The sequence below is a fragment of the Gigantopelta aegis genome, unplaced genomic scaffold (assembly GCF_016097555.1).
Source record: "Gigantopelta aegis isolate Gae_Host unplaced genomic scaffold, Gae_host_genome ctg2665_pilon_pilon:::debris, whole genome shotgun sequence".
Classification (NCBI taxonomy): Eukaryota; Metazoa; Mollusca; class Gastropoda; order Neomphalida; family Peltospiridae; genus Gigantopelta; species Gigantopelta aegis.
In genome coordinates, this window is record NW_024532990.1 from 1 (window position 1) to 66,506 (window position 66,506).

At 32.0% G+C, this 66,506-nt stretch overlaps 1 protein-coding gene across 1 annotated transcript; it reads right to left on the reverse strand.

Annotated features, from left to right (window-relative positions):
- Nucleotides 1-3,520: 3,520 nt before the first annotated feature.
- LOC121391569 (phospholipid-transporting ATPase ABCA3-like) lies at nt 3,521-33,213 on the reverse strand. The gene is given in 18 exon segments (XM_041523152.1): nt 3,521-3,569; nt 3,764-3,934; nt 4,204-4,407; nt 4,710-4,830; nt 4,833-4,918; nt 8,575-8,972; nt 10,444-10,532; nt 10,616-10,697; nt 10,699-10,798; nt 10,917-11,006; nt 11,203-11,349; nt 11,470-11,585; nt 11,635-11,916; nt 13,396-13,539; nt 27,227-27,416; nt 28,696-28,787; nt 29,656-29,706; nt 33,103-33,213. Coding segments are annotated over 18 exon segments (2,523 nt in total).
- Between the last annotated feature and the right edge of the window lie 33,293 nt (nt 33,214-66,506).

Here is a 66,506-nt window from a genome sequence, read left to right on the forward strand (position 1 = left end):
GTACGATGACCTTTACTGTTCTACCCATTGTATAATCAAACAATCAATGCCCCTAATACACTACATTGCTAGCCTATAGGAACATTGAAGTAATATAAAATCTTAGTTTTATCTTACTTTCAAAGGATATTGGAAATCAGAGCCACAATTCAGTATAAAACCTTGAAATATTGTTTGGAGAAGGAACTAAATCTGTCAAAGTTAGTCCAGTTCACTATCATTTTCGTGGACTGGATATATAGAAAACAGTTACCTACAGTTAAGGCCAACAGCACTGAAGGTGATGGGAAGAATCAATGACTAAGAAAAGTGCTGCCAAAATTGAAATGAAATTGTAAAGTGCTTGATCATCATGGCATAGTATTTTTGGAATCTAAGAACAAATGCAGAGTTACTTGTTTTTGTTTGAGGAGTATCATCAGAGGACTTTGAAGTTGATTATCTAAAAGCCAAGGAGAAGTATACCAAATGGACAGAGTGAGAGAAGAGAGAGAGAGAGAGAGAGATGAGAGAGAGAGAGAGAGAGAGAGAGAGATGAGAGATTTATGATATAATATCAAGTACATTATAATTGAGTGGTACATTTTAACGTGCCTAGATAATCATATCAGTCCCATTTTTCACATTTGCTCTTTAAGTTATTGATGTATGCATGTAACTCAATGGAGGTGTTAAAAAGAAATTATAATAGCTCAAAATCACAATATGTTTTACTTTTCATCTTCAGTCTCTTCTGTAACTTCTAGTCTTGAATGATTCCTGGTGACAATGGCAAATTAGTTCTATTCAACTCCTTCTCATTTCAGTCTGAGAATTAACTTAAAATATATTAAAAATTGGTGTCTTGTCTTGCCTTCTCTTAACTGATATATCTGCATTCCTTGATTTGTTGGAAGGAGAAGAGAGAGTTTGTTCCCAAATCACTGACATAATTTTGTACCTTGTACTTTCTCTTGGGTTAGTGCAGTTATGTTTTCTACATCTGCTGTGGGCTGTTTCTCAATAGTTTAAATGATATCCAATACCATAGCGGTATAAAAAAGGAAAGAGAATGGTAAAGAAGACAAAAACTCCTTTATCCACCATGTTGTCCAGAGTACCCAGTTATTGAGATCCATTATCTTCATAGTCTCACGAACACGAGACTCCTTCTCCAGTACTAACTCCTCAAACAATAGTATTAGTTAGATAAGGCAACTCACAATAACCTCCTTTAATTTATATGTGACCCTTAATCTCTTTCTCTTAGCATCTTCATTGAACACGAGGGAAAACGTGGTGGTTTCGCATGATACGCACGTTAGTTATAGTCGATATGATTTCTTCTTTGCAGAACCTTGTGTACATATACTAGTATATGTACACAGGTTCTGCAAGAAGAATCATACTATGTAGCTTTGATGTAATATTTTGGCCAGTATTAGCTATTATCCATCAATCTATAATCAATGATCATTTTAATATTTGATTGGGTACACCTGTACACACAAATAAATTTATATAATCAGCAAAAACATGGAATATATAAAGTTGAAATCAGATTTTAGTTATTTCAAAGATTTGATGCATTCTTTCTATCAATTATCTTAATTAATAAAAATTCACTGCATGAAAATGCAAGTATTGGTAACTATAAGGCTGATATGATTTAGTAATGTCGTTTAAATTGAAGAGTCATTGGTTAACACTTAATACTATCAATAAAAATTAGAGAAGGGCCCACAATGACCAGGTAACCAAGAAACCCACTCAATCATCTAACTAGTACATGAGATTCTGCAAGGAGAATCAGATCAACACAAGTCCATACAATATTCCTTCCTTTTCCATTTTCAAAACATTTCTCCTTCCTTTAATGAAGCCACTGTGAACTAAATGGTTGTTTAATGTTTTAAACCTGGACCCATAACAGTTAACAGCCATTTCTTTGACTACATTTGAATCAGTTTCAAAAAAAAAAAAAAATCAAGCTATTATTTCCAATGAATTTATCAGCTGGTTGACATTGCACATTCTAAAGCAGCTATCCATGATGTTTCCCCTAAGGGAGCACTTCTGGTAAAACATGTGTGATCTGATTTGTGAAAAGGACCACTGTTAAAGCACCTCAATAAACAGTTTTGCATACATACTGTTTTCCACAGTTAACATGTCTCAGAGGATTCTGATTTAGACATAGATATGTACCATGATTAGGCATACAGTAGACCTGGTTGTTTATGAGGGCCTACAGGGTGGACTAACTAAACAATTTGATATACATCAGAATATAATTAATAGTAACTTGTATTTATTATATTTTCCTCGTATCTCTGTGTTATTTTACTCTCTTGATCTCATTACACTCAATACATATGTATGCTATAGCTAGTTATTTATTATATTAAAAAAGATATTTCAGTATCACTAAAACAACAAGACAATGGCAGCTGTATATTTTTAAAATAATCCTAAGATTCAGATAAAACTGTTGTAAAACTAACAAAACAAGTAAATAATAATACTAGTCTTCCAAAGTAGCAGCTACCGGTTGTAAGTCAGAGAATTTTATGTTTTCTTTTTTCTTTAGCAAAGCTAAGAAATACCTTTTAAAAATAGGAAAATAAAATACAAACATAAACAATCTAAAAGGTGACATGATTATTGTACCTTCTCTAAAGTGGACTGTGTCACACCATACTCAACAATGCTGAGCCTCTCCTTGTTATTTTCAACTTTTGCAAAATATCAGCCCAACTGGTATTTTCTTTTGGTATCTCGTATGTTGTTGTATCCTATAGATTTGTTAATTAATAAGTACAATATAATATATACTTGATATAATCTACAGAATATTAGTATCATAAGTCCTTAATACATAATAACAATTATTATACTAAAGTTTTAAGGATTAATTTGGTATTTCATTATTGAGTCATAAACACAGCTAGTCTACAACTACAACATTCCAATCCTACATTATTATTCCAATAATAGCATACCATGTATTGCTCTAGTTTCTTAGCTCCTGGAAAGAGATTTATCACATCACTATGTTTTTTGCTGACAATGTTTTCTAATGGATCAATTTCATTACTTTCTTGATGACGACGTCGACGTGAAGAGCCTGAAGTCATCCTCACAAAAACTTTAGATGCTTTTTCGTGCAAACCTTCTAGACAAATTTCGTTTTGATTGTCGTGTTATCCCTTCCTTTAAAGCAACTTCAGTTTCATGTCTGAGACTGGGATCTACTTTCATTTGCAAGATGTATCCAGAAACTAAATCTGCAAAGATAACTTAGATAGACAACTGTCTCCTTGCCATTAATATATATATTATATATATATATATAACGCTGAAAATAATCTGCGTTTCATATATAATCACATCACTAAAATAATAACTCTAAAAAAAGTGAAGTATTAACATATATAAGCCTGTCTCAGTCACTAAGAAAGGTCATTATCATATACATGTGCATATTACTCTCTTACTTGCTTTTCAGATGCTGGACACTACCCAAAGCTTTGATTTACCATTAACCATAATAGCAAGTCTTTGTACAGAGAGCCTCACACTCCTCCATACTATAGAAAGGAAGATGTTACAATAACATCTTTTGCTATTAAAATATATAATATATGGACTTGTTTGACTAAAACATTATTAATGGAAACGTTTATTTGCATGATTGTGTTAAAAGATCAATATGTTATAATATACAATTGTATGATCACTTACTCTACTAATTACAATGTTAATAAATAACTACATTTTTCACCTGTGAGAGGTTAATATCACACTTCGTCCTTCTTTGATGATTTGAGTAATAGCATTCCATACAAACCGTCGTGTCACTGGATCCATACCAGATGTAGGCTCATCAAGAAAGATAATTGGAGGATTACCAACAAAGGCTATGGCTGTACTGAGTTTGCGTTTGTTGCCTCCACTAAATAGTGGTAAGACATAAAAAAATGATAATATAGAATTAGTACAATAAGTTACTAGATCTACATTACATGTAGAGTGCATGTACAAATGATAAGTGTCACCATAATGACTCAGACTATATATTGCTCTTGCACATGTTGCGATGGTATATATATTGTCTTACTAAACACACGGCCATTTTTATTGTGCGTGGACTAAATACTTTTGGCAATATTATTCTTACTATGTATAAAAGTGTATGCTATAAAACTATTACAAGAGGCTAACCTGTATGTGCCACATCGTTTATTGGCATACTGGACAAGATTTAATCTCTTTATTTCAGCCTCTACTGTTGCTTTGATGTCCTTCTCATAGATACCTCTCAGTCGAGCAAACAATGTCAACAATTCTCGACCAGTCAACAGTTCCATTAGTGCATCAAACTGTGGACAATACCCATGTGTTTGTTGTGCAGTATGAAGATTTGTCCTGTGTGGAGATGACCAATAAAGAAAACATCTTAGAATCTATTATGTTATTTGCTAGTAGTATAGTGACTCAACCAACAATATGGGTTTCCCTTAACATATTGACATCATAGTCTAAAGGTCAGTTATAAAAAGATTCCTACAATAACATCACATGTACTCAAGGAAGTAGATATTTAACTAATTAAACAATCATTTATAAAACCATTCTCATTGGTCAATTTATTTGAGTATCCGTGTCCACTTGTATATCTCAAAGTATCTTCCCTGTATTATACAAATACTAGTCTAATATGTACCTACCTAATATCATGTCCAGCTATTACAGCAGTCCCATGAGTGATAGTTATATCACCTGTTAACATTTTGAAGATAGTAGTCTTCCCTGCTCCATTGACACCCAACAAACCAAAGCATTCTCCTTACCAATAGTAAGACTAACACCATTTACAGCCAATTTAGAGTCCTGACTGATGCAGGGACAAAGATAGGCTGTAGTTGATTTTGTACTCCTTAAAAGGATGAAAATATGCTATTACTTTGGTTGATACTAGCATTAGTAACAGTAATAGACACTAACCCATAATAAAGGCATACTATACCTTAACAAGGTTGTTTAGAATAACTACATTATCTTCTGATAGGTGGCTTGAGATGCATGACTCCTTTCATTTGCTACATCATCGTCTTCTTCTGCCTAAAAAAGAGGATTAATGCAAACTCAACATGGTACTTCTATCTAGATAAGCAGTTTAAAGTTATTTATTTATACAAGTAACCCATTGAACTAACCTAAGCTGGCCCAGTTTTGAAGTGTAATGCAAAGAGAAAAAAAATAATTAAATCAATCAAGGTTAATAATTTGCTTACAACAAATACATTAACAATGTATACCATATTTGATTAGTACTGACTAAACTAAGATTAGTTGATTCAAAGTCACTTAGTTTGCATGAATCCCCACATAATAAACTGAAAGTATTAAAATGTTTTGATCACTATAATTACTATAGCTTATGTACTTAAATAAATGGGCTTCTCAAAAAGGATATGTGTGTAGCACTGTAAAGATATCCTATTACAATTCCAATATCCTTAAGTGACACATTAAAGCTAATATTGATTACATAGTGACAACCCCCACAAATGGTGCAGCACAGGGCCAGCATCCATGAAAATTTTGTCTACCTAATGAGACATTAAATAGAACTTTCATTGCACGTACAATTAACAATAAACTGTCAATTAAATATTAAATATTAGTATTGAAAACTATGCTACTTCTAAGTATTTTATAATGTACTATATGTAACTTCATATGACTATGGATTGGTTGGATCAACTAATCCATTAGTATAGTGAGATTGGTATATCTATTTAATATTACTTTAAAGTTACTTACATCAAAAACATCATACACTGTTATTTCTTTAGTTTTGTTTTTCAAATATACTGCCGAATCTCTCTCAAGAAGAAACCACGCTAAATACACACAAAAAGATGGACATAAATTTAAAACTGTAGTTAAGTCATGATACCTCAAGTAAAAACACTACTACATTTGTAATGACTCCTTCTATTGTTAAATAGACAAAAATATGTGACAAACCAGGGAGAGCAAACTGAAAAATGTTATCTGTAAATGGAATGTTACTTTGTTCGCAAGCTCTAAATGATAAGAATCATTTTAACAAATATATCATAGAGCTTATAACTCACATTATTGTTTGCTCATTTGTGTTACACAGAACAAATGAAAACTGGTTTGAGAAGAGAAGGACTATTCCAGAAGATAATCTGTATGAGAAATAAGCAATTATATGTATGACGGTATATAATAAATCTAAAAATTCATTAAATTTAGGGTTGGTGATAAAATCATCTCAAAACAAGTCAAATTAAGATAGGAATGACAGCATGGACATCCCTACATAGCAGGCACAATATCAAGGATATAATGGTTATTTTTATAATAGAAATAATAATCCCATAAGAAGTCTAAATAAAAAAGCTGTTAAGTTTGATAGAAAGTTAGGACTTGTTTCAGGAATATGCCCACAACATAGCAAATGTACCTTTCAAATAAAATTAATGTGTCCAAGTACAATAATGAAATAGAATTAAGCTTACATCTCATACTGTATGCTAATGCAATAGGTCTATAATGGCTTCTGATTGGCCAGTTGTCTAGTTTTAAACTCTGTACTACTATTTACCCATATATTGGATGTAAAAGAAAAATATAGTGAAGATTTTCACTTGTAGCTTCCAGACCAACTTGTAGTGATACAAGAAAATAAATAGTGAGTAACATCTGAAAAATAAAGTAGATTTAGCTTGGTCAACTAGTTAAATATTGCTCATGTGCATGCTATATAATATATACATGCAGTAGAGTAAAATAACACTTCTTACCAGTCCTCCAAGAGCATAAAAAACAAATAACAAGATAAACCCAACTAGAGCATTGCTAGTTATAAATGTGACGACATATGTAATTGAAGTACAATTCCAACAAAAAAGTAACTATTGGAAGAGAAATAAAGGATGTTGATAGAAGGATTAATAGATGAATGAATAGATCAATGGATAGAGAGACAATAGGTACAGTAATGTAATGTAATATATATATATATATATATATATATATACATACATACATATATTATTCAATTAGTGTTGTTCTATTAAGGCATACAACTTTAAGTAGTTTAGTTGTATTTTTTTTTCTGTAGTGAAATGGCGAATTAGTTTTAGTTGTAATTTTCATGTTTTAGTGATGACATTTCTAGTTTTAGTTTTAGAACCATGTTTTAGTTTTAATAACAGTTTTTCATAATCAACACAAAGGTACTTTTAGTTTTTATTATTAGATCTATTACCACTTTCAGTTGTAGTTATCATTATTTGATTCATTTGTTAATAGTGACTTAACATCAGCTAATTCATTAGCACAATTATTGTATTAAATATTGATTAAATTAAAAACAAACAATTCGGGATAAATGAAGAAAAGAAACAAAAGAAAGAAACTCAGTAATGAACATATTCTTAAATGGGAATCCAGCAGTTATATAATCTGTACACACATTCTATTTTTCTGCAGAAAACTTTCTCTCTCTAGATTATTATCACACAAACTAGTATTGTTTCAGTAAGAAAAAGTTCATTTAATTATAATTTGGATGGTTCAATAATAATATTGTTTTAGTTATAGTTTTGTGATTGTTAATATTCTTAGTTTAGTTATTGTTCACTTTATGCATTATAGTTTTAGTTCTAGTTAAAATAGACATCAAATTTAATTTTAGTTATAGTTTTTTAGTTTAGTGAGTATAGCTTACTATAATGAGTTTTAATTTAGTTTTGATTAACTAAAACAATGCTATATACAGTACATATATACATACATAACACTGTCAAATAATGTAAGACCTCACCAATAAAATGAAAATATATCCTAAAACTTTTCCTTTAAATTCATCAATAGGAAACACACCAACCAATAAGATTGTCACACCTATAACTATTATAGTAATAAGACCATCTCTTATATAATTAGCAAGCCAATATGATGTGGAGTGAATGCCTCCTACAAACTGGAGATGTTTGGACTAGAACAAAAAGCAAAAAATACATTTAAATCATAAATTCTTTCCAATAACTTTGCTCTTTATAGACTAGTATAAGAAGTTTGTATCATTATTATCATATAAACACATAGTAAAACAGTCCACATAATAAATTTATGCACAAAAATAGCAACCCAATAATGCACTTTGTGTCAGTGAATCTTTACCTTTCCTGTTCTTTCACCAGTCAAAAGGATTACAAAACTGGACATCAAAAAAGCATAGCCAATTCCAAAGAGTACACCGATAAAAAATCCTATGTATCTTGCTTCAAGGCTATTGTTGGAATTAAGAGCCTGTATAAGATGGCATGGATAAAATGGACATGTAAATGTATAATAAATTAAAGTATATTACCAGTTCAGTCAATAATCGAGGCAAAGGGTGGTTAATAACTGAGATACTATATTCAGGGTCATATTCCTTTAAGTAGTGGTTGTAGAAGAGATTAAGAGCAATAGGTGGTATGTGAAAGTGCTGAATATAGTGAGAAAAAAAGAGTTAGCTATTAGTAATAATTTAGCAAAGAGAAGTACCTGGTTATTGTACCATATTGTGGCTGTTTTCTCTGTGGTCGTAGTGTCTGGTGGAATAGAAGTCTCTCCAACAAGACATTGAGAAGAGTTAATACATTGACAATCAGACCCAGCATTGCAGGAGAACCTTTCAATGCAGCATCTAAACTTCCAGAGTATGCTTCATAGAACCAGGCTGTTGTAGGCAACTGTTCACAGGTAGCAATTGAATCGTTGAATGTTGAACAAACTTCAGTTAATAACCCACTGAAATCTGTGATTCCAAGTGACGAGACATTTTGAATACTTGCTGCTGATGTAACTAGAGCTGGTGTCAAATACTGGCAAGTTTCTGCTGTGTTTTCACATCCACAGGTAGAGTAAGGAGGTATAGAGTCAGAATGAAGAACAAATCCAACCTGTCATAAGTAAAAGAGAGAACTCACAAGGGAAAATAAGAGAGTTATAGAGTGCATAAGCCAGTACTGTTAAACACTATTTGATTGAAACACTACTGTCATGCAGTAACAGTGCATAGAAACATTACCTGAAATCTATCATTAAAGGTAGATGCACCAAGTTGGTCACTAATAGACAATAGTCTCTCTGCCACATAGACATTAATGTTGTCTAAAGGTCCAGTAAGTTGTGTATCACTGGTAACATCATTTAATGATAATACAGGAGGTATTGGACAATAGTCAAAACGAGATGGATATCCAAGCTCCGCAAGTGGGTTAGTACACGTTGGTAATTTTATTTGCTTAGCTCTACAGCAACTGTAAAGAACATAATTGAGGTATCTCCAATAGCATTAACATAACAATATACCTTAAACATTCTTTGCATAGATTGTATCCAAAGTCATTATTTGAACATATACTTCCAGCATCAAATTCAGTCTGTGGTTATGTTTATAGCACATGTATACAATCATAACAGTCAACTTACAGTAGTTCTCGAAGCACAGTACTTATCTAGAAGTTGGTTTTGTAGTTACAGCAGTCATTGATGTTGGTAATGTTCTGTACTGATGACTTTATTGTCTCTACATCCATTGTATAATCAAACAAATCAGTTGCCCCTAATACACTAGCATTGTTAGCCTATAGGAAACAATTGAAGTAATATAAAATCATTAGTTTTCATCTTACTTCAAAGGATACTGGAAAATCAGAGCCAAATTCAGCATAAACATGAAATATTGTTTGGAGAAGGAACTAAATCTGTCAAAGTTAGTTCCAGTTCACTATCATTCCCTGGAATTGGATATAAAGCAGCACCCAGAGTTAAGGCCAACAGTACTGAAGTAATGGGAAGCATCAATGCTAAGAAAATGCCTGGCCAAAATCGAATGAAATTGTAAAAGTGCTTGACCATCATGGCATAGCCTTGTTGAAATCTAAGAACAAATCCTGAGTTACTTGTTTTCTGTTTGAGAGTAGTATCATCAGAGGACTTTGAAGTTTGATTATCTAAAAGCCAAGGAGGACAGGACAGAGTAGAGAGAGAAAGAGAGAGAGAGAGAGAGAGAGAAGAGAGAGAAAGAGTGAGAGATTTATGATATGATATCAAATACATTATAATTGAGTGGCATGTTTCTAATGTGCCTAGATAATCATATTATCAGTCCCACTTTTCACATTTTGCTCTTTAAGTTATTGGTGCATGCATGTAACTCAATGGAGGTGTTAAAAAAATAACACTTATATCACAATATCTCTTACTTTCATCCTCAATCTCTTCTATAACTTCTAGTCTTGTTTCCAGTGACAATGGTGACAATGGCAAATTAAGTTCATATTCACTCCTTCTTTTTCAAGCCTAAAAATTTAAATTAAAAAACATTAAAAATATGGTGTCTTGTCTTGCCTTCTCTTATTTTGACACATCTGTATTCTTTCCAACTTGAAGAAATACTTCCTCCATTGTGGTGACAGAGATACCAAAACTGTTAATCTTCATCTCTTGCTTTTGAGCTAGAGAATATTACATAACTGCTACTAACTTTTAAAGAGTGCATTAAATCATAAAATTATATCAAAGAGACCCATACACATACATTCCAATATGTTGAGTAATTGTGGAAACTGGTGAGTTGATTTTGTTGGAAGGAGAAGAGAGAGTTCTGCTCCCAAATCACTGAGAAATTTGTGCCTTGTACTTTCTCTTGGCTAGTGCAGTTATATTTTGTACATCTGCTGTGGACTGTTTCTCAATAGTTAAATGATATCCAATACCATAGCTGGTATAAAAAAGGAAAGAGAATGGTAAGTTTAAAATGATATTATTTCTTTATAGTGTTCTTGTCTAAATAATTATGACATCAAAATGCTATAGAGTCAATACAAAATAATGCTTACTGTGATTTTAAAAAAGAGAGATGATCCACTACATTTAATGTACCACTATGCATAATAGCAATGCGATCAGCAAGGACATCAGCCTCATCCCTAAAATAAGAAAACCAGTATTCTCTTGTCATTGTTGATTGTACTTTTTGGACTAATAAGCTGAGAAGTCTCCTAAGCATTGAAGTGTAAAAATTGAGAATAGAGGGTGCTAAAAATGTCATAATAAGAGTTTTGGTGTATATCTTATTCAATTCATTTGTTTCTAGTAGATAGTACAACTACTTAATTAGCTTACATGAACTGTGTTGTCAATAGTATGGTTCTTTCCTCCTTGTATTTCTCAAGGAGATCCCATGTGATGCGACGAGCATAGGGGTCCATCCCACTTGTGGGTTCATCAAGTACAACAAAGTTTGATCCACCAATTAAAGCAATACCAACACTGAACAGAGATAGAACAGTACAACTTGAGTCTTGTTAATACATCAAGAGAAAATATGACTATTATTTATAACTAGTTCACAACATACTGTTGCCATTTAAGAGGCAGAGAGACAAATACCTTAATTTTCTCTTCATACCACCAGAGAGAGATTGCGATTGAGTATCAGTTTTGTCAACCAGTTTTAAATCCTCAATCATTTTCTGTACATTGTCTGATACCCTGTTCTGAGCACCCTGTTACATAATATGACATAATATCATCTTCACCATAGTGTCCTATTACCTTTAGTCCAGCAAAAAACCAGAGATGTTCTTTGACAGTTAGTCTGTCAAACAGTACATTATGTTGAGGACATATGCCCAAGTTACGTCGGATTAGATCAATATCTTCTACAACACTCAATCCATTAATGTAAGCACCACCTGAAGTTGCTGGATAGTATCCGGTGAGTATTGATATAGTGGTTGTTTTTCCAGCTCCATTGTGACCAAGAAGAGCTGTAATCTGGCCTTTGTACAAGTTCATTGATAAACCATCAATGGCTACCTTTTTGTTTTCAGAGCTCTAATCGACAAATTAAAAAAACCTTAGAGATATTCTACCATAATTTATTTCATCTATGAAGATATTTACTAGTACTTCTACGAAATGAGCATGTCAATGTATACAACAAAAATGTGATGATGTACTATAAGTGATCACTAATAGTCAGGTAGTTTGGTACGCTGTTATCTGATGTGGCTGAATGTAAGTTGTGTTTACGTTTAGATAAAGCTAGGTCCAACTGTAGACTACTTAACGGTTATTATTAGTAGTTTCCTTATTAGTGTGCTTTCTATATTTAGGATCTTTGTGACCTCTCATGCATTATTGTTGTTATATAAAGAGATCTAGTTGAGGCAAACAGTTAGTTCTGTCCAGACAAATATATCTGTGATATTGTAAGTGTGAGCTCTATAGCTCACACTACACAACAATCGACACAACTCACATTTGGATGAAAAACTTTCCTTAAGTTTTTTAATAGAGATGCCAATAGGAATTTCAGTTGGTTCATCTTCATGAGCAGAAGGATCAGAATGGTTACCTAATTCAAATTCCTCAATTGGACGTGCCTAACATTTACATCCAGAAATAATTCTTGTTACTGCAATTTTACTTACCACAATTTTAATACCTCTTTTGTTACCACACCAGTAAGATGGTAATAGAAAAAAGTAAGGAGGCTTCTGTATTCCATATTGACTAGAAAGGACAGCATCAAATACCTGTGCATGTGTGTGAAAAAATAAATTATATTTAACCCATATTGGACTATTTTACCAGTATAAAATCATGTAGATGACTGTGTCAATAAATAGTATCAAAAACACCCAACCCATGTTAAAAGAGTCTCCAGTGGTTGTGGCTTTAAAGAAGGTGTCAGCTGTGAAACCAAACTGTAGCGCTTCAAGTCTAGAGATAATTTTGCAAACCAAGACCAGCACATAAATTATTAGAGAGACAAAAAAAGCACCTTCACTGGTCTGAAAGAGAATTAATATAAAAAGAGCATGAGTTAGTATATTATAATTTATAACTGCATAATATTTTATTTAAATATAGGAAGACCCATCCATCACAGTCAGTTAAAAGAACATATTTATAAGATACATTGCCTTCTTGTGTATTAGAGAATGCATTATTATAAATATAGACAGTTTTTAATATCAAATCAATAACTACTACATGTGTCCTTACCCAGGAATACTATCAAAGATAAAACCAATAACAACATATAAAATATTTAACAGTGACCACACTATCACACCAGCCATCAAGCCAAGAGTAGCTGATGAAAAAAAAAGTGCTACTACAAAAGATTTTGTTAATCATGATTAGTTAGCAGTGACAATACATACCTTATAAGGAAGGAGAAAGAAAATACATGATGCCATGAAAAGAACGAAGAATGCAACCAGTAAGCCAAAGTTACTAAATATGAACAATTGACCCCACTACATAAAGAAGTGAAATAATAATGTAAATGGATCATCAACTTACCTTAAACAAAATAGCAAAACAGATCATTAGAGGCAACAAGAACACAAATTCCTTAATCCACCATGTTGTCCAGAGTACCCAGTTATTGAGACCCATTATCTTCATAGTCTCACGAACACGAGACTCCTTCTCCAGTACTAACTCCTAAAATAATATTAGGTAGATAAAGCAACTATCCAGGAACTGTTTGAGGTATTATAACAGATAACTCCTAAATTAGAGTTGATACTACTCTCACAGAACCAGCCCTTCCCTGCTAAGGCAAGGGAAGGGTTAGCTCTGTGAGATAAAAGGTTGATAGTGTCAATTGAGAATGGGATCATATAAAAGTAGTACATTCTAAATAAATTACCTTAACAAATGTTCCAATTGAATAGACAACTGATATACCCACAATTAGTGGCAAAATGAATTCTACAGATGACAGAAATAAATCACTAGTGTATTGAGGATGTGGAAATGGCTGTTGAAACAAAAGAAACTAAGTCATCTATTAATAAAAGCTATAGTATAAGAGTATATGTAGAATACACAATTAGTGGCAAAATGAATTCTACAGATGACAGAAATAAATCACTAGTGTATGAGGATGTGGAAATGGCTGTTGAAACAAAAGAAACTAGTCATAGTTAATACTAAACACTACATATTATGAGTATACCCTCATTTCAACATTTATTTCAACTGGTTCTTTTGTTACATAATGTATGATAGCTTCAGTGACTATTTTTTGTAACTGCACAAATCCTTCGTCAGTATAGAAACTTGAGAGAGAGAGTGGGATCACGGCATTTATTTTAATATTTCTACTATACCTTGGTAACAGTTTTGGTCCAGTGAGTGGTATATCAGATGTGGTAAAGTCAACAGTAATTTATCAGTGTACCAATGCCCGAAAATAAATAGTCTCATGTCTTAAACGTATAGTGAATTGTATATTACTTCCATTAATGTTATTGAAGTATATACCTAAAAAATAGGAACATTATAGTTCAATAAAACTCCATTTATTTTAAATATTATAGAAGGAATCCATGTGGTATCTATCATTGGTTATTCTCTGATGGCTATATATACCTGCTCCATTAGAAAAACATCCTCTACTTCTTGAACTAGTAGTGTTAGCAATTATATTAACAAAATCTTCCTCAGTAGCTACTCCATATAGTTGTCCTCCACTGACACTTAATAAGGGAGTTATATAGCTGACAAGAGTATTGACTGTGTAAAAGAAATGTTATTACTACAATTATCACTATTTAATATTATATTCATCCATCCATTTACCTTCTGAAGTGTTAGGTGCATAATAGACAGTGTAGGTAGTAATTTGAGGTATAGTTAACGGATCAGAGTCAAATGTTGCAAAGCAACGCTCTTCATCAGGAAGAACAGATACCCTGAGATATAACATTGATGATAATGATATTTCCCAATCATCTTCTGTTATTTAATCTTGTTAGATTTCATTAAATATATCTCTTAACTTCATATTAATTATATTAAATATGGCAGACAAGGAGCAATTATTACAGCTTGTATACTTAATGCTGCAAAATTAAAACTGACGACTATATATTACATAACATATATGTGTCTGAGACTTAAAATTTGTCTCACTAAAGGCTTCATTTGTGATGCAAGTAATATGATAAATTACATTGTAGACTGTGTACTACATTGTTTACATAGTAATGCATGATCTCAAGACACTCCTATAAAATTCCATTTTGTTTTTTCAACAGTTTATGTATTATAGTTTTCAGCAATGAACATGATTAATAGAGATCCTGATGTCATTATAGACTATAGAATATATCATATGTATTATAACTTCTCAGTGTATAGCAGCAATGAGACTTTTACATCTCATATCATCATAAGGTGTGATATTGTTACTTTACACCTTGAACCATGGTACATATACTATGTATACCAAAAAAAACAGCATGTCATATAACATTATCGAACAAAATTGGATTACAAGGGCCATATTCTTTACAGGGCTAGTATGGCACATAAAATGTGCAACAAATTTTGAGTTAATTACTTTCATGAGGGTGTGGTTTTAATTATGTCGGAAACAACTATGATGTTAATAACAATTAGTAAAATGAAAGAATGCACCATATTATCACCTTATCAAGATTTTTGAAACTAAAAAATTGGTTTTCTAGGAGGTGAAGTGAAGATAAAAGTATTATCTATAATGGTAACATTGGCTAGTATGCTAGAAACATGAAAATTATAAAATATGAAAATCTCAGGCACTGAACTAAAAATAGTCAGGTCATCTGACTGATTTGAGCAGATGATATGGACCTCAATTATATAGTAACTGAAAACTGTGAATAGTGAATACAAACTGGTATTATTAGATATTCTATTTGTTTCTATAAAACTAAATAATTATTACTTCAATATGATAAGGATCACAACAACTGAAATTGGAATAATGATCTCAACTATTGTTCCAAGTGGACGACGAATCTATGAACAAAGAAAGACAGGGAGAGAGAGTTATGCTTTGTCAATAGAAAATTAAATGATAATCAAAAGCATATAAATAAGTCACTTTGGAAAAATGATGCAGTCAAATGTTAGGTTTATCATGCTGGACATACGACAATAAATTTTATGCTTCTAGATGATGGCTTCAAACACAAACCAGTGACTTATCCAGGAGACAGACACAGAACCCTATCTTAGAATTATTAAAACATCTTTTAGCTTTTCAATGGGGACCATACAGCCATTGCAAAATGATACAGAATGCAGCAACCACACATGTTCCTATAGGACTGTATAGTGCACTACAAATTGTCCCAGGGGGGGGACCAAAAACAGTTTATATATGTATTGGCCTGGGGACCAATTACAGTGTGCACCACTTACAGTATGACAGGTTTATCTACATATAATGTTACTATTTAGTTACTATGGGGGCCATCCAGCCATTGTAAAAGGCACACATGTTCCTATAGGCCTATTGCACTACAAATTGTCCAAGGGGGATGAGAGACCATTCTATGTGGTGGCCCAGGAGATCATTACAGGTGGACCACTTATGACATGACAGATGCAATCCTCTACAGATCAAATATATATTTTCACACCTCCATGTCTTTCTGGCAGTTATGTTGTTAAGTAACTGTATATAACAATAATCTCTCACTTGTAAAATAAATTCTTCCAAAGCATTAGACCAAATTGTTTGCTCAGTGAACTTGAACAAGGACTACAACTTTTAGTATGTTTCTTATCATTTGTTGTAGATCTTGTAACACCAACAATAGTATCAGTAGTAGTATCACCACCAGCAATACTTTCACCAGTATCTGCAACTACACTGTTTTTTCCACCATTATCACAAATAATAATTCAGTTCTTCTTTTAAGGGCCATAATGAACAGCTTTTCTCTCTCTCTCTCTCTCTCTCTATAGAAGTGGCTAAAGACAGGATAGGAATGTTTTCACAGGAATGGATACGTGATATATTCATAGAAACTAAATAAACAGTAGGCGGAGTAACAATTAGGAAGTAAAAGTAAGCAAGTGATGTCTTGTGTAGTAAACAAACTCAAAAGTAAGTAATTAGATCTAGTGTAGTCATTCTTCTATTTTAATTGACTTTATCTTAATGCAACTTGAGCAGATCCTGCAGCAGTTGGTGGATTTTCAATATTCACACATGTCCTATAAAATAGATGGTAATATTATAGTTAATCTAGTCTGTATATTATTGTCAAATTTAGTATATTAATATACCATTTAATATACTTACCAGTGAAACCATCTGCAGCAGTCATCACATTCTATCATGTGTTCTGTGTGTTGTAGATAGTTTGGCAATGAGAGCACATCCATTCAAGACGTTTGGTAGTCGCTGTGTTTTTGTGTTGATGATAGTATGGTTGAAGTGTAATGTCACCTTACCTAGTTGTTGTAATGCTTCCCATGATTTCATTTGACATGTAATCCCTGATGTTAGAGATATCAAAGTCAATTATCTCATCAGGTAGGTTGTCCATTTTCTTTTTTCATTTTTTACCAGTGTTAATTTGTTTGCTGTTCCATTAATGATCTTATCTGCTCTATCTTTGGTACATAACAGTATTAGAGTATCTCTAAAGGGAAAGTAATTGTTATTTTATTGTTTAATGTTAGATTTAGTCATACCATATGTGGCTTTTCTTTGTCATATACAATCTTGTGTCATTGTTTAATTGTTTTTCAATTTCTTCTTTTTCAGTGTTCTTTGGCTTTGCTAGTCTAACGATCGTTTTTTTGTTTTTTTTTTTCGAGTGCTGAAGAAATGGTCATTGTGGAGCTATAGTTTTATTTACTGGTTCATGTTGTGTCAGTGGAAGTACTGGTTTCGTCTGCTCTAAATGACATTTCATCAGTTTCTATTGTGGTACCAAGCTGTGTGTTTTATTGTTTTGTAATGTCTGTTTATCAGTACATTGTTCTGAATTTTGTTAAAAACGTGTTGTCTGGTTTCAATAATGTCCAAATCACCACTAACTGACATTATTGCTTTAAGTATATCATTTAGTTCTTTGTCTGAATTCTTCCATCATTAGTTGAGTGTTGTTTTCATTTAGTTGTTTCTTGACTGTTGTGTTGTTGAAAATTGTACCATTAAATGAATGTGTTTGCATATGTTTCCTATGTTAGTATAGTCTTGACATGTACAGGATTAGGAGTGGACACATATGTTGCAGTCATTACATCTTAGTCTACAATTCACTGGGGATACCTCATTCTCTATAGTCACTCTATATTTGTCATTACCACATGATGATGTCACATCCCCTACTCCATCTTTAACTTGTTCAACTGAATCTATTGTCATGTCCTTGCTGGTCAAATGTTTTTTTGTATATGTCAATCAATCTCTTTGTCTTCTTTCCTTTGGTTAGTTTTATAAGTCGTTCGAATGCTTTGTCCCTTGTAATTTTCATTAATGTATTGATACAATTGTCCACTCTTTTATTGATCCTACCATTCATGTATATATACTTTAATACACGATGGAAAGCCTCAACATACATGTTTCATATTAATAAATGATCCCTGTCTATAGCATTGTGCCCATTGTTGTTTTTCTATCTACGTAAGTTCTGATAAAATATTCTGCAAATGGAGATGTTTCGTCATTCATCTGAAGTTGTTAAAATTGTTTTGTCAGAAGTATTTGAAATTTTCTGTATGTCTTTCTCTTCCAGTAAAACATGCAAGTTTTTGATACACTGCTTCCTGTGTCTTTTTGTCTTTTATCAACGAGAGTTTCTCACGCCATGTCCCTATCCCACATGCCAGGGTGCATAACAGTTTGTTGTTGACTTCACCAAACACTGACCTCCAGGCATTATAAAACTGTTCAGCGTCATCAGACATGAAACCATTGTGGTGTTATAGAACTGACCCTCTTCTTAACTGCTGTGAGAAAATTGTGAAGCACAAATTGATCTTCACGATTTGACAAACACCAACCAACAGGCTAGCCTTCACCAAATTCATCTACTACTACCAATGTGACCAAGGAGAAGTTATAGCTATTAGTGCCATGGTGGAATCAATGCATAATATTCTCTGATGCCCAAACTTCTTCATGATGGATGCTTGCATTGTGTGTTTGTAGACATATCAGGAAGTCATCATCACACATGTTGTTGGATTCATCTGACTGAGGACAGCCTTGATGGTTTATACACAATAACTGGATTCCTCTCTTCCTTTTCCATCATTTCTTTTACCCAACAGTCAACACTTGTTTGCATCATTCTTATGTCTTTGTTTACTATTTAGATGATCTGATTTTTCAATATTTCCAATGTCTTTTCTACTTATTAGATGAACTTGTTTCAGATCTGTGCCAACACTGTCACGTACCTTGTCCAAAATGTATTGAAAGGATAATGAAGTTCTACCTTTTTATACCACTTTTCAAGCATATGTCAATTCCTTTGTCTTTTAAAAGCCTCCAAAAAAAAGAACTAATGGGTAGTATGTTCACTCCTATAAAGAGTTAATGTCAGCTCTTCTTATGTCTTTACTTACAGTTTTCTTCTTAATACTATTACATATTATGAGGATATAGCCATTGACTATCTGGAATGTTATTTAAATGTTTTTATTGGTAATCTGTTGCATTTCATACATTGTCATTGAGCCAACATTCACCACTTGAACTTGATCCCACACCTGACGTAGACACTGGAGATCAATCCCTTTGACATCAATTTGCTGTTTGTATGTGTGCTGTGCATTCTCCCAAGAAATTGACACAACTGTTGAAGTAAGTGACTGCATTTGAAACACTTCTCCATATCTAAATACATGTAGTATACTATGGTAAATGTAATTAATAAGATAATGATAATACAGTTATTAGACATAAAATAATAAAATTAATACCAGATATTAATATTATTTATTGCCTTATATACTTATTATGTACACTAGTGTGTGGTGGTAATATCAAGAAACCATTATATCATCACTGTATATAGTTTACTATTGGATTTAAAAAGACTTGTCCTGCTAATCTGTGTACCATTACTATAGTACTATATAGACATATAGTGACAGATAAGACCAGCATATTGTGAATGGCTAGCTACAAGAAGGTGCATATTCCAGTAGGTTATTGTGTTAAGATTGGGTACAAGTAACACCAGCTATATTAGTAGAACTACAGCTACTCATCTGATAGTACAGCTGTCAATGTCACTCATATCAGTATCACATGATATATCAGTGATAACAGGTGATTCTTTTGATCACTAAATTCATCAGCATTGTTATTGAGATCTCTACATGCTATTTGTACATTCTTCCAGGACCATGATGTGGTAAAACTACCAGCACTAATAGTAGTCCAAGTACAGTTGCCTCCGTTACTAGGACAGTAACATATTTCTAGTCTACCAGCATTGTTAGTTGATGTGAAACTTAACTTGGAGTACGGCAGTTGTGGACATTCATGAAAGTTCATGACACATCCACAAGATTGATATTCATGGAGATTCATAAGTATTTATTTTGATGATTATTCAAGAATGCCGTTAGTATAATCATCATGAGATGGATATTGCATAAAGTTCATAAACATATACTGCACATCAATATTCATTAGTGTCCCTCTCGTAGATATCTGTGAGAGGGACACAATTGTAATTATAATATAAACCATTTCATTTACATCATGAAAACAATGAATGTATTCAATACTTTTTTTCCTGTGGATTATGAGTTTCCAGAAAAGTTACTATAACCAATCATGTATGCTTCTATCCAAGGAGTATATATAATTACCTAGTATAGCTAAAATATGGTGGAAAATTGATAACAATGATTCATCAATTGATGTCAGTTGTAATAGTGTTATTAATGTTGCACACAATCTATACAGAAAATATTTTAAAAATACAGTAACAGCAAAATAAATATAGAAACATTTTTTTATTTTGTTATTAAAGCCAACTATTATTAGGAGGAGGGGGGGGGCAGAAGGATCTACAGTGGAGGGTTGTGAAGTAGGACCTGGTACTGCCATGTCACCAACTAAATAATAATAAAACAATTCATAGATAAATTAATAATATAGGTAATTAAAATAATAAGTACAAAAACCTACAACACATCTTTAGATAGAACCTTTGTTGTAACTAAACACTGACAATTCAAATGATTATTGAGTCCTCCAGCTGATAAACCAGAGACATCTTTGTTAATTCAATAAATGCTATTATATTTGCTATACATTGTAAAGATTCATTATTATATAAAGTATTCCCGAAGAAGAAAGTAAGTTCAAATTTATGATCATTACTTCCAAAAAATTTGCTCTAACTTTTTCTACTATTGTTGTAGACCCCATACTGAGCTAGCAGAATTTCTACCAAATGAGTAATTAAAACAATGTTTGACATGACATTCAGAGGACTTGTGATGTATCTTATTTACCTGGTGGTGGATAGTAACCCGGATATGGATTAGGAGGTGCTCCATATCCATATGAAGTGGATATTGTGTGGGAGGTGGATAACCAGCTGCTACAAACCCATAAGAAGGTTGTGGAGGGGGATAGCTGGATCAGGGGCATGCGATAATACTGGATAAGGTACATGTGGATTTATCATTTCTTCTGGATGCTGTTTCTCCTCAAGTTCATTAGGACGAGGATTAACTTGTTTCAATTCCAAAGCTTCATTGTATGAAGGGGGTGGAGCTTTTTCTGAGCTCAGTATCTTTCTGATTTGTCAGTAACTCTAGCAGTACTAGAAATCAGACGATGATGATGATCTCCTACTTTGAGGTCCCTAAAAAAAGATCATATAGTGACTAGACATTAATAACAACAATGATATTGAATAGAAATACTTTAAAAAATGAACTGTATAAAAAAACTAAGAGGACAAAATGTTTATGTTCTATAGCTGAAATTTATATTAATATTATAATGACTTTATTTTTTAATGAACAACAGCCTCCTGTTTTTTTATAAACTACAAAATGTAAGACTCCATAGTACTATGCTTTTAAAAATTAAGAAGATGTAATAGTATCAGATCCTAAATTAGGCCAATTAAAAATATTATATATTGTTGCTTATCTTTACTGATGTATTCTATAAACAAACCTCATTAGTAATTTCATTTTGCTGGAGATGATGTAAGAAACTGTCTCTGCATTATTTGTTGTTACTGAAGTCACGTTATTAGGTGTGGGGTTTGTGCTCTTGATGTAGTTGTACTACCAGCAGCCCCTAGCAGCAGCTGCCTTCCTGGCTTGTTCTTTCTTGTGAAGATGTATTACAAGAAAAATACACCCTCCCCAAAAAATCAAGTTTTACCAATTACGATACCAGCTATTGCACCACCTGACAATCCACCCCCTTCATCATCACTTGTTGTTTGGAGTAGCTAAAATATTAATGATAATGTATGCCACAATATGAATATCAGATATTGTAAAATTAACACTGGTCTACATATTTAGTATATGTCTTTTTGGTTATATCTTGTGACAATAATATCATCGTTACATATATAGTCCAACAGAGTATCAAAGTGACAAACACATTATAACATACAGGACTTACTACAAGAAAGACCAGCATCTTGTGAATGGCTACAAGAAGGTGCATATCCAATAGGGTATACATTAGTACAAGTACTCAGTCTACTCTCTGATCCTGAACAAGTATATCCTGATACCCAGATTGGTCTCTGAGAGGATGAGGGCTTACTAGAAATTAAAACAATAATAACAATTATTATTATATACATATACATATACATGTACTTATAATGATTTTATGAAGGATGGAAGTCACCACATTCTACATCAAATATTAAACTTAAATTAATACTAACAAAAAGTCTCATCCTATACAGGTACTGCTACTGCTTGTCTAATCAATACCCCCCCTATTGTGTACTATGTAGAACTCACGTATAGACTGAAACATTGTTTTTTTTTGTATTAAGACCTAATTCACGACAAGTGACTTGTCCATCATTAATAGTCCATTGATTATTACAGACAGTACCCCAACGACTTCCATATACAATCTCTACATTAGCTAAATAAAGACGAACAGTTTTTTCAGATGAACCTACAACAGAAAACAAAGATAATTTAGTTTCACCATCATTATCATACAATATTTACTTTGGGTACAAGTAACACCAGCTATATTAGTAGAACTACAGCTACTTATCTGATAGGTACAGCTGTCAAAGTCAGTCCATCGGTATTACATGATACACCAGTGATAACAGGTGAAAGAGAGATTTCACCACCTCGACTGAGATGAGAAAACCAAGAAGATAAATACAATAATAAGATGTTGAATTAGAACAATTTATAAAAAAGTAATAAACAATAGCTGGCTGTAACAAATGAAAATGTTAATTTAACTTCTATACATCTTAGACCCTGTGCTATACTATATGCATATTTTTATTTGAAGATGTCACATTAAAAAGTGATTTTGTCCCTATTAACAATATTACTGTATATAATTTTGGATCATATAGGGCTCACTATCCAGTCTTTGTGAATGATCTCACAATCCCACTAGAGTAGCCAAGAGTCTGACAAACAACATTAGCATCTACTGTATCAAAACCGGTGGGACAAATGTTTGCCATATTCCTGATACATATATCTCTAGTATACCTTGATGTCTTGTTGTACTACCTGTTAGTCTTAGACTACCACTGGGATATAGCTAGAGAGAGAGAGAGAGAGAGAGAGAGAGAGAGAGTCACTTTTCACATTCAAACTTATCATCATTATTCCTTACTACTTAAACAGTTAATGAAGACATCAGCACTGTGTACATTAGAGTCAGTAGGTATTGATAATGTAATACAATCTGATAGTTTTGGTTTCTGTTCCCATCACAAGAGAAAGTGGATGGATATATACTAATGGAAGATAAAGCAACATCTGCTGGTCTTACCCTATAATGTAATGAAAAAAAACAAAATCACAAATGTTAAATAAGTATCATTACAACTAACGTTGATTGTAATATAGGGTTTCCTAGGCCAGTATTAATACTAAGATCTCTACATGCTACTTGTACATTCTTCCAGGACCATGGTGTGATAAGACTACCAGCACTAATAGTACCCAAGTACAGTTGCCTCCATTACTGGGACAATAACATATTTCTAGTCTACCAGCATTGTTAGTTGAAGTGAAACTTGAAGTATGATTAAGTTGTAGTTCATTAGCTGTAATGCAAGGGGTCTGTCCTGTAATAATAAATATATTACAATTAATAAAGATAATGTAAATTAAATAACACACTATTTAACACGATACCATCATGTATTGTATATGGTCTGATCCAAATTATAATAAGTATTCCTAACAATCCAAATAATTAACAGCTGTTTTCTATTAATGAAATATATTCTTATTAATTACCTTGGCTAAAATAAGGAGCAGTACAGACTATAGCCAATAGAATTAATTTGAGAGTCATGATCTTCTTATCCCTATACAACACAACAAAATCAACAGTATAGTATCATAATTTTAATAGCTCTTAGATATGCCTCTCATAATTATATAATAATAAAAACAATATAATCGTATCGTACTAAAAATTTTTAGGTAAAATGACAAATACTCTGTTACCGACAACATGGCAACAAATTTAATAATAGACTAATAGCTCAGTATAGTTAGGTGAATGTATATTACAAGTTATTTAATGTATCAATCAAAATTACTGCAAATTTGTAAACACAAACTACACATGTTTACATGTTCTTGTTTGTTGATTTTTAAAAAAAAAATAGAAATGATTTCTTGATTGAAAAAACGAAAAACTATGAGATCACAATAAAACTCATTATTTTTAATTTCTAATGTAATCAAGATATTATAAATCCAGTTAAGTTGATTTACATAAAATGTCTGCAGATTAAAGGACAGAGTATCACACTATATCACTTCCATCAATAGTATATATTATCTGACATAGTCATTTAAAAAATCCAATAGTTTTTTATAGCTACATGTTAATAGTATTAGTGTGTGTGGGGTTGACTATCATTATGTTTAATCAGTTCATATTACAAGTTCTGAGGACAAATGGTATGACAAACTACTATTTAGTTCTGATTACATGTGGTCTAAACATGCTGTGTCATTTCTATCATTACAAGTATGCATAAAATATTAGTTAGGTCAATAAGCAGATAGAGATATCTAACTAACTAGACACCTAGGATTTGGTGCCAAGTTCAAAAGAGCTATGTATAATGTTCATGCAAGGGTATGCACTAGCATTAACTGGTCTTGCTGAACCACACACCACTATTGATATACATAACGACAAGTTATATATTATTCATAGTCGTGAATTTATTAATAGTAAAAGTGATAGGTCAATCGTTAGGGTGTGGTTTAGGTATACTATTGCTTGTGTATAGACTAACTCAAGGACAGTATGGCCTTGACCCATTTAACAATAAAGATGCACCCAATTTACTACCATATTGGAAGACAACATGGCAACAAGGAAGTCGTTGAAGTTTGTGCTTGCACCTTGTACTTTATACTTTGTCTATAACATTTTACGTATCTTCTTTACAAATAATATAGAAACCATTAATACAACTAGGATAAGTGTAAAAAATGATCTTAATGAAGATAGTAGTTACCCTGCAAAAATGGCAGTCAGGGACAGGACTATTATGATTCTGGGGATCGAACTTTTGCATGATAAAGGTTTGTAAGCTTTTAACAGACAATGTTATTACCATAAACAATAACTTTATGGACACATTGAGGCTGTTGTGCCATTAACATAAATGCTGTACTTCAGTGTAACTAGCCATAATACTATACCTTATATACTTAACTCAAACATTAAATTGTATTAATTTTATATATTGAAATATGGTATTTGTTAATGGTAGGTTCATCAAATCATTATGGAAATGGATAAGGCTTTCTAAAAGTCTACAAGTACATATATTAGCTTATATATTAGAGAAAGGAATTAGGTATCCAGCTTACCAAATATGTGCACATATAAACTAGCGTTTTAACAAGTTTTCAAATTATCTCTGTTAGTTCAATTTCAATAGGCTCAATTTCTATCTATATTAGTATAAAAAAACATAATATAGATTACATAGAGAGTGTAGTTGTTGAAGTTAACCTCACATTCCTGAAATGTGAGGTTTAACGACTTCAGCAGTCATTATATCAGAGCCTAGAGTCAATCAATTCTCACCTATTTACAAACTCCAGAAAGTTTTTTAAGATCCACCTAAAAATATACACGCTTTTGCTGAAATATGCTGACAAGTAGCTAAAACAAACACTGACCATACAGCAAGCCCAAGCTGCCCAAAAAAAAAATATGTGAATATCATTATGTAATATTTTAATTTATGTAACAGCAATAATGTGGACGTATAGTGAAGGGAGGGCTCATTATGTTCTACCCTTTCTATTTATTTATTTATAGTTTCTGAAATATAATTATTGTATATAATTACGACAACCCACGTTAGTAAATAACAATGATTCATCAACTGATGACAGTTGTAACAGTGTTAATGTATTGATTTCTTTTAATTGGCATATTTTAGAAAAAAACACACAACCACAAATCTACCAGAAAAAAAAAAAGAGAAATATAGCAAATAAATACATATTTTTTAATTATATTTTGTACTAAGTCAGTTATAATTAGGAGGAGGGGGAGGGCAGAAGGATCTGTAGTGGTGAATTGTGAAGTAGGACCTGGTACTGCCATGTCACCAACTAAAATGATAACACAACAATTCATAGATCAATTAATAATGTAGATAAGATAGAGTCTGTAATTAGAACTATAATATAATTATAACAAGGACAAAAATTTACTAAAAATGTTTTAAATAGACCTTCATACTGACAAATTAAATCATTATTGAGTCCTCCTAATAAACAGAGACATCTTCAATAAATGCTATCACATTTGCTATACATTGTAAAGATTCATTATTATAGAAAGTATTCCCAACAAAGAAAAGCAAGTTCAAATTTATGATCATTACTTCCATGAAAATTTGCCCTAACATTTTCTACTATGTTTGACATGACATTTCAGAGGACTTGTGATGTCTCTTATTTACCTGGTGGTGGATAGTAACCAGGATATGGATTAGGAGGTGCTCCATATCCATATGAAAAGTGGGATATTGTGTGGGAGGTGGATAACCAGCTGCTACAAATCCATAAGAAGGTTGTGGAGGGGGGATAGACTAGATCGGGTGTATGCGGTGACACTGGATAAGTGTACATGTGGATTTATCAATTCTTCTGGATGCTGTTTCTCCTCAAGTTCATTAGGACGAGGATTAACTTGTTTCAATTCCAAAGCTTCATTGTATGAAGGAGGTGGGGCTTCTGAGCTCAGTATCTTTCTGATTGTCAGTAACTCTAGCAGAACTAGAATCAGATGATGATGATGATCTCCTACTTTGAGGAGTCTAAAAAAGATCATATAGTGACTAGACAATAATAACAACAATGATATTGAATAGAAATACTTTAAAATGAACTGTATAAGAAAACTAAAAGGACTAAATGTTTATGTTCTATAGCTGAAATTTATATTAATATTATAATGACTTTTTTTTTTTAATGAACAACAGCCTCCTGTTTTTTTTATAAACTACAAAATGTAAGATCCTGTAGTGCTATGCTTTTAAAATTAAGAGGACGTTATAATATTAGATCCTAAATTCGGCCAATTAAAAATACTATATATTGTTGCTCAACTTTACTTACGTATTCTATAAACAAACCTCGTTAGTATTTTCATTGTGTGCTACAGTTGTTGTTACTGCAGTCACATTATTAGGTGGGGGGTTGTGCCTGTTGCTGTAGCAGCAGCCCTAGCAGCAGCTGCCCTTCTTGGCTTGTTCTTTTTTATGAAGATGTGTATAAAACCAATAAAAATACCAGCACCAACCAAACTACCAATTACAATCCCAGCTATTGCACTCCTGATAATCACCCCCTTCATCATTAGAGTCTAAACAATGTAAAATCCATCAGCAACAATTTATATGATACATTACATGAAAAAAAAATAATTACTTCCTATACTGGTATTTTTCAACAAAGACATTTGATTTGTTTCTATACTGATAATTATATGCTTAAAAATTCAACCAAACTTTTTTAGTATTTTTATTAATAACTCTTTGCAAAGAGCAATATTGATATCAGGCTTACCACAAAAAAGACCAGCATCTTGAGAATGGCTACAAGAAGGTGCATATCCAATAGGGTATGCATTAGTACAAGTATTCAGTCTACTCTCTGATCCTGAACAAGTATATCCTGATACCCAGATGGTCTCTGAGAGGATGATGGTGCTCTGTAATAGGAAAGAGTTTTTTAAACAACACAAAGGTAAATTACATGTACTATATGTACAAATATGCATGTAATAGTGGTTAGTTTTGAATTTTGAATAATTGCAGGTGTAGCTAAAAAGGTTGTTGTAAATTCATGATATTAACAAAATCAACATTATCATTAATTCAATTGTAAAATGTAATTGTATTTTTATACTCGTTCATTAAATATTGACTTCTAAATACAAGCTGACTTCCAATTAAGATAAAAATAATAAATAATATGTTATGAACAAACTTACGTAAAGGAAGTGGAAACAACCAGTATCATCTACATCATAACCTAATCCCCGACAAGCCACTCGACCATCAGTAATACTCCATTGATTATCACAAACAGTACCCCAACCGACCTGCATATAATATCTCTACACGATCATAAGTACTTGAAGTGGACACTGAAAAAAGACGAATAGGTCCCAGCAGTTGTTGAAGCTAAACAGAAAACAAAAAATGCTTTAGTTACATATTCCTAATATTATATACTTACAATTTGCAGTGCAAGTAACACCAGCTGGTTAGTAGAACTGCAACTACCTGTCTGAGAAGTACAGCTGTCAAAAGTCAGTCATGCCAGTACGACATGATACACCAGTGATTACAGGTGAGAGAGAGATTTCATTGCCTCGACTGAGATAAGAAAAGAAAAATAAGATGAAAAATACTGGAAGTAATTAGGACAACAAGTGATACATACATATAATTTGTATAGTTATTAGTTAATAATGATAATGACAAATTATGTTTTAACTTAACTTATAAATATAGTTTGTTGTCGTTAACATCAAACCCATTGTCTAATTAGACATGGGTTTGATGTTTTCTGCAGGGAATAGGGGGTTAAAATTATGTGCTTAATTTCTTGAATAAAACAGACAACTCATTGTATAACAAAAGTTATAGGGACACTGTCTAGTTTTAATCTATGATCTAGATTGAATCCTACATTACTTCCATTACTTCTATTACAAATCTTATTTAAACTGGCTTTAACCAATCCACTTTCTAGGGTGGCTTAGAGGTTGATTGAATGTAAATAAATTGTTACAATAATTTATTAACTATGATCATCAATAAACGTGAAATAAATCAGAACTAGACTAAATCTTAATACAAGTATAGAGGCTAACTCAATCATGACTCAGCAGAATTTTGAATAATTCTATTTGATTTTTCATGAGAATACTTCATGTTTGTAAACATCCAAGCTTCTACAGTTGATAAATACCTTGTTTTCTCATTAACAGAATTATTCATAAGGTAATATATGTGGTTAAATGATTAATTAGTGATGATGACTCACTATCCAGTCTTTGGGGAATGATCTCACAATCCCACTAGAGTAGCCAAGAGTCTGACAGAAAAACAACATTAGCATCTACTGTATCAAAACCGGTGGGACAAAATGTCTGCCATATTCCTGATCGATATATCTCTAGTACACCTCGATGTCTTGTTGTACTACCTGTTAGTCTTAGACTACCACTGGGTATAGCTAGAGAGAGAGAGAGAGAGAGAGAGAGAGAGAGGAGAGAGGAGAGAGAGAGAGAGAGAGAGAGAGAGAGAGAGAGAGAGAGAGAGAGAGAGAGAGAGAGAGAGAGAGAGAGAGAGAGAGAGAGAGAGAGAGAGAGAGGAGAGAGAGAGAGAGAGAGAGAGAGTCAATTTCACACTCAAACTTATCATCATTATTCCTTACTACTTAAACAGTTAATAAAGACATCAGCACTGTGTACATTAGAGTCAGTAGGTATTGATAATATAATACAATCTGATAGTTTGGTTTCTGTTTCCATCACAAGAGAAAGTGGATGGATATATACTAATTGAAGATAAAGCAACATCTGCTGGTCTTACCCTATAATGTAATGAAAGAAGAACAAAATCAATAAATGTACAATAAGTATAATTACAACTAACGTTGATTGTAATATAGGGTTTCCTAGGCCAGTATTAATACTAAGATCTCTACATGCTACTTGTACATTCTTCCAGGACCATGGTGTGGTAAAGACTACCAGCACTAATAGTAGCCCAAGTACAGTTGCCTCCATTACTGGGACAGTAACATATTTCTAGTTCTACCAGTATTGTTAGTTGATGTGAAACTTGAAGTACTACTAAGTCGTAGATCATTAGCTGTAATGCAAGGGGTCTGTCCTGTAATAAATGAAGACATTACAATTAATAAAGATAAATACTCATTAAACATAATCTTTTGATAATATTCTTCTGTACAGTATCTAACACAATCTACTATTTAAGAAGTATAATGTGTAATAAAAATATAGACATTAAGGTTATGTAATTTGGCAAATATAAAGGATCAGTCAAATTTTTACAGTCTAGCAAGCAAAATCAGTTGTGTAATTAATTGTGTGTATATATTATGTTTTGCTTTCATTACTTTTATTCTATTGTTGTATGCAACAATTGAAAGTGATGAACTGTACATTTTAATCACAAACACACTTAGAACCAATGATAGTTAGTCTCTACCTTGAGCACTACAATGATGATATGTGACTACAGTTACAGTTATAGGAACTTTACTGTCTTTTTTCTTAGTCTTTTAACATTCTATAGATGCTCTATGTATTGTCTTTTAGCAATAGATTTTAAAAATTAGATTCTAAAAATTATGATCTTGTTTATATCATATAATCATTGCTATTATTATAAAATACAGAAATGACAAAACTCATTAAAACAAATCATTAAATGACAACTGTTTCTCACCTTCACTAAAATAAGGAGTAGTACAGACTAAAACCAATATGTACAGAATTAACTTGAGAGTCATGTCTTGATATTTTGAACACAACAAAATTGACTATAGAATAGTATACCTTAAAAAGAAACAACACTGTTATACACATGAGGTATCTATTTATAAAGACAATTAATAATATTTATGTGATAATCTATGGTCAAATGTGATAAATGATGAAAACGTGACTAGACTTTAAGCAGTCTTAATGAGACGTAAGATAAGGCTCACAAATGATATAAGAGCAAATCAAATTGTATGCACACTTGAAGTTAATTGTAACTAAAGGAGGACAACATTGAGCTTTGATGTTTGCATGTTAGATCAACATTGTTGATTATAAGTGAGATGACATCAACAAGAAGGAAATATAAATTATTGTTGAAATCAAGTAACATAATGGATGATCTATTGCTGTAAACAATATCATGTAAAAAACAAACCAATACTACAGTCAGCAGTACTTCAAATATTTACAATTAAATTGTTAATTATTATTGGTGTGTGGGAGTGGATTTTATAAATTGCATACAGGAATTTGGCATGTTGTTCAGATTATTTGTAATCTAAACATGCTGTGTCATTCTATATAGTATAAGAGTTACCATTACTATAATATAAACTGTTTATTCGTTCCTATATAGGAATATAGTGACAATAAACATTCAGTATGTTACAGAGTCTAGCAGGTACAAAAAATATCGGGAATGAATATCAGGAACAAAGCTCTTGTTAAAGCCATTCAAATATTTCTAAGACTATAGTTAGTCGACAAAGTGTTACTGCTGGTGATAACACCCTAAAAATTATTGATTTTCAGCAGTAGTCACAATACATTAAAAGACCAGTCTCATTGAGGCAGACTCTCAGAGTCCAGCTCCATATAATAGCTCGCGAGTTATGCAACAAAGCAATTACTGGTAACCTACTAGAGAACTAGCAACCTCAGATATATACACAGGCTTAACAAATTAGATGTCTTTATTAGTATACAAGACTTGTCTCACCTGCTTGTCTTAATAGTCAAAATTCTCACCCATCATTCTCACAAGACACAACACTGCTATGAATGTTATTAACAGTAGATAGCCTCGCCTATTTCCGATCAGCAGTGACTGGTGCAATTTAATACAATTACCAAACAATACGTACAAGAATTATTGCACAGACAATAGTTAATCTATGATGCAAAGCTCTAGAAATAAAATTAATTAACAATATGTTTTCATTGAATATGGTTGTAAATATTGTCAATGCCTACATTAATAACTGTTGTTTAATTTCCATTCATAATTGGAAAGTATTGCCAAAAACAATAGTCATTAATTAAATATCCAGGATTTGTTTTCAAACAAGTTCAGAATAATTACAGCAATAAATGGCTTCCAAAATGTGTAGAAACTTGTCAATGAGACTAAATTTGTAACAATTACTAAATTTGCAAAAAATTACTAACATAGCAACCAACATGTTACCATAGCAAACAATTACCATACTATAGTAACAATATTTATGTTATCATAGCAAACTATTGACATATTAACATTAACAATGTTACTACAGCAACGATGTAAGTCTCTCAAAGTATCTCTAAGCATTGATATCTTTACATATCTCCCAAGTAGCTGTGACTCCCCACATTGTCTCAGTGCATACACTGAGGACATCTACATTGGATATTCCTGACTCATAATTGGATCAACTTACTAACTTCGTTGGATCAAATGATCATTTGATTATTGAACTGATCATCACTGATTTAATTGATTTTAATGGATTTATTAATAACATCAGTTGAAAAATACTAGTACTCTCTGTTCCATTAACTCTTCCACATAAAAAACACATTAAATATTTCCATTGTTTAAAAAATTATAGCGAAATAATATACCGAGTTCTATCTTAAGTAATAGTACATTAAAGCATTAATGTTTTACTTTCAATCAAGTCTTCAATATCAGTAAAAGATACAATACTATTTACTTCAGTACCCACAGATTCGTGATCATAATAGTGATCAAAGTCTGTCGTCATAGGAATGTGCTCCTTCTTGTCATCTTCCTCAAGCTCTCTCATCTGTTCACACGACTCCATATAATGAAACAAGATCATGCAATTAACACTAAATATGCCAGAATTATAAATGCCTCTTGGAAATATCCATGCACTTATTATACACATTTACCATGTTTTGTAAACTATCCAAGTCACACACACCACAGCTCCAATAATGACAGGTAAATAAAAAAATGGCCAAAAGAAATATGTTATGAATCGTTAGGAGTTAAGTCAGATTTATAGATACTCGGTATTGAAGTCCCAGAATATTGTTCTAAACTATCCAGTAGAGTCTGTGAAAACGAAAGATAAAAAGCACTGTGTAGTCCAGAAGGACAATAGCTTCTATAAAATTCTGGATTGTATATTTGTATGGACGTATGTAGACATGTAGGGACAAAAAGGAAAGCCAGCACATAGAGGGGGAGCTACCTAGAGAGAAAAAATAACAGGATCAATAATGAGTATGATGTACAAGACTATATCAAGTCTTTGAAAAAAAATAAAGGGAGTCATAATCATTGCTTGTCCACTGGTTTGACAGATGATAACATTTGGCTAGACTTGCTTACTGTTCGTCCAGGTAATCCAATAGCAATACTTATTAATAGAATACGACGAAACAACTCCTCTTCCTCCCCACCACTTCCAATTTGGTCGATAACCAGCCTTTAAAGCTTCAACAACCATGATTTAATAATGGATGCTTCTCCTAATAAAGAATAACAATAATTTCCATTAAAATTTGGGGAATCAAATATTAACAGTTAAATCAATCATGCATTCAGTTAATTAATTTAGCAAGGAATTCTATATAAGTCTCAAGAAAGGTGCTTGTGGAAAATCAGATTTTTGACTAATGTATAATTAATATAACGACAATACAAATTGGCTGATAATTACATTAAGCAATATAGCTACACATTAAGTACATGATCTTTGCATGACAAACCTGAATAAAGGAATGTTTTTCGAATAGCAACTAGTAGTATAATAACTGGAATTAATCCAATTAAACCCAATAAAAAAATAATTGCCGTGAGCCCAAGAATGATGTGTGATACATCATTGAAACATTTAATATCAGCATTTAGAAACCATCGCAAAAAAAAGAGTGACAAGGAAAAATTAAAGAATATTCAGTGGTACATGAGTGCAGACATAATAACATTTTCATTTCCATCATTTTTGGCAGTACAGGACAATGTAAAAGAGCTATACATGTGTAGCAAAGTGGAACATAAGTTAACTGATACTAGACTCCATACACCATGCCCACATCCCTCGTTTTCCTCTAAAAATGAATGATGAACAGAACGTATGAAAACAGCAAGGGACCTTTCTCTGTATACCTCTGACTGAATATGAAAAATATAGGTATGATAAAAAACCAACAGAGGTGGAATAAATCGAGGTAGAAATACTAGTACAGATGGAGCCATCCGATAAGAAACAAAAGTCGACTGGGAAATAAAGACCCACCAATTACCAAGATATAGCATCTATCAACAAGAATCAATAACAAATAGTTGTATAAGTTGTTAAAAAGATATCTCACGTATTGTCTAGAGTCCCAGAATGAAATTGGGAAATATTCTGTAGTGATATATACAGTCTAAACAAAACAAACAAAATAATAGCATCCAAACTAAAATCAGGTCCCTACTTGGACATAAAACAGAACTGCCCTCAGTGAGTGAGCGGCAAAGGAATACTCAAACTTCATTGATACAAGTAGTACCACAACTATTATGACAATATCCATAAAAACTACAAGAAAACCCAACACATCACTACATAATAATACAAACAAAGAGTCATACCTAAGATAGCAGTAGCAATGAAAAAAATACCATTATTACCACAGTCGTCTTGACACTGCATTCTTAGAACCAGTTCACTGTAGTATTTACTACCACAAGAACCACAAAGAGTCCCTAAAGAACAAAGTTCATTAAAATCAATCAATTTAACCATCATTTTAGACTTTTGTACCATATCTTGGTGGATGACATTGCTCATTAGGATCGTTATAGTTGTAGGCTGTAACACAATTGTTAGTATCATTATTTGATAAGCATTGACAGTAAGTAATAGACAAGTGTAAGTTATCAGATTTGGGTGCTTTGAGATTGTTTGCACCCTCATTGACTTTTCCAGCCCAGTATCCATTCTGTGTATAATGTAGGAAAACAGAAACAAAAAACAAAGAAAGATTTTGAGGCAAGTATATATACAATTAGAGATAAATTGTAATGTTAATGTTGGTCAGCTCTTACTCGTAGTATGACAGCTGTCTCATCATCTTTGCAATCTAATACAGAAAATGGATCATCTTTTGCACCAGTACAAATGCATTTTATGATATTATTGTTATCTGAAGTAGGGTTGCAACTCGTAGCCAGGCAAACAAGGCTGTATTCGGTTTAGTGATATGTTGAATATAGTTTGACTATAAGAATGATATTGAATAAATATTATAAAAAGTATTCACTTTGATATGTTAACATTATAGCTAGCTTACAAGGTAAGGTATATTGCATGCAATTAAAAGAGTAATTATAATGTTTTAGTGTTTTAAATTAGGAAATTAATTTCCTATAAAAGTCTTTGAACTGTTGCCATACCACCCTACACAATTGTTACCTATTCAAAAGCAATTACTTCTATTAGGAAAAATGTCTATAGTTTTTGCCTCCCATGCTATCTCCATTTTGCTAGGCCAAATTTTAATGAAATTTCATTATTTTGATAAATTGATAATGGCATTACTACAGCACATTATATCTACACTATCTACTCACTTAATACCATCATTAGTTTGACACTTGTAACAACACGTGTTTATGTTGTGTTTTGATGACACTGGTATAATCTTTTTTCTGGCCTTTCCTGGTCTCAGTGACAGAAGGCAATTCAAGACCATATGAAATATTGATTGATTTGTTAGGGATACACAGGTATCAGGAACGGGATTAAATTGAGCTGTGAAAATATCTAGAGATGGTTCAATATTAAGAAAGAGAACACCAAATATTATTTATTAACTCAAAATATTTATAAGATAGTTATATTGAACCCAACTAACACATGACTTGCATACATTTTTAAACTGACCATACTAAAGCATGTATTCATAAGCTATATAGTAAGGTAAGCTAGTGGTTTCGGCCATTTATATACATTGGTGGTTTACATGAATTGGTTATTATACGGCCTACTGTTTACAATTAGTCAGTTTGTGTATGCATTAAAATGGTTGTTGTTTATTATTATATACCTTTTGGTTGATACACCTTTGATAGTTTTCAGGAGGTTGAAATGAAGAATTTACATCAAATAATTTGGAAAGAGTGCTGCCCCAACTTTTATCTTCATCAAGAATACGAACTACAAAATAAGTAGGATTATTAAACTGATCCAGTCCCGTAATCTGTATTGTCTTAACTTCACCAGGACGCAAATCAAGCTACAAAGAAAAAACAAGGCAATATATCTTTTAACACCTACAGAGCCTTGTTCTTACGGTATAATTGTTAAAAGTTCTATTATCAATAGTCAGGGCCGGTGTCTGTATATAATAACGTCGAATTGGTATGATCTTCATGAACTAGTATTGTTATTGACACTATTGAGAAAAACAATAATAGATTATTGTTATATATCCCAGACTGTGTGTTTGGTTACAAGGTTATTTGACATACTCAAAGTGAAACACTGGCCAGTTGGAAACTGATTAATATTGAAGATATTTTTATGTCAGTTTTAATTGTTAGAATAAAAAGAGCACAAGTTTAAATAGAAGACATATATAGCCGAGCCAATAGAGGCTTTGTTACCAGAAAATGGATTCAATTCCCTATAGTAATGAATACATGAATATTGCAGTGTAACTATATCTCCTTACGGGGTCCCATTCAAGAGGGGGCATATCTTGGTTATCATAGAGTAAAAAGCAAGAGGGGTTAGAAAGAAATTTGAATAGACATTTTGGAAACTGTGGAGATCAATCTTCATGCAGCACCAAGACTAGAGAAATTTTGAAAAACTTACATTTACTGTCGATGAGTGTATAGTCTGTCCATTAATCTATCCTTTATCATCCATTCTGTGTTATCTTACGTTCCATTGTTGTTAATGAATGAGATGTTGGTATTTTTATGCAACATGATCTGAGCAAATGCAGACAAATGCATGTTGCACACCAACCTGCTATCTGATTGCTGTTTCCGATAAAAGAGAGATGGCCTTTTTGTCGAACTAAACATCAATGACCTAAGAGTCAATCTGTTACTATCAGTGCCTCCATCCATCCACCATCCATTTTAATATTTGTCCATTTTCTCATTCTTCCATCAATCTGTTCCTCCATCCATCCATTCACCCACTCGTCAAAACATCCACCCACACAATTACTTGAAAGGCAGTTCCAATATTATTAAGAAATGTATTATTGCCAATTGTATCATGTGAGTGAAACCAGCAACAACAGTACCACCAGGAGATTCATTTTCATGAAGAAGCTAACAGAATGAAACCATTATCAGTATGTTAGAATACCAAAACTCACTATTGTCTATTCACCATTATCAACTAACCTGTCTTCTAGTTGTGAGGGTTGTATCAAACCTTGAGATTTCACATTATACAGTGATCCAAATACAATAGCTGATCCTTGTTTTGCTTCGTTACGTATGAAATTAGACCTCTGAACTATCATGTAGTCATGACTACCATGACTCGAGTTTGAACAGCTAAAATCCCTCCACCAGAATTGCCACTGTTATTTACAAAAATTACAATCGCTAAATTTAAATACAGAAGGGTCACTATCTGCTTCTCTCTTCAAATAGCAAGAAAAATAGCTCCACCACCACCCTCAGAGCATTATTTCCAATAAATTGAGTGTTAGAAACAACCATAGAATGCGTCGTGTTGCTACATCAAGAGCAATATATATAGCACCTCCAAATGATTGTGCTTCATTTTTGATGAAAAGACAGTCAACAACAGAGGCACTTATGTTGGTCATTGACTCTGTGATAATCACACTTAGTGCTCCACCACGAGCAGGATAGTAGTTTTCATTCAATACTTTGACTGGTTTGTTGGGCAAGTAGTGTATCTGAAATTTTTGCTTGATTTCCTTCAAATTCGCATCCTTGTACCATCAATGTTGGATAAGAGTCAGGTTCTCTTTCAAACTTGTATGAGACACAGAGTCCTGGTGCATCAGCTCTATACCGATCATTCAAGGATGTGACATTGTTTTCAATAAAGTGACTGTTTTATGACTGTAATATTAACAGTGTTTAAAACATCAACTGCAGGTGCCTTGAAATTCCTACAAGAAGTGTATATATACACACAAATATACTTCATATCTACATTGACTATTTAAAATTATTTTAATGGATTGTGTTTTATGCACAAAATCTAAAGTGTTACTATGGTAATGAATAATACCTATTAATGTAAAGATATAAACAGGAACACTAATGGAGTATTTCAGTACATACTTTCCAATGGATTACAGTATATTACTTGCATATAAACCACAGAAGCTTAAGTAATTTACATAGTAGTATATCAATAATGGTAAAACAAACTAAAGTAATCAATCATTATCATTGCTGTTGCCATAGTAACATTAAAATACTTTGTGCTACTCACATGCTAAACTAATACTAAAATCACATGATATATTTAATTTCCTACTTTGGTATGACTCAGACCACATCCTTTACTACAAGTTTTAATATTGAGCATTTTTGCCAATCTAGTAAGTTACATTAGAGTTCAGCTAATTACTGTTTTCGACATATATTGCTAAATAAGCATCACAACCTGAATGTGCAATTTTCTATCAGCAAGTTCTCTAGATTATCAAACTTAAGGATAAGGGCATTGCTGAAACACAATATTTCAAATGTAATGTTACCCTTATTAGAGATTTGTTGAGGACCAAATCCAATCTGTGTTCCAGTTTCATCACCTTGTGTCATTATCACTACATAATAGAACTACATCATCTCCAAATGCAGCCATTATTGACAATGAATATGTCACATTGATGTTTGATGCACCAAGTCGATAAGTGCCTGCAGCTATATTAATGTCAACATTTGAATGATTTTGATTGAGGCTCTGCAGAAAGCTTTCAAATCTAAACCTTTGCAGTCATTAACTGGATAGTTTTGGGAGGACACATTCACTTGTTCAGCATTGTTAGTACAGGGATATATATAGTAAACTGATTGTCCTTCTGTACTACTGGTAAAGATGAGTGATCCAAGAAGACAAAATAGAGGCACATGTCATAAGAAAGTGGCATTTCTATTGGAATTAGGTGACAGATCAGTAATGAAAGGACTTACTCGTTACTATTTGCGGTAACACAGCGTACATTCAAATTCCTAACATCAAGTAGCCACACCCTCGATCCCTCCTACGTCGAAGTTTTCAAACCAGGGATGAAACTAGAGATAATCTACTGTCTGTTCTTCTCGTTCATTTGGTATGTCCCATCATTATGTGATAATAGTGCATGTCAACTTTGAATACATACTTTGAAGATTTTCACATTAATCTTCTAAGTACTTCAATAGTTCGATTTGTCTCATTTCATGAAAATGCCACTGACTCACCGGACTGTTTGTGTCGGGGTAACCCCTGTGCTACTCCTCGTTATGCTTTATATGGTGATGATTTCATGTCAACTGATGTTCAGCTTCAAAATATCACTATAATTATGGATCTGGAGTCCATCAACTAACTGAGGGATTACCAATACATAATGCTACTTTCATACATTTATTGGTGTAGATGATACAGTTATTGAATGTGGTGAAAATCCGATTTTTTCAAATTGTTCTTTGAAAAATATCCACATCATTAACAGTTCCTTTATATACTTCTATGGAATTAATTTCAGAATTGTCAACCCAAAGTATCCATGCTTCACATACAACATTCAGAAAAGTCATTTTTGATAATTGTGTGTTTTAGGTAAGAGATTTAAGGCACAAATTCTAATATATATAATAAATCTGAACATAATTAAATGTTGACATAGTTAAAAAAATGTGTGTACTTAATTAAAAGATTTCGGATTACTTAAGACCCTGCAAATACTATCCCTAAACACCTATTGCATGCAACCATTTGTCTAATAATAATTACAATCATCCTTTTTTATATCAGAAATCATCCAAGCAGTGCTGTTCATCTTTTTCAAGTAGATTCAGTTGCTTTTCGTCGCTGTATTTTCAACAATAAACATTCAAAAAGAGGAAGACTCAGCTTCACTTTATCCTCAATGTGTTACCCTGAACAAAATGATAACATATTCTTTCTAGATAGTCGACCAACAGCTGGTGCAGTGTCAGTGTATTCTTTTCAACATAATATAAAACTTTTAGTCTCTGACTGTACCTTCACAAACATGCAGCTCTCAATAACATAAATAGCTCTTTTCCAAGATCTCTATTCTCATATGGACATGGTGGTGCTATGTTCATTCGTTTTGTTAATTCTTCTAATTCTCAGTCTGTATTGAGAACACATTTTTTAATAATAACACTGCTCAAGCAAATGGTGGAGCTCTGCAATTATCAACAGCTAACAATAGTGTTGCCAATGAGATTATGATATTGAATAGCACCTTTTCTGGTAATAACTGTACCTTGAAAACTTGTTTTGGTGGAGCTATTGGTGTGGACTATGTTCTTGACTCCAGCTTTGAAATTCTTCATATCTTTAATTCATCTTTTATTGACAATCTAGCTGATGCTGGAGGAGCTCTTGGACTATTGACATCCATAAGTTCTACCTATGAGGATGAAGCACTCAAGTCCTTGTGGTTTATGAACTGTCTGTTTGATCATAACATGGCTAGACAGGATGGATCGGCACTCAGTCTTTTCTCAATCACACCTATCAGCAAACATAACTTCCCTATATTTATAGATAATTGGTGAGTTTATTTATATAATCCATACTCTAAGAGATATGGTTTGAATAACAGACTATACTATTTACTAAGATCATCCAAGATGTAATAGCAACTGGAAAGTGTGCATGGTCTGTTATGTTATTCACTGATGGGGTGCTTGAATCTCCAACTTCTCTCTCTTTCTCTCTCTCTCTCTCTATCTCCTTTCTCTCTATTTCTCTCCTTTCTTTTACTAAACAGTTCCTTTCACGATAACATTGCATTGAATGTAGAGAGTACTTCTGCTGTCTCTGTATTTCGAAGTGACTCTTAATTTTCTTAATAAGAATGTATTTTATAACAACTTTGGTGGTGGTATTACACTCATTGAGTCCAAAATTAATGTGAAAAAACAACCTTACCTTTCGTCAAATTTTGCCAACAATGGTGGGAATAGCATGTTTGGATACTGTCTTGTAAGTGACAACATATATAGAGTAACTATGTGGTCCTTAGTTAGTACAGAGGTTAAGCAATAATGGTAGATGTTTGATTGAATGAGTGAAACAATTGGCCTAAATATAAAGCTTAATACATAGAGCTTCAGGTTACACAATGTTGGTTGCTTCAGTTCATGTTATCTCTCTCTGCCCCTCTCTCTTTTTCTCTTCTTCTCTTTCTCTCTCTTTAACCATCTACTCTTGTATAAAGATCTAATCTCACTTTTGTTGAGAACTATGCTCTTAGAAAGGGAGGAGGGAATATACATTGAGTATGTGACAATAAATTTTGCTGTCCTTGCTGCTCTAAATAGAGGCTGCTTTATGCAATATCACTCTTCAAATGACAATCCTTCCAATACTTGGGTAAATATCTTTAATGTCTATCTTTGCCATATTGTATTGTAACTGTGTTATTTATCTTTAGGATACTAGTGTTTAGTTTATAAATAACACTGCAGGAGAGGCTGGTGCTGCTCTATATGCCAGTGATATGTCCCAGTGTCAATGGTTTGGTAATAGCTCTATTACTAATACACCTATATTTGTTCCAATTGATGGATATAATTCACCTTTTCACTTTGAGTAAGTTACTAATTAACTAATTATAACTGTGTAATTTTAAATGTAATAGTTTGTCTTAGTTTTATTTTGTTAGTGTTTAGTATATATAAAATATTAGAGAGTCTAACTGTAAATTAACATTGTGAAATAATATAAAAATATCAGATCTTGTCAGTAATTATAACACTTTATTTATTACCATTTTTATAGTGGAAATACTTTCGCAGGAGTTCATTCTATTAACATCACTAAAGTTGCTTTAGGTACAGATGCTAAGACTATGTATGCAAATACAGAGGTGAGTAGAAAATATACCATTATATAATTTTCTCTCTTCCCATATATATATGCATGTATAAACAGAGTAATTATACTGACTATAGCTTCAGTGAGAGCATAGTTTTTCAAATTGTCAGCTTTAGACCAGTTTAATAATCCTCGAGAGGCAATTTGGGAAGTTGATGCACCTCAAGAAGATGATGTAAGAAAAGATCACACGAGTTCTTCAGGCACAGATAAAATTTTAATATATTTTTGCATTACATATTTTTAGCCTTTGGGAGCAATCTCTTCAGAACAAACTCTTTATACATATGATGTTCCATCAAGAAATGCCTTACTTGAATCTAGAAAAAATCAACAATGATTCCACTAATATCAAACTGACTTTCTCTATCTTTCTCTATTACTTCAACAGTAAGTTTAGTATTACAATAAATATTACTTGACCCTTATTAAGATTATAGTAGTTAATAAAAGAAAATGTTTGTGGTTGATTTCTTGTCATATTTTTAATTACTAGGTTGAGCCAGTTGATGTTATTATTTCAGTGATATCCTGTCATCCTGGTTATAGTCAGACTGAGACTGGCTGTGTATGTAATAGGGATCTCAAGCATATGTTAGATGTGATGATTTAGGACGTTACTTCTATGTACAGGTAAAATGGAGTGACATAATGTGTCTACCACTTATGATGCTTCAACATTAGTTTGAATGGATGGATGGATTAGTAAAGACAGATAAATAGATGGACTGACTAACTAAACGACAAACTGACTGACGAAAAGACAGATAGAGAGATTTGAACTTTCATATTTGTCTTTCCATGTATCCTCTCTTATTGACATGTAGGAAGGATATTGGGTAACATTTCACAACAAAAAGCTTATCTTTAAGTCTACAATACCAGGTTTTTTTTAAATTGCTCACATGAAGGTACTCTACCAGGATGTTTTGTTCAAATATGATAAGAAAACTCACAATGTACTTCTGGAAGAACAGGTTACACAAAGTATAGATAATAATAGTTAATAAATACTTAACAATTGAGTAAGTATCTATATTGTATCCAGATTATATTATAGCTGTTTCACATATCCATTTCTCTTAACTAATTATGTTATATTTACAACTCAGTAATTGTGTTTGTGTATGTACACTATAAACTGAATTATATGTACTGTACTATTTAAATATATATGTATATTGTATACAGATTATATACTGTAATAAAAATATATTTTAGCTGTTTTGTATACTAATATGCACATATATCATGTATCTATTTCTCTATTACTATAATGATTATGTTTATTTGTTGTTATATTAGGTGTATTGTGTGCAGAATGTGAGTCTGGTTATTCACTAACCATGGATCTATTGAGTTGTAATAGATAATTGCAGTAATTGGGGAGCTAGTCTACTGCTTGTTACAGTCTGTAAGTTATGATGTGGACACAAAGAAAGAAGCCACAAAGTCTTCAAATATATCACTATAAAAATTGATTGCAGTCGCCATTAATTGGTTATACACGTTGCAATTGCAAACCCTTTTTGTTGACGAAGTAATCAGAAGACTGTTTTTATTACTAATGTACTACTGTTTATGTAGCTACATAAACCGTCAACTTCATTGTATTAAATAATCAAATATAGAATAAAATAAAAATCAAATAACATTATGCTTACATTTTCCTCATGTAACTTGTATAAACCATGATCAACAATTCAATTTTCACAGTGTATATTGTTAATAAATAACATTATTACTACTTTCAAGTATGTATCATATATCTTTGTTGCTGTAGGTATTTTAACAGTAGTTTTATGTCTGTTGGTTCTTTATTTTGATATTGCTATTCCAAATGAACTCAAAGGATTCATCTTTTTTGCACAAGTAATGAAAACAAAATTTAGCATGACTTCACTATCATGACTACAAGAGTCTCTCTCTCTCTCACACACACACACACACAGGTTGTAGGTGTTTTGTATCAAAATAGTCCATATTTAAATAAAAATGAAAGGAAGTGGAGTGAGTCTTTGCACAGATAATATAGACAACTTTGGTCACATGTTCATTCTATATCTTTCTATTTCAGAATCGGTTTTTAGATTTCCTTGTCAACATGTTTGGAATATCTCTACCATTTCCTGTTTGTTTTTCTGGTGTATCTGGAGCTGGTCTTGCCTGGTTAGGTATGGTCCCTCCATTCCTTGCACTGGCCACAGCTATTATATTTATCAAAAGGTTAATTATTTGAAACAATCTTCTGGTCTGGATTTTACTTCACTTGTTAAGGGACCATATACCTTTCTAGTAACATTTTAAGAAAATTCAATAGCTGAAGTAACATACCTTAGAAGCTAATAGAGGTCCATAGACTTTATAGTGCATTCCATGCACAAATGTCAGGTTTGGATAATCATTCAGATTTAAGAGTAGAGATCTTTTAGTGACAAACAAAGTACAACTGTAAATATTGTCTTCCATTTTTCTAGTGCTGAAAAATTTAAGTTTTTACATAACAGAAAGAATTATGGATTACATGGTCTTCATTCAATATCTCTCTTTATTTACAAATATTTTCTTGACACAAGTTTCGCTTTGTTAATGTCAAGCGAGTTTATGACAATTATTATGTAAGTTTCTTTTAATTTAAATCTTATCATTTGTCTTGTTATATAGGTATTCAGTTATAGTGGAGAGTCAATATCATCTCCTTTGATAATGAACTATGTATGTTCTTGGTTTGATCTTTGTTATTGGGTTTGCTATTATATGTCCCATTATACTTCTAGTCTATATATACAGACCTCAGGTAAGACAATAGAATATGACACAGTGCATTTAACTTTACAAGCAATCAGTACTGTGATTGAATCCTGCTATTTCACTGACATTTACAGACTGGAACTAGATATGTCATTCAGTAAATGTATACTTTTATTATAGTATTAATAGCAGTAGTTAACAACCTTGTGTTCTTTATATCTAGAAACATCTTCATTTGGCTAATGCATTCACTCGTGGTATTAAAAATGGTCGTCGCTATATCTGGCATAGTGTCTGGGATATTTGGAGACGTCTCCCATTTATTGCCATTAATCTTTTCATTTCCATAACTACTGTCTCCATTATAGTGGTAAGAGTTGTCACATACTTTCTATAAGCATGGTTATTCTTTTTTTCAGTTGATGCACTGTTTTCTAGTGCTGTTTGTATTAATAGTACACTGTGTAACTAAACCATACAAGAAAAATCACATCAATGTCATTGAATTTGGCATTATTTTTTGTCTTCTTGGAGCTACATTAGCCATACTGGATGAGAATGACATATACATACAAAAGAAATCAGTGTGTTCTTCATTATTGTTTCCATTTCTATATGCTTTACTCTTTGTATTATGTCTAATTGTTCTGAAATTGTTTAAGTAAGTCAGTACCTAAACTTAATATCTACATGATTATTCTACAATCTCACTTTTTGACCTGTTATTGATCTTAGACATTGTGACCTGATTTGCAAAAAGGGACCACTTCTGTCAAAACATTTGTGACCTGACTTTTGAACAAACTACTGTTAAAACATCTCAAACATCTCAGTTTTGTATACATACAGTTGATACATATGCATAACTATTCTACATGTATGCAAAACTGTTTATTGTTATGTTTTAACAGTGTTTTTTTCACAAATCAGGTCACAAATGTTGTGACAGAAGTGGTCCCTTTTTGCAAATCAGGTCACAATTATATAATGGCTAGCCTAAAATACACAACAATCTTCTTGTCATATATAGTTCATAGCACTATTGTATATCATATTTAGTACCTGCTGTGTTGAGTAGCCATTATGGTTGGTTACCTTAGAGTAGATTTTGTATGCATACTATATATTTACTTCCATATTTTGATTTGATTACATTGTCTTTTGATGGACCAGGAAAAAGAATCCAGACTTCACGTTAAAAAAGCAATATTGAACAAGTTTCCTAAATTGAGATCAATATTTCTCTCAGATGATACTAAAGAGGTCAAACCAGAAGATGAACAGCAGACATATGATCCTACGGAACTGTTAATGATAAGTACAGCTTTGAGAGAGCCACTTCTTGAAGATTAATATGTTTTTTACACTAATTTTTTAAACAGTATAGTGCTATAATTATCAAACAATATGGACATAATTAATTAAATATTTTCAATTTCAGCAGTTCTTTTGGTGGAGAGGGTTAGTTATTACAACAGATTGGCTGTACTTTGGTCACATAATTATGCCTTTTAATGCATATATATATATATATTTTTTTTTTAAATTTCTTATTAGTACTTGTAATTTCCATTTGTGATTGATATGAATGCTATTACAAAAGAATAGATAAAGTAATATTATATAATTATGATAATGTTTAAACTGAGCATTGTTTAATTAGTAATTTACTATTCATAAAGTCACTCAGGGTGCATACATCCACTGTTTAGTAATTAAAAAGCCTGAAAGCAGAAAAGCAAGCTAGTTTAGCCATCATGTTCTGAACTCGATCACCCACAGCCATCAATGTTTGTGCTATGTGCACTTACTATCTGTTATCTTGTACAATAATACATACCTATCATGTGGTCCAAAGAATTATGGAGTACCTCTACCATAGCAAAATTGCTAGAATATCTAAAACAAATTTGATAGGCTAATTAAATGAATCTGATTGTTCATTTTAATATATAGGGTGTATAGGGCTAACTAACCAAATTCATAGAATTGTTAAACTGCCAACTAGCATATAAATGCAGGCAGGAAATGTATTGACAGTTAACATAAACTGTTTTGATTACTATGGAACTTTATATGTACAGTTAAACACATGACTACTTAAAGGATCATATATAATAGGATCAGTTATCTTATTTCATAGTGACAGCTCTTACACACTGACACAGCAATTAGTCTATCATACATATACATATCATATATACACATTGACATACTGATCATCTGTAGTGGAGAAAAAAACTGGCTACATATTAAAAGGTCCATGAAACAAGACAACATGTACTAATTAATTTATATACAAAGTACTGTTATTAACTCAGTCATCAGTTTCTTTAAATTGCCACATCCCATAGCTAGCATGGTGACCAGAAAGTGGTATTAATAGACAGTGCCGAGGGAACAATATAGCCTATCAGTACTAGCAATACTGAATAGTACAGCTTCAACATGTACATCTATTGTCTCAAGCCAAGAATTGAGAGGTGGCCAAATCACTTGAAAATATTTATTTAATTATAATTAGAGTTCTTTATTAAATTGAGTGACACCTGTTTTCAAGATTATGTTCCGTTAAGTTTAATGGTCATTGTTAAACTACATTTTTCAACAACTATAAGGAATTGGTTTTTACTGAAACATGCCAATTATGAATAGAAATTGAAAAATAATGCATAGCTTAATATTTTGGACAATGTTGTTCTTCTAGTATAATTATGGTAAACGTTTTACTGATTTTTCCAATAATTACTATTTTCTTGTGACATCATTATGCGTTCTACTTAAAATGCATTCTCAGATCACTTATCTTCACCAGTACATACTTAACACAATCAGTTTTTATTATATAATTTAAATTATTATTAATACTACATTAGAGTCTAGTAGTCTAATATACTAATGTGATTATGCAAATCGTTAATCCATTACTTCACACGTCTGTGTTATTTTTTTGCTACATATGCATACACTATTAATATTAAAATAGAAATCCTACTACTCATCTTTGAAGTGCCACACCGAAATTTTCTAGCCCGTATAGTATGTATACGGACTAGAATGCAGAAAGATACAGAATTGTTACGGGAGTTGCGACCCCGGGGCCCGGAGAGTGCAAAGAGACGTCTAAAAGCCTGTGCGTGTGTGACTAACATTCTCAAAAAGTCATCTATTAATAACTTTATACTAGACCAGCAATGAAACAAGAGATAATCTGCTGTCTGTTCCTTCTCGTCCATTTGGTATATCCATCATTATGTGATAATAGTACATGTCAAACTTTGAATACATACTTTGAAGATTTTCACATTAATCTTCTAAGTACTTTCAATAGTTCGATTTGTCTCATTTCATGAAAATGCCACCGATTCAACTGACTGTTTGTGTCGGGGTAACCCCTGTGCTACTCCTCGTTATGCTTTAAATGGCGATGATTTCATGTCAACTGATGTTCAGCTTCAAAATATCACTATAATCATTGGATCTGGAGTCCATCAACTAACTGAGGGATTACCAATACACAATGCTACTTTCATATCATTTATTGGTGTAGATGATACAGTTATTGAATGTGGTGAAAATCCGATTTTTTTCAAATTGTTCTTTGAAAAAATATCCACATCATTAACAGTTCCTTTATATACTTCTATGGAATTACATTTCAGGAATTGTCAACCCAAAGTATCCATGCTTCACATACAACATTCAGAAAAAGTCATTTTTGATAATTGTGTTTTTAGGTAAGAAATAAAATATAGATTACAACAACATTAGAATGTGTGGGCATATGTTGTCAATATTATTTCATATTGGTAATTTAGACATGTTTGTTAGTCCACGTAGTGCCTTGATACAATCACGCATAGACTTCATTACAATAGATTTCATGATATTCTGCTATTACTACTAGCAAACACTTCAATTTTTAAATGCAACCATTTGTCTAATAATAATTACAGTCATCATTTTTTTTAGAGATCATCCAAGCAGTGCTGTTCATCTTTTTCAAGTAGAATCAGTTTGCTTTTCGTCACTGTACTTTCAACGATAACATTCAAAAAGAGGAAGACTCAGCTTCCACTTATCCTCAATGTTACCCTGAACAAAATGATAACATATTCTTTCTAGATAGTCGACCAACAGCTGGTGCAGTATCAGTGTATTCTTTTCAACATGATATAAAACTTTTAGTCTCTGACTGTACCTTCACAAACAATGCAGCTCTCAATAACATAAATAGCTCTTTTCCAAGATCTCTATTCTCATATGGACATGGTGGTGCTATGTTCATTAGTTTTGTTAATTCTTCTAATTCTCAAGTCTGTATTGAGAACACATTTTTTTAATAATAACACTGCTCAAGCAAATGGTGGAGCTCTGCAATTATCAACAGCTAACAGTAGTGTTGGAAATGAGATTATGATATTGAATAGCACCTTTTCTGGTAATAACTGTACCTTTAAAACTTGTTTTGGAGGAGCTATTGGTGTGGACTATGTTCTTGACTCCAGCTTTAAAATTCTTCAGTCTTTAATTCATCTTTTATTGACAATCAAGCAAATGCTGGTGGAGCTCTTGGACTATTGACATCCATAAAATTCTACCTATGAGAATGAAGCATTCAAGTCCTTGTGGTTTAGGAATTGTCTGTTTGATCACAACATGGCTAGACAGGATGGATCGGCACTCAGTCTTTTCTCAATCACATCTATCATTAAACCTAACTTCCCTATATTTATAGATAATTGGGTGGTTCATCAATGCAATCAATATCAATGTACACATATTGCTAAGAAAGAGAAGATTAGATCTAAGTTGTAATAACAACTTTTAAAATAGAGAGTGTGCATGTATAGTCTATTATTTTATGCAGTGATGACTCTGCTTGAATCTCCTTCTCTCTCTCTCTCTCTCTCTCTCTCTCTCTCTCTCTCTCTCTCTCTCTCTCCTCTCTCTCTCTCTCCTCTCTCTCTCGATCTCTCTCTCTCTCTCTCTCTCTCTCTCCTTGCTCTCTCTCTCTCTCTCTCTCTCTCTCTCTCTCTCTCTCTCTCTCTCTCTCTCTCTCTATCTCTCTCCTCTCTTTCTCTCTTTCTCTCTCTCTCTCTCTCTCTCTCTCTCTCTCTCTCTCTATCTTTCTTCTACTACATCTGTTAATAGTTCTTTTCACTATAAACATTGCATTGAATGAGGAGAGTACTACTTCTGCTGTCTCCGTATTTCGATGTGATTCTTAATTTCGTTAATACCAATGTATTTTTATAACAACTTTGGTGGTGGTATTTACACTCATTGAGTCCCAAATTAATGTGAAAAAACAACCTTACCTTTCGTCAAAATTTTGCTGACAATGGTGGAGGAATAGCAATGTTTGGGAAGTTGTCTTGTAAGTAACAATTTATATAGCAATTAATATAGTTAGATACTTAGAAAGAAATTAATTTTTGCTAATCACCCAATACATTGTAATAAGGAGTAAGGAGGTAGGCACTGGGGTCCTTCTTTAGTATGTGTCCCTATATAACAGGGTACTGGAGAGACCAAACATCCGAAATATAGAGGTTGTTTTTTTCTTAAAATATATATTGCATGTGGAATAGTCATATAATGTTGGTTGCTTCATCTTATATTAATAACAGTAATAATATTATTGTCTTTCTCTTTACTCTCTCTCTTTTTTGATCAGTTACTCTTGTATAAAGACTCTAATCTCACTTTTGTTGAGAACTATGCTCTTAGAAAGGGAGGAGGAATACACATTGAATATGTGACAACAGACATTGTCTTTACTGTGTCTAAATAGAGGCTGCTTTATACAATATCACTCTTCAAATGACAATCCCCCTAATACTTGGGTAAATATCTTTAATATCTATCTTTACCCATAAAGCTATTGTAACTGTGTTATTTATCTTTAGAATACTAGTGTTTAGTTTTATAAAATAACACTGCAGGAGAGGCTGGTGCTGCTTTATATGCCAGGATATGTCCCAATGTCAATGGTTTGATAATAGCTCTATTAAAAAATACACCTATATTTGTTCCAATTGATGGATATAATTCACCTTTTCACTTTTAGTAAGTTACTAATTTACATAATTATATAATTTTAATGAAAAAGTTGTGTTCTTTTTATTTTTGTTGATGTTTAGTAATATATACTAAACTATTAAAGAATTTAACTGTAAATTAACATCTTGAAATAATAGAAAAAAGAACAGCCTTCCCAGTAATTATAACACTTTATTATATTACCACTTTAATAGTGGAATACTTTAGCAGGAGTTCAGTCTACTACCATCACTAAAGTTGCTTTAGGTACAGATGCTAACACTATGTCTGCAAAATACAGAGGTAAGCAGAAAACTTGTCATTATACTCTCTCTCTCTTCTCTCTCTCTCTCTCTCTCTCTCTCTCCCTCCATACACTAATGCACTGTATAAACAGAGTAATCATTCTACTTATAGCTTCAGTGAGAGTGTTGTTTTCAAATTATCAGCTTTTAGACAAGTTTTGATACTTTTCGAGAGGCAGTTGGGCAAGTTGATGCACCTCAAGAAAATGATGTAAGAAAGATCACACGACAGTTTTCAGGCACAGATAAAATTTTAATATATATTAGGCATTACATATTTTTAGCCTTTGGGAGCAATCTCTTCAGAACAAACTCATTATACATATGATGTTCCATCAAGAAATGCCTTACTTGAATCTAGAAAAAATCACAATGATTGCCACTAATATCAAACTGACCTTCTCTATCTTCTCTATTACTTCAATGGTCAGTTTAGTATTAAGATTTCGATATGAAGGAAATTTTTGTGATTGATCTCTTGTCATTATTAGGTTGAACCCGTTAATGTTGATATTGCAGTGACATCCTGTCATCCTGGATATATTCAGGCTGAGACGGTTGTTGTAGGGTAATAGGATTTCAAACATATCGTTAGATGCGATGATTTAGGACGTTACTTCTATGTAAAGGTAAAATGAAATGAGGAAAAAGTGCTTACCACTGTTGATGTATCAACATGAATAGATGAGTAGAACATAACTAGAAAGGCAGTTTGAAGACCAAAAATGGTTGGAGGATAGATATGGGTAGACTGACTGATGAAAAGACAATAGAGAAATTAGAACTTTTTTATTTGTCTTCCATGTATCCTCTCTTATTGACATGTAGGAAGGATATTGGGTAACATTTCACAACAAAAAGCTTATCGTTAAGTCTACAATACCAGGTTTTTTAAATTGCTCACAAGAAGGTACTCTACCAGGGTGTTTGTTCAAATATGATAAGAACACTCACAATGTACTTCTGGAAGAACAGGTTAACAAAGTATATATAATAATAGTTAGTAAATACTTAACAATTGAATAAGTATCTATATTGTATCCAGATTATATTATAGCTGTTTCACATATCTATTTCTCTTAGCTAATTATGTTATATTTATAAACTCAGTAATTGGTTTGTGTATGTACACTATAAACTGAAATTATATGTACTTGTACCTATTTAAATATATATGTATATTGTATACAGATTATATACTGTAATAAAATATATATTTTAGCTGTTTTGTATATAATATATGCACATATATCATGTATCTATTTCTCTATTACTATAATGATATGTTATTTGTTGTTATATTAGGTGTATTGTGTGCAGAATGTGAGTCTGGTTATTCACTAACCATGGATCTATTGAGTTGTAAAAATAATTGCAATAATTGGGGAGCTAGTCTAGTCTTTGTTACAGTCTGTAAGTGATATTGTGTTTTAGTCCTTTTATTTTTATTGTATTCTTATTATTATTATTATACTGTCTTTAAAACACTTATTACTTTGAACATATTAAATAATTTTAGTGATTTCAGTAATAATTGCTACAATTTTATGAGCTAAAATTCTAATAACATCAGTAACATTATAATTTATTCTATTACTACTTTCAAGATTGTATCATATATTTTTGTTGTTATAGGATTTTAACAATAGCTTTTTATGTCTGTTGGTTCTTTATTTTGATATTGCTATTCCAAATGAACTCAAAGGATTCATCTTTTTTGCACAGGTAATACTAAATAGTAGGAAAAACAAAATTTTAGCATTACTGTATTGTTATGACTATAAAATCTCACTCTCATTCTTTCTCACTCAGGTTGTAGGTGTTGTGTATCAAAATAGTCCATATTTAAATAAAAATGAAGGAATGAAGTGAGTCCTTGCGCAGATAATGTAGGCAGAACAGTGTAAAAAACTACTGTTATTTTAAAAAACCAATTTGTAGCTTACATCATTGGATTACTATTCATATCAATTGCATACTATATAATTTGTTAGTATGTTTATCCTATTACAAAGCAACAAATTCTTTTATAAACAGTGAATAATTCACATGAATAATGTCTCCATAGTCATGTAAGCCACAAATTGGTTGGTTAAAGTGGCGTATTAATTTTTACTGCAGTATTCACTACAATGTTTATTCTTTTCCACTTCAGAACTTCCTCTTAGATTTCCTTGTCAATATGTTTGGATTTGCTCTACCATTTTCTGTTTGTTTTTCTAGTATGTCTGGAGCTAGCCTTGCCTGGTTAGGTATGGTCCCTCCATTCCTGGCACTGGCTACAGCTATTATATTTATCAAAAGGTTAATTGTTCGTTGCCATCTTATCTTCTAGTATATATAATGACTTTACTTCACCTGTTAAGGAATCATATACCTTTCTAGTAGCATTTTAAGAAATCCAATATCTGAAGTAACATACCTTAGAAGCTGGTAGAGGTCCATAGACTTTATAGTGCATTGCATGTACAAATGTCAGGTTTGGGTAATCATTCAGATATAAGAGTAGATATCTTTTGGTGATAAAACAAAGTATAACTGTAAAATTGTCTTCCATTTTTCTAGTGCTGAAAAATTCATGTTTTTCTACAAAAGAGAAAGAATTATGGATTACATGGTCTTCATTCAATATCTCTCTTTATTTACAAATATTTTGTTGACACAAGTTTTGCTTTTGTTAATATCAGACTAGTTTATGACAATAATTATGTGAGTTATTATTTCATTTAAATCTTGTCATTTGTTTTGTTATAAGGTATTCAGTTATAGTGGAGAATCAACATCATCACAAATAACTATGTATGTTCTTGGTTTGATCTTTGTTATTGGGTTTGCTATTATATGTCCAATTATACTTCTAGTCTATATATATAGACCTCAGGTAAGACAATAGAATATGACACAGTACATTTAAGTTTACAAACAATCATGTTATGGTGTGATTGAATCCTGCTATTTCACTGACACTTAATGTCTAAAACTAGATATATCATTCAGTACATATTCATGCTATAGTATTAATAACAGTAGTTAACAACCTTGTGTTTCTTTATATCTAGAAACATCTTCATTTGGCTAATGCATTCACTCGTGGTATTAAAAATGGTCGTCGCTATATATCTGGCATAGTGTCTGGGATATTTGGAGACGTCTCCCATTGTTGCCATTAATCTTTTCATTTCATAACCACTGTCTCTATTATAGTGGTTAGAGTTGTCACATACATTCTATAAGCATTTAACTATGGTTTTGCTTTGAACTTTTCTATTTTCAACTGCTATTTCTCTTTTTTTTCAGTTGATGCACTGTTTTCTAGTGCTGTTTGTATTAATAGTACACTGTGTAACTAAACCATACAAGAAAAATCACATCAATGGTCATTGAAATTTGCCATTATTTTTTGTCTTCTTGGAGCTACATTAGCCATACTGGATGAGAGTGACATATACATACAAAAGAAATCAGTGTGTTCTTCATTATTGTTCCATTTCTCTATGCTTTACTCTTTGTATTATGTCTAATTGTTCTGAAATTGCTCAAGTAAGTCAGTACCTAATTTGTTAATATCTACATGATTTATTGAATATTCTACAAGCTCACTTTTTGACCTGTTGGTGATTTTAGACAGTTATATAAATGGCTAGCCCTAAAATACAACATTCATCTTTTTGTCAAAATAAATCATAGTACAATTGTATGCCATATATAGTAGCCTTCTGTGCCACATGAGTAGCCATTTTGCTTGGTTATCTATAATAGACTTTGTAGGTATACAATATTTTATTTCCCTATATGATTATATTATTGTCTTTGTTTTTTTTTGATGGACCAGGATAAAAGAATCTAGACTTCACATTAAAAAAAGCAATATTGAACAAGTTTCCTACATTGAGATCAATATTTCTCTCAGATGATACTAAAGAGGCTAAACCAGAAGATAAAATACAGGAGACAGATGATCCTAATATAAGTTCAGAATTGAGAGAGCCAACTTCTAGAAGACTAACTTTTTTGACATTTTTTGATATGTTTGTGTGTGTTGTGTGTGTGTGTGTGTGTGTGTGTGTGTGTGTGTGTGTGTGTGTGTGTGTGTGTGTGTGTGTGTGTGATTATGATATGACAATTATATATTTTTTAAACTTTTCTTTTTTAATCATATAGCTATATTTATTTAATGATTATTAAACAGTATAGTGCTAGATATGCACACAATTAATTAATTAGTGGAGTGATAATCAGCTGTAGAAATGGAGTAACTTCCTGTATTTTAAACCTCAATCTTCTTCCATACATACATCCACAAAAAAGTCTATAATTTAAAATCTTATACAGTTTGATGATGTTATATTAATTAATTGGTTGCCATGTGCTTCAGCTTTAATGTATGCCATTTAATGCATTCCTTGTACACAGTGGCTCAGCCAATGAAGTTACTACAGGTTACATTGATTGATCAGAAAGTGAATAACTACTACTTTATATTAAAAGACCAGCCTGTGCATCAACAGGTTAAATTTTGAAATTTATTACAATAATTATGAATCAATTATGCAAGTTAAGTAATCCACTGTACTCAAATGTCTTGCCTGTAAAATAACTAAAGAGGTTCATTAAATAACTTGCACATTATATTTGTAGAACAAGTATTGAATATTAAACTGAGTTGAATGCAACATTTGATAACAGTAACACTAAAGAAGCATTATTTTAATTCTATTAAAGTGATTTGGTAGGTTTCAATAGTTGACCAAATTATAAAGGTCCTTGTTTTTATTATAGTTATTATTATTATTATTTTAAAGTTTTTTATAAAATTAAGCTGATGGCTATTAATATTCCCAGAGATAGAAATAACCAAATGAAAATAATGTAAGTGACAATTTACAAATCAAAGGAGAGTCTTAGATAGAATAGATAACAATTTGAAAAGTAACATTATAATTAATATTATTCGACTCAATTGTTGTATTAAAATATTATGAACTGTTTTTCTAATCCGTATAACAAGTATACGGACTAGAATGCAGACAATTTCTTGGACCCTCTACTATATTGAAGTGCACTACAAATACAGAATTGTACGGGAGTTGCGATCCCGGGCCTGGAGAGACGTCTAAACACTTTGTGCGTGACTAACATTTCTCAATAAACAAAAGTCATCTATTAATAACTTTATACTAGACCAGCAATGAAACTAGAGATAATCTGCTGTCTGTTCCTTCTCGTTCATTTGGTATATCCATCATTATAGTGTGATAATAGTACATGTCAAACTTTGAATACATACTTTGAAGATTTTCACATTAATCTTCTAAGTACTTCAATAGTTCGATTTGTCTCATTTCATGAAAATGCTACCGATTCACCTGACTGTTTGTATCGGGGTAACCCCTGTGCTACTCCTCGTTATGCTTTATATGGTGATAAAGATCCTGTATTAAGTGATGGTCAGCTTCAAAATATCACTATAATTATTGGATCTGGAGTCCATCAACTAACTGAGGGATTACCAATACATAATGCTACTTTCATATCATTTATTGGTGTAGATGATACAGTTATTGAATGTGGTGAAAATCCGATTTTTTCAAATTGTTCTTTGAAAAATATCCACATCATTAACAGTTCCTTTATATACTTCTATGGAATTACATTTCAGAATTGTCAACCCAAAGTATCCATGCTTCACATACAACATTCAGAAAAAGTCACTTTTGATAATTGTGTTTTTAGGTAAGAAATAATGAATTCCAATAGTGAATTATAAGTCTGCTAATCATGAGCTGATGTGCCCTAGCAGATCACATGTACTCAACATGTGTATATTTAGACAGCTTTAGTCATAGATAAACGACACAATCTAAAGGCTTCTAATTGATAGGTGCCAATAGGTCACCATCTGTCACTACATATTGTGTGTAGGTGTATCAATGACAAAATAATAAATATCCTATATATATAATATATATATATATATATATATATATATATATATATTATATATTATGGGCGCCATTTGTGTCAAAACTAAATAATTAAAGGATTTATAAATGGTATAATAAATATAATAAATAGGACCAGAGATTTATAAAATCATATGGGAATTTATAAATGTTGTTAGAGATTTGTGAAGAATGTCAGGAATTTATAAAAACAACATGGGAAAGAGACCTGAGTGCTTGGGTAAGTGTAAGTTAATGGTTGAAATATTCATATTAACAACATCTTTAAATTCCCACATCCATTTATAAATCTCTAACAACATTATAAATTCCCACATGTATTTATAAATCTCAGTTCATATTTATTATATTTATAGTAGGATTTATAAAAGCTTAGCACAAATTAAATATGTATAAACTTTTTAGTTTTGACACAAACAATGCCTCATAATATATATATATATATATATATATACAGCTTGTTATTTACAATCATTATTTTTATATTTAGAGATCACCAAGCAGTGCCGTTCATCTTTCTCAAGTAGAATCAGTTGCTTTTCATCACTGCACTTTCTATAATAATATTCAAAAAGAGCCTGGTCCTGATTCCACTTATCCTCAATGCTACTCTGAACAAAAATGATTACACATTTCTTCTAGATAGTCAACCAACAGCTGGTGCAGTGTCAGTGTATTCTTTTCAACATGATATAAAACTTTTAGTCTCTGACTGTACCTTCACAAACAATGCAGCTCATAACATGAACAGCTCTCTTCCAAGATCTCTATTCTCATATGGTCATGGTGGTGCTATGTTCATTCGTTTTGTTAATTCTTCTAACTCTCAAGTCTGTATTGAGAACACATTTTTTAATAATAACACTGCTCAGGCAAATGGTGGAGCTCTGCAGTTATCAACAGCTAACAATAGTGCTGGCAATGAGATTATGATATTGAATAGTACCTTTTCTGGTAATAACTGTACCTTGAAAACTTGTTTGGAGGAGCTATTGGTGTGGACTATGTTCTTGACTCCAGCTTTGAAATTCTTCATATCTTTAATTCATCTTTTATTGACAATCAAGCAAATGCTGGCGGAGCTCTTGGACTATTGACATCAGTAGGTTCTACCTATGAGAATGAAGAACTCAAATCCTTGTGGTTTAGTAACTGTCTGTTTGATCATAACATGGCTAGACAGGATGGATCGGCACTCAGTCTTTTCTCAATCACATCTATCAGCAAACGTAATTTCCCTATATTTATAGATAATTGGTGAGATCATTATGCAATCTATGTTAATGTACGTACACATGTCATTAAAGAGATAAACTTTGAATAACAGACTATACTATTACTAAGATCATCCAAAGGTGTAAGAGCAACTTTGAAATAGAAAGTGTGCATGGTCTGTTATTTTAATTCACTGATGGGTGTGCTATAATCTCCCACTTCTCCTCTCTCTCTCTCCTTTCTTTTCTTTACTATCTGTTACATAGTTCTTTTCATAGTAACATAGCTTTGAATGTAGAGACTGCAACTTCTTCTGTGTCTGTATTTCAAGTGATTGTAAACTTTATTAATACCAATATATTCCTTAACAATTTTGGTGGTGGTATTACACTTATTGAGTCCCAACTTAATGTGAAAAACACCCTTACTTTTCATCACAATTTTGCTGACAATGGTGGAGGAATAGCAATGTTTGGACGGTGTTTTGTAAGTGACAATTTATATGGAGTAACTATAAATTGATACTTTAAAAGAAATTATTATTATGTGTCCAGCACCCAATGAATGTAATGAGTAGTGAGGAGCTGGGACAAAGGACCTTATTTAGAATGTTTCCTTATTAAAGGTGTTAGTGATAGTGTTGTTTAATGGATTAGAACAATTGTCATAAATGTACATTGCATATGCCCCTGGTCATAGTATTGGCTGCTTCAGCTTGTGCTAATAAAGTAGCAATACAGCTTCATATTATCTCTCTTTCTTCTCTCTCCCAACCAGTTACTCTTGTATAAAGACTCTAATCTCACTTTTGTTGAGAACTATGCTCTTAGAAAGGGAGGAGGGATATACATTGAGTATCTGACAACAAACTGGTTTATCCTTGTCCTCTAAATAGAGGCTGTTTTATACAATATCACTCTTCAAGTGACAATCCTCCAAATACATGGGTAATATTTTTAATGCTTTTTGTCTATGCCAGTATTGTAACTGTGTTATTTATCTTTAGGATACTAGTGTTAGTTTCATAAATAACACTGCAGGAGAGGCTGGTGCTGCTATACATGCCAGTGATATGTCCCAGTGTCAATGGTTTGGTAACAGCTCTATTACTAATACACCAATATTTGTTCCAATTGATGGATATAATTCACCTTTTCACTTTGAGTAAGTTACTAATTTAAATAATTATATAATTTTAATTAAAATAGTTTGTGTTCTTTTTATTTTGTGATGTTTAGTAATATAATAAAAATATTAGAGAGTCTAACTGTAAATTAACATAAATAATATAAAAAATATCAGATCTTGTCAGTAATTATAACAGTTTACTATTACCATTTTTATAGTAGAAATACTTTAGCAGGAGTTCATTCTACTAACATCACTAAAGTTGCTTTAGGTACAGATGCTAACACTATGTCTGCAAATACAGAGGTAAGCAGAAAACTTGTCATTATATACTCTCTCTCTCTCTCTCTCTCTCTTTGTACACTAATGCATGTATAAACAGAGTAATCATTCTACTTATAGCTTCAGTGAGAGTGTTGTTTTCAAATTGTCAGCTTTAGACAAGTTTAATAATTTCAGAGATGCAGTTTGGCAAGTTGATGCACCTCAAGAAAATGAAGTAAGCTCAAAAAAGTTGCTCTAGACAAAGATAAAATAAGTATTTATTATTATGGATTCCATATTTTTAGCCTTTGAGAACAATTTCTTCAGAACAAACTCTTTATACATATGATGTCCCCTCGAGAAATACATTACTTGAATTTAGAAATTTCAATAATGATTCCACTAATATCAAACTGACTTTCTCTATCTTCTCTATTATTTCAACAGTAAGTTTAGTATTACAATAAATATTACTTGACTTGTATTAAGATTATAGTAGTTAATAAAGAAAATTTTGTGGTTGATTTCTTGTCATATTTTTAATAACTAGGTTGAGCCAGTTGATGTTATTATTTCAGTGATATCCTGTCATCCTGGTTATAGTCAGACTGAGACTGGTTGTGTATGTAATAGGGATCTCAAGCATATTGTTAGATGTGATGATTTAGGACGTTAATTCTATGTACAGGTAAAATGGAGTGACATAATGTGTCTACCACTTATGATGCATCAACATGTACATATGAATAAATGAGTAAACATAACTAGAAAGGCAGTTAGAAGACCAAAAATGGTTGGATGGATAGATATGGGTAGACTGACTAATGAAAAGACAGATAGAGAAATTTGACCTTTTTTATTTGTCTTGCCATGTATCCTCTCTTATTGACATGTAGGAAGGATATTGGGTAACATTTCACAACAAACAGCTTATCTTTAAGTCTACAATACCAGGTTTTTTTAAATTGCTCACAAGAAGGTACTCTACCAGGATGTTTGTTCAAATATGATACGAACAACTCACAATGTACTTCTGGAAGAAAAGGTTAACAAAGTATATATAAATAATAGTTAATAAATACTTAACAATTGAGTAAGTATCTATATTGTATCCAGATTATATTATAGCTGTTTCATATATTCATTTTTCTATTTACTATAATAATTATGTTGTATGATGTATTATTAGGTGTATTGTGTGCAGAATGTGAGTCTGGTTATGGACTAACCATTGATCTATTGAGTTGTAAAAATAATTGCAATACTTGGGAAGCTAGTCTAGTCTTCATTACAGTCTGTAAGTTATAATGTATTTTTATTTTGTTGTTGTTGTATGCTTAACATTATTATATTGTATTTTAAAACAATGATTACATTGAACATATTAAATAATTTTAGTGTTTCAGTAATAATTGCTACAATTTTATGAGCTAAAATTCTAATAACATCAGTAACATTATAATTTTATTCTATTACTACTTTCAAGAATGTATCATATATTTTTTGTTGTTATAGGTATTTTAACAATAGCTTTATGTCTGTTAGTTCTTTATTTTGATATTGCTATTCCAAATGAACTCAAAGGATTCATCTTTTTTGCAACAGGTAATACTAAATAGTAAACATGTTTAGTGTGACTGATCTATGATCACTATAAGATCTTCTCTCTCTCTCTCTCTCTCTCTCCTCTTCTCTCTCTCTCCCTCTCTCTCCTCTCTCTCTCTCTCTCTCAATCTTTCTCTCTCTCTAAAACACACACACAGGTTGTAGGTATTGTGTACCAAAGTAGTCCATATTTACATAAAAATGAAGAAGTGAAGTAAGTCTTTGTACAAATAATCTAGACAGCTTTGCTCACCACATTCATTCTTATCTTTTCCCTTTCAGAATCAGTTCTTAGATTTTCTAGTCAATATGTTTGGGTTCTCTTTTGCCATTTTCTGTTTGTTTTTCTGGTGTATCTGGAGCTGGTCTTGCCTGGTTAGGTATGGTCCCTCCATTCCTGGCACTGGCCACAGCTATTATATTTATAAAAAGGTTAATTATTTGAAAAAAATCTTCTGATGTAGATTTTTAGTTCACCAGCCTGTTCAGGCCTTCAGGGACCATATAACCTATTAGCATTTTAAGAAATTCAATAACTAATGTAGTATACTTTAGAAGCTGGTAGAGGACCACAATAATCTTATATAGTACATTGTCTATACAAATATTAGATTTTTAAAATCAGATTTAGGAGTAGACAGCTTTTGTGACAAAAACAAAATACAACTGTAATTATTGTTTTCATTTTTCTAGTGCTAAAAAACTTAAGTTTTTACACAACAGAAAAAACTATGGATTACATGGTCTTCATTCAATATCTCTCTTTATTTACAAATATTTTCTTGACAGTTTTTTTTTTTTTTTTTTTTTTTTTTTTTGTTTTTTTTTTTTTTTTTTTTTTTTTTTGACAAAAACAAAATCAATGTATTATTGTTTTCATTTTTCTAGTACCTAAAAACTTAACGTTTGTCACAACAGAAAAAAAACGATGTTAATGGTCTTCATTCAATATCTCATCCTTTATTTTTTTGTTTCGCTTTTGTTAATGTCAGGCGAGTTTATGACAATTATTATGTGAGTTTCTTTTAAATTAAATCTTGTCATTTGTCTTGTTATATAGGTATTCAGTTATAGTGGTGAGTCAGTATCATCTCCTTTAATAATAACTATGATTATTCTTGGTTTGATCTTTGTTATTGGGGTTTGCTATTATATGTCCAATTATACTTCTAGTCTATATATACAGACCTCAGGTAAGACAATAGAATATGACACAGTGCATTTAAGTTTACAAACAATTACATGAGTTAAAACTATCTATATGTGATTCCTTCAATAACATATACCGCGTTGGCCATCACTTGCAATTGTTTAATGTTGTCATACTTCTGATCAGTTGGACTAGAACAAGATTAATTGCATAAAGCATGTTAAAAAATACCATGAACATACTAAGAAGAAAAAATTGTTTTGTATCCTACAATTTCTATCATGAGAAATATACTAACGGTTGCAGACTAGAACTAGATATGCTGTTTAAGCTGTACATACTGATGTAATAGTATATACATTAGTTTCATATCAATTAAGAAGTGTACTTGTCTTAATGTCCTAGCTATTAATCCTGTTTACTCTGTGACGTTCATTGCATTAGTTGGCATTTTTATGTAAATTACACTTTCAGCTAAGCTGACTGAACACTACATTTAGAAAAAATTAAACAAATACCTTTCAAGAAAATGAAACAATTGTACTGTGTAGGGATAGCTAATGTCAGTCCTTTACAAAGATTATAAACAAGATAGTAAGGATGTCAGTTGCATTATATCTCCATAATAATAATACAGGGTGGTACAACATTCAACCTAAAATTTACTTCAATGGCATCACTCAATTCTGTTCCTGTAGTACTACTATTAGTAGATAGATAATACAACTGTTATTTCATATTATATCTTTTGTATTCTTTTTAATGGAATAATATTAATTATCTCTATGTGTTACTTCATCATTTTTGAAACGCTTTTACTTTACTAATAGCAGTTATTGCTATTTCACTGACATTTACAGACTGGAACTAGATATGTCATTCAGTACATGTATACTTTAATATAGTATTAATAACAGCAGTTAACAACCTTGTGCTCTTTATATTTAGAAACATCTTCATTTGGCTAATGCATTCACTCGTGGTATTAAAAATGATCGTCGCTATATCTGGCATGGGTGTCTGGGATATTTGGAGACGTCTCCCATTTATTGCCAGTAATCTTCTAATTTCTGAAAACTACTGCCTCCATTATAGTGGGTAAGAGTTGTCACATACATTCTATAAGCATTTTAACTATGGTTTGCTTTGAAATTATCTTTCTCAACTGCTATTTCTCTTTTTTTCAGTTGATGATGCACTGTTTTCTAGTGCTGTTTGTATTAACAGTACACTGTAACTAAACCATACAGAAAAATCACATCAATGTCATTGAATTTGCCATATTTTTTGTCTTCGTGAGCTACATTTAGGCCATACTGGATGAAAATGACATTGACATACAAAAAGAAATCATGATGTGTTCTTCATTATTGTTCCATTTCTCTATGCTTTACTCTTTGTATTATGTTTAATTGTTCTGAAATTGTTTTAAGTAAGTCAGTACCTAAACTGTTAATATCTACAGTGATTTATTGAATATTCTACAAGCTCACTTTTTGACCTGATTATTGATATCTTAAACAGCTAGTCTAAAATGCAACACTGTCTTCTTGTAAATATAAATTATAGCACATTGCATGGCATCTGCTTTGCTACATGTGTAACTATTTGAGGTTGGTTACATATATATAGAATTGATTTTATCGGTATACTATATATTTACTCCCTATATGATTATACTATTGTCTTTATTTATGGATCAGAAAAAAGAATCCCGACTTTACATTGAGAAAAGCAATAGTGAACAAGTTTCCTAACTGAGACCATATATCTTCCAGATCTAGATGATACTAAAGAAGTCAAACCAGAGATGAACAGGAGGACAGATGATCTTGATGACGAACCTGAAGATTATAAGATACAAAGTTGCGAGAGCGACACTTCTTTGAAAGCATCATGTAACATTTATTTAATGTGTGCTTGGTGTGTAAATAAGTGATATAAGCCTAGAATTTCCTTAATTTTTGAATTTTCAGTCGATACCTATTTTGTTATTATTAAACAGTATAGTGCTACATATGCACACAATTAATTAATCATCTTCAATTTTAGTGGTTCTGATAATAAGAAACCAAAGAACTATGAAAAGGACAGAAATTAATAAAGGATGATTAACTTATAAATTTATAACTGAACTGAGGATGAGAGGTTAATCCAACCAAACAGGTAAGGTGAGTTGAGAAGACCTTTAGGCAACCCAATCAAGGACACATCAGTCCATGAGGGAATGAATGAATTATTTATATTAAGAACATTATTCACTATAAATAGAAAAAGAATCATGAAGAAATCCTAGTAAAACCCGCAAAGACTTTAATATAGAATAACCCACAATATATATCTTGAATATCTATATATATATATCTATAATATACATGAGATTTATACATTTTTCCAACTGATCCAATGACTTTAAATAAAATAAATCCAAGATGTTATCCAAAGAAGAGGTCTCTCTCGTATCGATAACTTCTTTGATCTCGTATAGACGAAGGTGCTTACAACAAAGATGTAATGTGATCAGATAAAAATTTTCTTTAATCGACAGTAAATCACTTTTAGTTTTAGAGAGAAAGAATTAAAAGAAGATAGTACATAGGCAACACAACCATCTACCTGAAAAGAATGTTCATCTCATGTAGCCAACAGTTTCAACATCTATAGACTACATGTCACTGTGTGCTCGTCATCTGGGCTGTTTAAATGGAAGTATCATAACAATAGACTATTGTCAAATAGTATGGTGAAAACAAAAAAAGCAATAGCCACATTTAATTAGAATTGTATAACAAATAACACTCAACATACATATATAATTCATATCAGTGGCTTGTACTGTCTTCAAATGCAGAATAATTACGGTATGCCACTGTTATTTCATCATATTTGTGTGGTGGGGATGTGATTGTGCCGTTAGTATTCTTTGGTATGCTTTCAGACAACAGGTTTAGGTACATTTTGACGATCCACAATCACTTCAGCATTTCTACACAAGAGAATTCATCAAGCTGCCATGCTCCGGTGTCTTTTCCCATCACTTGATTTGTAACATAGCTTTTTGCTTTTTAAAATTTAATACGTCTGATTTCACAAACAATGCAAAATTTTAATGAAGATATGGTGGCAGAGAATACCAGAAGAAAGTCAGCAATGCAGCAGAGGTGACAACCATGGCAGCATTCGGAGTTTTTCCTTACCAAGACAGCCATACAATGAAATAAAAGAAACACAACTCAATATAAGTTGGGGAGGTCCGAGTGTCGGTTTGTGGTGGGGGGTGGGTGGGGTTGCTTTGTATACACCATTAACCAGAACCCTAACACACAGAAAGAAAGCATTAAAATGATAGTCCATAGACGAACTGTCTTGCATCAGCAACAGCTGCAACAATACACGAACAGAAGACCACAAAACAGCAACAAACCTGTCCCAATACTGAAATTGTCTTGTAGGGTCTATAGTAAGCATCAAAAAGGTTTAAAGCCGGACAAATGATCACAGCTTACATCTTGTTTGCTCTACCTTGGTTTAAAAAAAGAATTGGTAAAGGAAGGCAAAACCAAAGAAATTATTCACAAAAACAATTACTTGGTTATAGGT